Source organism: Hypomesus transpacificus, unplaced genomic scaffold (genome assembly GCF_021917145.1).
Source record: "Hypomesus transpacificus isolate Combined female unplaced genomic scaffold, fHypTra1 scaffold_122, whole genome shotgun sequence".
NCBI classification, from domain to species: Eukaryota; Metazoa; Chordata; class Actinopteri; order Osmeriformes; family Osmeridae; genus Hypomesus; species Hypomesus transpacificus.
The window spans coordinates 416032-488120 of record NW_025813702.1 but is presented as its reverse complement, the minus strand read 5'-3'; the positions used below and the strand labels follow the sequence as shown (position 1 = coordinate 488120).

Here is a 72089-nt window from a genome sequence, read left to right as displayed (position 1 = left end):
TCATATCTCCAAAAATGATTGATATAAAGCAAATTGAACTTATCGCTAACGCTAAAATAATGCTTTACACATCAGCCAGTCAAAAACTGATACTCTGATACAATCACAAGTTCATATGAAGACTCTTGAGAATGTTTATAACACAAATCTGTGAAAAAGTTGACTGTAAGATCAAAGGTCGATTTTTGGTGAATATTTGAAACATGCTTGCTTGGCTAATTTCTAGCCAAATTTCCAATGAATGTCTCCCCTCCTCCTGCCCGCGCGTGCTCCACATCCTCACACACTCAGCCTTAACTTACACACGCGCGGGCTTGGCAAGACGCACACGCAACATTTCAGGAGAGTGTGGGCTGACCAAGCCCCCACTCATTCCTTGGTTTCTAGCCAAGGCCTTGTGGATCTTGTAATCTTGGATCTCTTAACAAAAGCTGATCTTTTTAGTATTGCATTTCCGATTTTGTATGCAATGGTAAAAAGTTATACAAATCCTGAAACATTGATATATATATATGTATTTATATATATATAAATCTTTATTTCAGACGCCAAGTTCCACATAAAATAACAGACATAGAGCTATAAAAAAGAGAGTAAAACGAAAACATAAAACATAGATAATACAGTGCATAAAAAGTATGAAGACTTTTGTGCCAATGTAGTCTTAAGTTCCAAGTAATCGATAGCAGCTCTTTAGAGGGTTGACCAGGGCCTCTACTATTCAGTTCTCAGACTTGTCCAGTCGACACATGAAACCATACATCAGTTGTCTCAGGAGTGCCTTACAGGTTGGTACGTGCTTAGACAGAAACAACTGACCAGCACTATGCCACCTAGGCACATTAAGTAGCAATCTAAAAGCATCATTGAAACCATACATCAGTTGTCTCAGGATTGCCTTACAGGTTGGTACGTGCTTAGACACAAACAACTGACTAGCACTATGCCACCTTGGCACATTAAGTAGCAATCTAAAAGCATCATTGTAGGCTACTTTCAGTATCTGTATACTCCTTTACCTGTACATAGACCACAAATGAGCAGTGTACAATGGTGTTATGTAGGTTCTAAACAGGGAACATTTAACTGAATCTGAGCACATAGAAAACGTCCTTAATAACATACTGGCCTGAGAATATATTTGACAGCGCTGTTGATACATATCGTTGTCATCTGTCCAATCATCAGAAATGACATGGCAGATATTTTATTTCCTCACAAACACCAAGGGGACTGCCAGATAAATAAAAGGTAGGGAAGGTTAATTTCCTGTCCTGATTACTTCTGACTATCATTATGTGGCTTTTCTTTGCATTATATTTTATATCATGATCTAAGCCATACTGAGAGCACACCCATAGCATCTGTTGCAACAGGCTGAGTGGAACCAGATAATCTGCGTACATCAGATGATTGACAATAGATTCACCAACAAGACAGCCTGTATTTGTCTTATTCAGCTGGCTTGATAAGTCGTCCATATCCATATTAAACAAAAAGGGAAATCAAATTCCTCCTTGTCGAACTCCGTTACCAACATGGAAAGCAGCTGATACAACATTGTCCCATTTAACATGAAAAGTTTGATTGGCATACCAGAACACCAAAATCCTCACAAGAGGTTTAGGGAAACCTCTCGCTATTAGCTTCATAAACTGTTTTTCATGAAAAATTCGATCGAAAGCTTTGTAAGCATCAATAAAGCATAAAAATACAGATGAATTAAGACTTGTGTACCTGAGACAATCTCCTTCAGAGCATAGATACAGAGATCAGTACCATGTTTTCTTTTAAAACCAAACTGATTTTCTGCAGTCAGAATATACATTTCCAATTTCAATCAAATAATTCTCTCAAACACTTTAGACAAGATACTGGCCAATGCAATGGGTCGATAGTTGTGTAGCCCGGGTGGTAAACATTTCTGTTGAAACAATCCTATTACATAAATATAAAAGTTTGAATACATAATACTTAAGTTCATAGTTTAATAAATAGACTTTAAGGTTTGAGAGTATGATTTTGATTTGATGAGAAATGCATATTGTTCATGTTTTACTGAATACAGCATTTGGAAATGTATATCTGTTGTTTAAAAAACGCATGTTAAAATGTACCGGTTACAAATATGAAGAGAGTAAGATGAATGTTTTGTGAATCTATGTTGTTGCTTTAATTTTGATTATGATGTTAAGCCAATCCGGTTTGAGGTCAAAGGGCAGGGTAACACGGGAAGTTGGGGTAGATGAGGTTGGAGTAGAAAAAGACAGAGCGAGCGGAGGAGTTGGAGGGAGAAGAAAATTGTAGCGTACGGTAAAATACCAAGAGTGAAGATTTTATATTATCATTAGTGGTGTTATGTTTATATTGTTGGGTGAATATCTCAACCAACAACAATAACCCAGAAAGAGGAGTTTGGCTGTTGGCGGTTTTGGATTAAGCACGGGCTTTGCCGCCAGACTAGCGACAGCGAGTGCCAGGTTGGAGCCGGTGGAGGTCGGGATTGTCGTCGTCCTCAGTCTTCTTCCTGAGTTGGTTCGTCTCGTAAATCCACGAGAGTATTTGGTCGGTCTCTCCTTCACCTACTGCCGCCCTTCTGCCGCAGTGCGTGTGCTACCGCACTGCTGATCCGAGGTACCAGCTCCTTGTTATTTTGTGCCATCCTGGCGAAACAGCCATTTTGTTTACGGCTACAACGCACACGAGCTACACTCAGGCCTGCACCGTAGAACTGTACTGAATTAAGGTATTCGTGTAGTTAGCATTGCCGGCTAGTTTGTATTGTGTGTCCATGTGCATTACGATGTCATGTAAATGTTGAACCAATAACTGAAGAACTGATTTTTTGTCTGAAGTAAATCTTTCCTGTTTTTGTTTAACAGTTGGTTGTATTGTTTTTTTCATATGTTAAATTGGTTTAAGTTAGTAACAATTACTAACGAACTCAGGTTAGCCACCTCTCATTACAAATCCACCAAACTAGAGAGGCGCTACAGTTGTCTATGCTGTTCAGTTTACCAGCCTTATCTTTAACAACAGGCACTAACAGTACTGACATAATAGAATTCGGTAGAACACCATGAACCATAATTCCAGTGAGACACATGGCTAGAAATGGACTGAGTCTATAACTGGCATTTTTTAGATGCTCTGCAGAAATGGAATCCATACCACAAGCTTTGTTGTTGTCTAGCATGTGGATGGCATCATAAATATCTACTGATCTAACTATCAAGTCTGCAGAGATACCTTTATATTGATTATCAATTCTCACTGTGTTACTTTGAACACAATTAAATAGTTTACTGTAGTGCTCATGCCATAGATCAGCAATCTTCTCTGGACAACTAACCCCTTTGATATCAGAAGGGAGGGGAGTTCTGTTATTATTTATGATCTTGACCTCCTTCCAGAAGTCAGTAAGATTGTTATTCTGCATCTTTCTGGCCAGCGAGTCTGCTCTCATTGTGTTTTCATTTCTCTTAATGAAACGAGTGCATATTTAAATCTAGCATTTGTGAGGTTTTTGTTATCAAGCAGCACTCTCTGTCTGGGTCTGCCTGCCTCTGACCAGACTCTAAAGGCTTCTCTAGCAGCAGCATGTTGCTCAGACACAAACTCATTCCAGACAGGCCGTGCGTTAGGGACCTTACTCTTGTGATTAATAAAAGGTTCACTGGAAGCATAAAGACATTTGACAATATCATCATACATGGCACAGAGCTTTTCAGCATTATGTTTATCCTTGCAGTTCATATCCGAGAATTAGTTAATAGAGAATATCTGTGCCGAACCTCTTTGGTCAATTTTGACCAGTCCAGTTTTCTTGGGGGGCCAGCAACAAGGGTACACTCTCAACATTTAGCAGCATAGCAACTGGTATGTGATCAGTGGTGGCCAGCCCATAACACATCTCTATACTTTCCAGTGAGTCATGAGAATCGGCTGTGGTTACAATATGGTCTAGCCAGGAAGTTGTGTGCCACGTTTCACTTATATAGGTAAAACTTGTATCAGGCAATAACGCTTGATATAATTAATTTAGTTTCATTACAGAACTGCTGCAGATGTTGTGCGAATAAACACTTATCTGACATGTCAGCATTAAAATCACCCATGACATAGACACAACATGAACTATTGTCCTCTATGAAGGACTGAATAAAAGCTAACCTGTTCTGAAATTCATCCTCATGGTCATAGGATTCATATGGTGTGTACACATTTACAATAGTACATTTATTTTCATTGTGATTAAACTCCAACCCAATAGCCCAGTCAACGTTAAGCCACACCACCTTTACCGTTGGCTCATATTTTATGTTCCACAGTATAGCTACACCACCAGCTATCCTCCCACAAACCATTCTCATGCTGAGATCGGTAGTGGACTCTCCAGCACCATGAAAGTTCTTGTGTAGGGAGTTCAATTTGTCCAGATCTTGCTTGGTCATCCAGGTTTCTTGAAGGCAGACAATGTCACTCTCGTCCAGCAATGTGTCCACCACCAAACGTCTTGATCTATCAGCAGCAGTATGTCCTACTCGGAGGCCACGAGCGTTGTAGGATACAACCCGCATTAATGATCTACCACGGACCCATCAGGGCAGCTGGCCGGTGTGTCTGTCTCCCTGGTCTCTACATATAGGCCTACATTCATCCCAGCATCATGACTGAGCTGAAGCTCGGTACCCTGAGAGCGGGGGGTATTCTCTGGTCGAGCTTTTTTGAAAGTATAGACCAAGGGTAATTACCAAACCACAACTGTCCCACCATTACCCATATGTGGCGCTACATTCCACGCCCTAAAGCACAAAGGCTTTCTGGAATGGATAGGCTAACCAAGCCCCCTCCCTTCACTCCTTGAGTTGAAATAAAGGCCCTTGTGGATCCTGGTGGTATTATATTTCAGATTTGGTATCCCATTGGTAATTCTGCAGCATAGATTTTTCTATACAGTTCCAATTTGTCAAGAATATACATTTTTCAATGGTTCGCAATGTTTGGAGGAATCCGCCATTACTGCTTGCAGTTATATTTATTATTATTATTCTTGTTCCATGGAAGTCAATGGCAGCCCCTAGAACCCTTCGACAACTTTTTGTGAAATTTGGCACACTCATTAAGGACAGTTGATTCTATACCTACACCAAGTTTCATGTCTCCCATTAGACCACTCCAGCGCCACCAACGGGTCAAAGTTGGACTTGTGTTTACACACGCAACTTTTGAACCGTATGACCCATTTTCGAAAATGAGGTACCATTGGATTCCCTGGATCAAGCCGAGTTCAACGCACCCCATGGCGTCAATTTCCGGTTATGTAGATTTTCCGCTATTTCCGGTTTTATCAAAAACCTTTGAAAGCCTACTCCTCCTACAATTTTTGTCATATCTTCTTCAAAGTTACCAGAGATGATCTTCAGACCAAGCCTCACAAAAGTTATCGAAAATAATTTTGATCCTCGCAACCGTTTGTCCGGTACAGCCAATCAAATTCATCAGAAAAGCCGCCAAACAGGATGTGAAGTCATGTCTCAGCAAATCTTTGAGATATCAACACGAAACTTGGTATATCGATGGAAGACAGTACAACATGTTACCGTGTGCAAAGGCAACTTCATATCTCCAAAAATGATTGATATAAAGCAAATTGAACTTATCGCTAACGCTAAAATAATGCTTTACACATCAGCCAGTCAAAAACTGATACTCTGATTCAATCACAAGTTCATATGAAGACTCTTGAGAATGTTTATAACACAAATCTGTGAAAAAGTTGACTGTAAGATCAAAGGTCGATTTTTGGTGAATATTTGAAACATGCTTGCTTGGCTAATTTCTAGCCAAATTTCCAATGAATGTCTCCCCTCCTCCTGCCCGCGCGTGCTCCACATCCTCACACACTCAGCCTTAACTTACACACGCGCGGGCTTGGCAAGACGCACACGCAACATTTCAGGAGAGTGTGGGCTGACCAAGCCCCCACTCATTCCTTGGTTTCTAGCAAAGGCCTTGTGGATCTTGTAATCTTGGATCTCTTAACAAAAGCTGATCTTTTTAGTATTGCATTTCCGATTTTGTATGCAATGGTAAAAAGTTATACAAATCCTGAAACATTGATATATATATATATGTATTTATATATATATAAATCTTTATTTCAGACGCCAAGTTCCACATAAAATAACAGACATAGAGCTATAAAAAAGAGAGTAAAACGAAAACATAAAACATAGATAATACAGTGCATAAAAAGTATTAGGACTTTTGTGCCAATGTAGTCTTAAGTTCCAAGTAATCGATAGCAGCTCTTTAGAGGGTTGACCAGAGCCTCTACTATTCAGTTCTCAGACTTGTCCAGTCGACACATGAAACCATACATCAGTTGTCTCAGGAGTGCCTTACAGGTTGGTACGTGCTTAGACAGAAACAACTGACCAGCACTATGCCACCTAGGCACATTAAGTAGCAATCTAAAAGCATCATTGAAACCATACATCAGTTGTCTCAGGATTGCCTTACAGGTTGGTACGTGCTTAGACACAAACAACTGACTAGCACTATGCCACCTTGGCACATTAAGTAGCAATCTAAAAGCACCATTGTAGGCTACTTTCAGTATCTGTATACTCCTTTACCTGTACATAGACCACAAATGAGCAGTGTACAATGGTGTTATGTAGGTTCTAAACAGGGAACATTAAACTGAATCTGAGCACATAGAAAACGTCCTTAATAACATACTGGCCTGAGAATATATTTTACAGCGCTGTTGATACATATCGTTGTCATCTGTCCAATCATCAGAAATGACATGGCAGATATTTTATTTCCTCACAAACACCAAGGGGACTGCCAGATAAATAAAAGGTAGGGAAGGTTAATTTCCTGTCCTGATTACTTCTGACTATCATTATGTGGCTTTTCTTTGCATTATATTTTATATCATGATCTAAGCCATACTGAGAGCACACCCATAGCATCTGTTGCAACAGGCTGAGTGGAACCAGATCATCTGCGTACATCAGATGATTGAAAATAGATTCACCAACAAGACAGCCTGTATTTGTCTTATTCAGCTGGCTTGATAAGTCGTCCATATCCATATTAAACAAAAAGGGAAATCAAATTCCTCCTTGTCGAATTCCGTTACCAACATGGAAAGGAGCTGATACAACATTGTCCCATTTAACATGAAAAGTTTGATTGGCATACCAGAACACCAAAATCCTCACAAGAGGTTTAGAGACACCTCTCGCTATTAGCTTCATAAACAGTTTTTCATGACAAATTCGATCGAAAGCTTTGTAAGCATCAATAAAGCATAAAAATACAGATAAATTAAGACTTGTGTACCTGAGACAATCTCCTTCAGAGCATAGATACAGAGATCAGTACCATGTTTTCTTTAAAAACCAAACTGATTTTCTGCCGTCAGAATATACATTTCCAATTTCAATCAAATAATTCTCTCAAACACTTTAGACAAGATACTGGCCAATGCAATGGGTCGATAGTTGTCTATGCTGTTCAGTTTACCAGCCTTATCTTTAACAACAGGCACTAACAGTACTGACATAATAGAGTTCGGTAGAACACCATGAACCATAATTCCAGTGAGACACATGGCTAGAAATGGACTGAGTCTATAACTGGCATTTTTTAGATGCTCTGCAGAAATGCAATCCATACCACAAGCTTTGTTGTTGTCTAGCATGTGGATGGCATCATAAATATCTACTGATCTAACTATCAAGTCTGCAGAGATACCTTTATATTCATTATCAATTCTCACTGTGTTACTTTGAACACAATTAAATAGTTTACTGTAGTGCTCATGCCATAGATCAGCAATCTTCTCTGGACAACTAACCCCTTTGATATCAGAAGGGAGGGGAGTTCTATTATTATTTATGATCTTGACCTCCTTCCAGAAGTCAGTAAGATTGTTATTCTGCATCTTTCTGGCCAGCGAGTCTGCTCTCATTGTGTTTTCATTTCTCTTAATGAAATGAGTGCATATTTAAATCTAGCATTTGTGAGGTTTTTGTTATCAAGCAGCACTCCCTGTCTGGGTCTGCCTGCCTCTGACCAGACTCTAAAGGCTTCTCTAGCAGCAGCATGTTGCTCAGACACAAACTCATTCCAGACAGGCCGTGCGTTAGGGACCTTACTCTTGTGATTAATAAAAGGTTCACTGGAAGCATAAAGACATTTGACAATATCATCATACATGGCACAGAGCTTTTCAGCATGATGTTTATCCTTGCAGTTCATATCCGTGCACATTAGGGCATCCCTAGAAAATGCAACATCACTATGTAAGCTGTCAGTTAATAGAGAATATCTGTGCATAACCTCTTTGGTCAATTTTGACCAGTCCAGTTTTCTTGGGGGGCCAGCAACAAGGGTACACTCTCAACATTTAGCAGCATAGCAACTGGTACGTGATCAGTGGTGGCCAGCCCATAACACATCTCTATACTTTCCAGTGAGTCATGAGCATCGGCTGTGGTTACAATATGGTCTAGCCAGGAAGTTGTGTGCCACGTTTCACTTATATAGGTAAAACTTGTATCAGGCAATAACGCTTGATATCATTAATTTAGTTTCATTACAGAACTGCTGCAGATGTTGTGCGAAAAAAAACGCTTATCTGACATGTCAGCATTAAAATCACCCATGACATAGACACAACATGAACTATTGTCCTCTATGAAGGACTGAATAAAAGCTAACCTGTTCTGAAATTCATCCTCATGGTCATAGGATTCATATGATGTGTACACATTTACAATAGTACATTTATTTTCATTGTGATTAAACTCCAACCCAATAGCCCAGTCAACGTTAAGCCACACCACCTTTACCGTTGGGTCATATTTTATGTTCCACAGTATAGCTACACCACCAGCTATCCTCCCACAAACCATTCTCATGCTGAGATCGGTAGTGGACTCTCCAGCACCATGAAAGTTCTTGTGTAGGGAGTTCAATTTGTCCAGATCTTGCTTGGCCATCCAGGTTTCTTGAAGGCAGACAATGTCACTCTCGTCCAATAATGTGTCCACCACCAAACGTCTTGATCTATCAGCAGCAGTATGTCCTACTCGGAGGCCACGAGCGTTGTAGGATACAACCCGCATTAATGATCTACCACGGACCCATCAGGGCAGCTGGCCGGTGTGTCTGTCTCCCCGGTCTCTACATATAGGCCTACATTCATCCCAGCATCATGACTGAGCTGAAGCTCGGTACCCTGAGAACGGGGGGTATGCTCTGGTCGAGCTTTTTTGAAAGTATAGACCAAGGGTAATTGCCACACCACAACTGTCCCACCATTACCCATAGGTGGCGCTACATTCCACGCCCTAAAGCACAAAGGCTTTCTGGAATGGATAGGCTAACCAAGCCCCCTCCCTTCACTCCTTGGGTTAAAATATAGGCCCTTGTGGATCTTTGTGGTATTATATTTCAGATTTGGTATCCCATTGGTAATTCTGCAGCATAGATTTTTCTATACAGTTCCAATTTGTCAAGAATATACATTTTTCAAGGGTTCGCAATGTTTGGAGGAATCCGCCATTACTGCTTGCAGTTATATTTATTATTATTCTTATTATTACACATCTTCTTCTGCCATGGGAGTCTATGGCAGCCCCTAGAACCAATTGGTCAGAAGTTGTGAATTTTGGCACACTATTTGGGACCAGTCCCCTCATCAATTTCACCAAGTTTCATGTCTCCCATTCCAACCATCTAGCGCCACCAATGGGTCAAAGTTGAAGGTGTGTTTACACATGTTACTTTTGAACCATATGCCCCATTGTCCAAAATGAGGTATCGTTGGATTCCCTGGATCAAGACGAGTTCAACGCACTCTATGACATCATACCCAGTTCTATAGATTCTCTGCCATTTTGAATGTAAAGGAAAAGCGTTTTTTCGCTACTCCTCCTACAATTCTTGTCGAATCTTCTTCATAATTGCCACAGATGATCTTCAGACCAAGCCTCACAAAAATTATCCCCTGGAGCTTTGATTTTCGCAACCGTTTGTTATATACAGCCACATCAAATTGATGTGGCTGAATTGATGTGGCCGCCATTTTGAATATAACGTTTTTTCGCTACCTCTCCTATAAGGTTTGTCCAATCTTCACCAAATTTGGCACAGATCATCTTCAGACCAAGCCACACAAAAGACATCACATGTTTTTTTGATTATCTAAACCTTTTGACTGGAACAGCCAAACAAAGTCGTCAACCAAGCCACCATAAAAGAAGTGAGGTCATATCTCAGCACATCTTTACTGCATTGACACCAAATTTGGTATAGGGACTAGGGACACTGTTCTAAAGAGGTCCAAAATAGGTCATGCCATTTCACCTCTAGGTGGCGCTGCAATCAGCAACATTTGGCACCATTTATCTTCAGATCAAGCCTCACAAAAGACATCACATGTTTTTTTGATTTTCTACACTTTTTGACTGGAACAGCCAATCAAAGTCATCAGCCAATCAAAGTCGTCAACCAAGCCACCATAAAAGAAGTGAGGTCATATCTCAGCACCTCTTTACTGCATTGACAACACATTTGGTATAGGGACTAGGGACCCTGTTCTAAAGAAGTCCAAAATAGGCCATGCCATTTCACCCCTAGGTGGCGCTGCAATAGGCAAAAATTTGGCACCATTTATCTTCAGACCAAGCCTCACAAAAGACATCACATGGCGTTTTGATTTTTGCAACCGTTTGTTAGTTACAGCCAATCAAATTGAGCAACTGATCCGGAAAAAGGGAAAAGAGGTAATATCTTACCCAATCTTTGATGCATTGACTCCAAACTTGGTGTATGGACTCAAGGCCCTCTTATTAAAAGGTTTGAGACAGGTAGTGTCATTTGACCTCTAGGGGGCACTACAATAGGTAGGATTGTGTGTTGACCAATAACTTTTGATTTGTTTGTCTTATTTAAGTGATTCCTTTGTCTTATGATATCTTAGTAGATCCCGTTTCTGACACATGTTAACTTGTGATACCAGCCGAATTGATGTGGCCGCCATTTTGAATGAATGTAACGTTTTTTCGCTACCTCTCCTATATAGTTGTCCAATCTTCACCAAATTTGGCACAGATCATCTTCAGACCAAGCCTCACAAAAGACATCACGTTTTTTTGATTTTCTAAACCTTTTGACTGGAACAGTCAATCAAAGTCGTCAACCAAGCCACCATAAAAGAAGTGAAGTCATATCTCAGCACCTCCTTACTCCATTGACACCAAATTTGGTAAAAAGACTAGGGACCCTGTTCTAAAGAGGTCCAATAGGTCATGCCATTTCACCTCTAGGTGGCACTGCAATAAGCAAAAAAGTATCTTCAGATCAAGCCTCACAAACGTTTTCAGATGGTTTTTGATTTTCAAAACTGTTTTTCCGGTAAAGCTGATCAAAGTCGGCGATGAAACCGCCAAAACAGGAACTGAGATCATATCTCAGGAAATTTTTGCTGAATTGACATCAAACTTGGTACAGGTGCTCGGGACCCTGTTCCAAAGAGGTCCACAGAAGGTTGTGTCATCTAACCGCTAGAGGGCGATCCCGTGTCTGACACATTGTGATACCAGCTGATTGATGCGGCCGCCATTTTATGTTTTTATAAAAGTTTTTTTCCCTATTCCTCCAACAAAATGTATCCAATATTCACAAAATTTGGCACAGATCATCTTCACACCACAATCACCTTGACATGTCAAAATAGTACTGAATCACAGTTGTTTAAACTTGGGCCAAATCTGACAGTTGATATAAGCAGTTGAAAAACTAAATCCAACCAAAGCCAACAAGCCTGCCATCTCACTGGTTTTCTGTTTATCGAGACAGTAAGCCACTGCAAAGGAAGCCAGGTACAACGCAGTCGCTACCTACATGTATTCTTGCTGGATATAGTCAAAGCAATCCTCACACAAATTATCAAAGTCATTTTAGATTTTCAAAACCATTTATCAGGTACAGCCAAAAAAACTTGTGAACGAAGCTGCCATAAAAGTGAGGTAATATCTCATGTTTGCTGCGTTGACATCAAACTTGGTACAGGGACTCAGGACCCTGTTCTAATCTTATTATTATTATTATACATCTTCTTCTGCCATGGGAGTCTATGGCAGCCCCTAGAACCAAATGGTCAGAAGTTGTGAATTTTGGCACACTATTTGGGACCAGTCCCCTCATCAATTTCACCAAGTTTCATGTCTCCCATTCCAGCCATCTAGCGCCACCAATGGGTCAAAGTTGAAGGTGTGTTTACACATGTTACTTTTGAACCATATGCCCCATTGTCCAAAATGAGGTATCGTTGGATTCCCTGGATCAAGACGAGCTCAACGCACTCTATGACATCATACCCAGCTCTATAGATTCTCCGCCATTTTGAATGTAAAGGAAAAGCGTTTTTTCGCTACTCCTCTTACAATTCTTGTCGAATCTTCTTCATAATTGCCACATATGATCTTCAGACCAAGCCTCACAGAAATCATCCCCTGGAGCTTTAATTTTCGCAACCGTTGCCGTTGTTAGTTACAGCCACATCAAAATTATGTGGCTGAATTGATGTGGCCGCCATTTTGAATATAACGTTTTTTCGCTACCTCTCCTATAAGGTTTGTCCAATCTTCACCAAATTTGGCACAGATCATCTTCAGACCAAGCCACACAAAAGAAATCACATGTTTTTTAGACTTTCTACACTCGACTGGAACAGCCAATCAAAGTCATCAGCCAATCAAAGTCGTCAACCAAGCCACCATAAAAGAAGTGAGGTCATATCTCAGCACCTCTTTACTGCATTGACAACACATTTGGTATAGGGACTAGGGACCCTGTTCTAAAGAAGTCCAAAATAGGCCATGCCATTTCACCCCTAGGTGGCGCTGCAATAGGCAAAAATTTGGCACCATTTATCTTCAGACCAAGCCTCACAAAAGACATCACATGGCGTTTTGATTTTTGCAACCGTTTGTTAGTTACAGCCAATCAAATTGAGCAACTGATCCGGAAAAAGGGAAAAGAGGTAATATCTTACCCAATCTTTGATGCATTGACTCCAAACTTGGTGTATGGACTCAAGGCCCTCTTATTAAAAGGTTTGAGACAGGTAGTGTCATTTGACCTCTAGGGGGCATTACAATAGGTAGGATTGTGTTTTGACCAATAACTGTTGATTTGTTTGGCGTATTTAAGCAATTCCTATGTCTCGTGATATCTTAGGAGATCCCGCGTCTGATGCATGTTAACGCGTGATACCAGACGAATTGATGAGGCCGCCATTTTGAATGAATGAATAAAACTTTTTTCCTTACTCCTACACAATGTATCCAATATTCACCAGATTTGGCACAGATTATCTTCAGACCACAATCACCTTGCCATGTAAAAATATGACTGAATTACAGCTGTTTAAACTCGGGCCAAATCTGACCATGCGTGCCACAGGAGAAACGGCTTCCTTTTTGTATTCAGTAACTGTACACAGCAATTCCCAGTGCTGATAATGGCTCACTGGGATAGACTGGCTCCGTTGAAGTGCAAGGTCGTAGGTTCGAATCCAGGCAAAGTCTCAGGCATGTCATGATACTGGTTTATCTGTTTAGTGAAGCCAGGTATGTGACAGTAGCTGTCGAGCAGTATAATCATAATGGCCACGATAATGTTTCATTCTCAGGGGATTTATACTCATGAAGAATCCGATTTATTGTGCTTTGTAGATATAGTGAATCTACATCTAGCCAGTGCATCGGATTTCTTGCATCATAACTTCTGAACAGATTTGTCATAAATCACAAGATTGGTCTCTTCTGATTCTACGTGGCATACCAAGTCGAAATATATCACATTGTCCCGTGTCCACCATTTTGGGCGTCGGCCATTTGGAATTTTCATAAAAACATACTTTTTTGAACTCCTCGTTTGCCGTTGCTCCTATTTTCATGGACATGTAATCAAATCATTTTCAGACTACAATCACCTCGATTTGTCAAAATATGACTGAATTACAACTTTTTATACTTGGTTCAAATCTGACAACGCTTCCCACAGGAAAAACGGCTTACTTTTTTTTTTACATAGTAACTGAACACAGTAATTCCTTGAACTGAGAATAGCTCACTGGGATAAGACGGGTTCCTCTGAAGTGTAAGGTCATAGGTTTGAATCCAGCCAAAGTCATCACGCATGTCATGATACTTGTTTATCTGTTTAGTGAAGCCAGGTATGCCACAGTAGCTGTCTAACAGTATAATCATAATGGTAATGATAATGTTTCAATCTCAGGGGATCTATACTCAAGAAGAGTCAGATTTATTGTGCTTTACAGATATGTGTCCTCTAACCTCTAGGGGGGCGATCCCATGTCTGACACATGTTAACTTGTGATACCAGCCAAATTGATGCCGCCATTTTCATTAATTAATAAAACGTTTTTGTCCTACTCAAAATGTATCAAATATTCACCAACTTTTAAACATGATTATCTTCAGACCACAATCACATTGACATATCAAAATAGGACTGAATTACAGCTGTTTAAACTTGGGACAAATCTGACAACCGCTTGCCACAGGAAAAATTATTTATATTTTTACGCAGTCACTGAAATCTGATTTCCAGCACTGAGAATGGCTCACTAGGATAAATTGGTGTCCTGGCAACGTCAGAGGTTCAAATCCAGCCAAAGCTGACAAGCTTGTCATGTCTCTGATTCTCTGTTTAGCGAGACTATAAGCCACTGCAAAGAAAGCCAGGTAAACCGCAGTCACTAGATGTCGAAAGTTTCTTCTGGGTCATCTGACCTGCTTGGCCACCACATTGCTGCTTGCAGCTATATTTATTATTATTATTGTTATTATTATTATTATTATTAGGGGCCAAGCAGCGAAGCTGCGAGGCACCTATTGTTATTGTTAGTATTATTATTAGGGGCCAAGCAGCGAAGCATTATTATGATTATTATTATTATTCTTAGGACTGGGTGTCTATGGCAGCCCCCATAAGCGCTTGGTCGAAAGTTGTGAAATTTGGCACACTCATTGGGGACAGTCCCCTGGTCCAATTCACAAAGTTTCATGTCCCATACTTGGGCACTTTAGCGCCACCAACGGGTCAAAGTTGGACTTGTGTTTACACACGCAACTTTTGAACCGTATGACCGATTTTCAAAAATGAGGTACCTTTGGATTCCCTGGATCAAGCCGAGTTCAATGCACACCATGGCGTCAATTTCCGGTTATATAGATTTTCCGCTATTTCCGGTTTTATCAAAAACCTCTGAAAGCCTACTACTTTAACAATTTATTATTTAAGTTAGAGCATTTTGATCCCCACAACCGTTTGTCCGTGAGAGCCAATCAAAATCAGCAGAATAGACACCAAACAGGAAATGAAGTCTTATCTCAGCAGTTCTTTGAGGCAGTGACACCAAATTTTGTATGCCTACTCGGAACCTTATTCTGAGGATGTGTTTCAAAAATTGTGTAATTTGAGTAAAAAGGGGCGTGGCCGGAAGCATTAACGTGTTTTGGCTAATAACTGTTGAAGTGTTTACCTTAATAAAGTAATTTCTTTGTCGGTTGATGTCTTGTGAGATACCAAACTTGACCATCAATAATATTTCATAACAACCGAATTAACGCGGCCGCCATTTTGGATTTCATGGAAAAGTGTAAAAACCTTTTAAACGCCCCAAATGTTGTCCAATGTTTACAAAATTTGGCATAGATGATATTCAGACCAAGCTTCACAAAGGTGTCGGATGGATTTTCCATTTTCAAAACCGTTTGTTCAGTAGAGACGATCAAAGGCGGCGGCGAAGCCGCAAAAGACACGTGAGAGCGTAACTCAGCAACCATTTGTGCGATTGTCACCAAACTTGGGTTCCATCGTTCCCACGAGGAGCAGAGGAGGCCTGTGACGAGAAAAAGAATAATAATTATTATTATTATTAGGGGCCAAGCAGCGAAGCTGCGAGGCACCTATTGTTATTGTTAGTATTATTAGGATTCCTCCGTCAGGAGGAAACCTATTGTTATTGTTAGTTTTATTATTATTCTTGTTCCATGGAAGTCAATGGCAGCCCCTAGAACCCTTCGACAACTTTTTGTGAAATTTGGCACACTCATTAAGGACAGTTGATTCTATACCTACACCAAGTTTCATGTGTCCCATTAGACCACTCCAGCGCCACCAACGGGTCAAAGTTGGACTTGTGTTTACACACGCAACTTTTGAACCGTATGACCCATTTTCAAAAATGAGGTACCATTGGATTCCCTGGATCAAGCCGAGTTCAACGCACCCCATGGCGTCAATTTCCGGTTATATAGATTTTCCGCTATTTCCGGTTTTATCAAAAACCTTTGAAAGCCTACTCCTCCTACAATTTTTGTCATATCTTCTTCAAAGTTACCAGAGATGATCTTCAGACCAAGCATCACAAAAGTTATCAAAAAGAATTTTGATCCTCACAACCGTTTGTCCGGTACAGCCAATCAAATTCATCAGAAAAGCCGCCAAACAGGATGTGAAGTCATGTCTCAGCAAATCTTTGAGATATCAACACGAAACTTGGTATATCGATGGAAGACACTACAACATGTTACCGTGTGCAAAGGCAACTTCATATCTCCAAAAATGATTGATATAAAGCAAATTGAACTTATCGCTAACGCTAAAATAATGCTTTACACATCAGCCAGTCAAAAACTGATACTCTGATTCAATCACAAGTTCATATGAAGACTCTTGAGAATGTTTATAACACAAATCTGTGAAAAAGTTGACCGTAAGATCAAAGGTCGATTTTTGGTGAATATTTGAAACATGCTTGCTTGGCTAATTTCCAGCCAAATTTCCAATGAATGTCTCCCCTCCTCCTGCCCGCGCGTGCTCCACATCCTCACACACTCAGCCTTAACTTACACACGCGCGGGCTTGGCAAGACGCACACGCAACATTTCAGGAGAGTGTGGGCTGACCAAGCCCCCACTCATTCCTTAGTCTCTAGCAAAGGCCTTGCATTTCCGATTTTGTATGCAATGGTAAAAAGTTATACAAATCCTGAAACATTGATATATATATATATATATGTATTCATATATATATAAATCTTTATTTCAGACGCCAAGTTCCACATAAAATAACAGACATAGAGCTATGAAAAAGGGAGTAAAACAAAAACATAAAACGTAGATAATACAGTGCATAAAAAGTATGAAGACTTTTGTGCCAATGTAGTCTTAAGTTCCAAGTAATCGATAGCAGCTCTTTAGAGGGTTGACCAGAGCCTCTACTATTCAGTTCTCAGACTTGTCCAGTCGACACATGAAACCATACATCAGTTGTCTCAGGAGTGCCTTACAGGTTGGTTTGTGCTTAGACAGAAACAACTGACCAGCACTATGCCACCTAGGCACATTAAGTAGCAATCTAAAAGCATCATTGAAACCATACATCAGTTGTCTCAGGATTGCCTTACAGGTTGGTACGTGCTTAGACACAAACAACTGACTAGCACTATGCCACCTTGGCACATTAAGTAGCAATCTAAAAGCATCATTGTAGGCTACTTTCAGTATCTGTATACTCCTTTTCCTGTACATAGACCACAAATGAGCAGTGTACAATGGTGTTATGTAGGTTCTAAACAGGGAACATTTAACTGAATCTGAGCACATAGAAAATGTCCTTAATAACATACTGGCCTGAGAATATATTTGACAGCGCTGTTGATACATATCGTTGTCATCTGTCCAATCATCAGAAATGACATGGCCCAGATATTTTATTTCCTCACAAACACCAAGGGGACTGCCAGATAAATAAAAGGTAGGGAAGGTTAATTTCCTGTCCTGATTACTTCTGACTATCATTATGTGGCTTTTCTTTGCATTATATTTTATATCATGATCTAAGCCATACTGAGAGCACACCCATAGCATCTGTTGCAACAGGCTGAGTGGAACCAGATCATTTGCGTACATCAGATGATTGACAATAGATTCACCAACAAGACAGCCTGTATTTGTCTTAATCAGCTGGCTTGATAAGTCGTCCAAATCCATATTAAACAAAAAGGGAAATCAAATTCCTCCTTGTCGAACTCCGTTACCAACATGGAAAGGAGCTGATACAACATTGTCCCATTTAACATGAAAAGTTTGATTGGCATACCAGAACACCAAAATCCTCACAAGAGGTTTAGGGACACCTCTCGCTATTAGCTTCGTAAAGCTTTGTAAGCATCAATAAAGCATAAAAATACAGATGAATTAAGACTTGTACCTGAGACAATCTCCTTCAGAGCATAGATACAGAGATCAGTACCATGTTTTCTTTTAAAACCAAACTGATTTTCTGCAGTCAGAATATACATTTCCAATTTCAATCAAATAATTCTCTCAAACACTTTAGACAAGATACTGGCCAATGCAATGGGTCGATAGTTGTCTATGCTGTTCAGTTTACCAGCCTTATCTTTAACAACAGGCACTAACAGTACTGACATAATAGAGTTCGGTAGAACACCATGAACCATAATTCCAGTTCAGTCAAGACAATCACGTATTAGATTTGAGCATTTATTGTTACATGACATGGACATGTAGATTTACTTTGGCGGAGTGGATGATCTAAGGGAAGCACTCCCTGCCTCCTCGATGCATTACATACATACATGACATATGAGGCAGGGAGCAATAGAGATATAATCCCCCAAACACACGCCACCACTCCGCCATGCAGACTATGTGTAGAGCGGACTGCCGCTGCTCCTGAGCCACAGGAGGACCCCTGAAATCCCACTACGTACGTACTAGTGGCAAAAACAAGGTTTTCTGGATGCGGGGGTCATGCTAACATTAACGATGACTAAGACTATGTGTGCATATCCATCGTGTTACATACCATCTGATGTGCGGTTTACCACATGGCCGCAAGCTCGTTCACGTCAAGCTCATAGATCTCTGGACACCTACGATGTCCAGGGCATTGGGGCGTACATGGCGCTCATAAGCCGAGGACGACCAGTCCCCATCATTCCAGCGTGGCTAGGCACTTGAAGATGCCCAGGTGGCCGCCCCAATCCGGAAGCTTTGCGATGTATACCAATCCTGGGACAGCCCACAGCGAATCGTTGAGCGAACCAGGATTTCGTCATGGCCTTGCCGGCATCGGTGACAACAGGGACTCGGAAGGCGGGACTCGGAAGGCGTCACCCCGGGCGACACGGCGTGACATAGGAGAGTGGACAAAACGCAGTTAGATCGAGAAATCACAATAGAGGCACCTTGCAAAGTATCAGGTTGGAATGTTCAGGACACTAAACGTTCACTGCACAATAGTGGTGAATTCCCCACACCGTGAAACATTAAAAGGTTGTGAAAACACTGACTCGAGTGTTATCGCCGTATAGGGCCCTAGTACCCTTGATCAGTCGGACACCAGTAATTTGAAGAGCATAGCCCTATGACAAGCAATGTCACGGAAGGCTCACATAAGTGGCCCTCGACCAACATAACCCTCAGTGGCCTATGTGCAAGATGGGTAGATGATAGTAGACGTAATCTTGATCCGAATTCTGCTCTCTTGGCCCGTGCAGCAGCTTGCTGAGGGCTCCAAACACCTTAATTGAACACCCCGATACCAGTGTGTAACACGTCTGCGCTGTGCGCTCATTGCCCCTGCTTAGACCACAAGTTGCATCCTTCATCCATCAGTGTGGATTGAAAAACGTCGTCATGTATTCGCCGGCAGACAACATAGGCCTACATGTGCACCGCGCACTCACCCGGGCCTAAGGTCTAGCACCGTCCGAGAAATGGCGGCATGCTTGCCTATCGGAACTCCTGAAATGAACAAGACAGTGCGCCACACCGTCTCTATAGCCTGAAAGAATGCGGTGCGCAATGAGATTCCCACACTCTGGTCTGCAAGTGAGCAGTCTGACTAGACTGATATGCACAGACCTCCTTATGATGTGGACCTTGCTTCGATATTATAACAGTAAACTTTTTCCTACGCAATAACAAGCATCACGATGGAATGCAATTCGTGTAAAGCCGTGAGATACGTCTCAAGAGCCAGGAAGTAACCCCGTGGCCACAAGGCCTTGTCCGGAGAGCTCGATAACCCCCAACCTAAAGAGGCAGCCTCGTCGATACGAAAATCGAGGCGGAGGACGACTCCATGGAATCGTGATAAAATACCCGAAGCCGCGCCAAAGGCCGCACAGCCTAGCACGGGTTGAGAAGTCCAACAGACGGGACACGAACTCTGGGGCACGATGCATGCATAGAAGCGGGGCCCGAGCGGCCACCACGACGCAGAGGACACGCTCCGAGGGTAACGACGCCCGCATGAAACGCTTATCAGGAAATGCCGAGACACCTAGAGGCAGCGCGGGTGGAGATCACGGAACATCTTGACAATCGTCCAGCAGGTGCACAATGCCGACTGGTGCTCATTACCAGGATCCAACATGGAGCCACCGACAGCGTGTCGATGTGTGCGGGCCGCTGCGGCGGCCGATACCACCGAGAGTAGGCTACAGCTGCCGCCCACCGACGCCAATTAGGTGCCACTGAGAGGCATGCAGCAGAATGCGCGGACCACCGGTCGTTGACCTGCAGGCAGAAATTGCTGTCTACTTGAGATGTGAATGTCAGAGTTAAATCCAGTCCCTCAGAACAGACGACAGGAGGGACCGTTGCAATCGTTTGGTTTCTCGTAACTGATAACCTATACTCGCGGTGAATCTAAATATTGCACTCGGAATAAAGCGTCTGCTAAATGACCATTGTACCGCAGTCACATTAACACTGATGATGTCAGTCATCCCAACCTGCAGAGACCCATTTCCGGGTGGCGGCTTCTCCCACCGGGAACTCCCGGGAGACGTGGAATGTCTGTATCAGAGTATATTGAGTAGCCTACTATTGGATTCAGACACCTAAAATGATGGTTTGACTACAGTTTGTAAATTTAAATGTACAGTATATATATGTTTTACCTCCCAAAAAATCCCAGACCTTATACTATGTATTTATGTATTATTTTCAGCACTACCATTAGTAACTTAAGGCACTTTTGGCAATTGTTTTCCACAATGTATGCTTCATGTTTTGGCTGCTTGCAATGTTTGGGACTACCTCGCTGTTATGATCAGTGACCTATGCTCTTTTGTAAAGCTCTCTCTTGGAAGTCGCTTTGGATAAAAGCGTCTGCTAAATGCATAAACGCAAATGTCATGTAGTAAGACCAAATCAACACTTGGTCCAAGGGTTCTTCCCAACTACCTCAGAAAGGTGGGGTTAATCTTAATCTCATTCAGTTTGTATATCAAATACAATTCAATATAGTAGTGCATTTACATTTACATTTAGTCATTTAGCAGACGCTCTTATCCAGAGCGACTTACAGTGAGTACAGGGACATTCCCCCCGAGGCAAGTAGGGTGAAGTGCCTTGCCCAAGGACACAACTTCATTTTTTTGGCACGGCGGGGAATCGATCCAGCAACCTCCTGATTACTAGCCCGACTCCCTCACCGCTCAGCCATCTGACTCCCTATTTTGTATTTGTACACGCGGTGAATCTAAATATTGGCTTCTCCCGCCCGGAACTCCCGGGAGACGTGGAATGTCTGTTGATAGTTTCAAAGCATGTATGCACTTCATACGATGGTGCAACAGTACCCATCGACCCACTAGACTATAGCCACAGCGTAGGGGCACTCTGACGGCCCATCACACGTCAAACACACCCGCAACGATTTGCATAGCCACACTCCGCACATTAGATGCGTGAGTCCAATTATCCCCACGCTCCCACAGCATGAGTACGGTGGGGCCCACAGCTTGCTAGCTTGTTCCTTCCGGCAAGTACCTAGCATGACACTCGTAGCTAGCAACGCTAGTGTTTACCGTTACGGTACCCTCTTGCCAGAAAGCCTACATGTTTTGCCACACCAGCGTAGTGCATAGAGCTAGATAACCGGACGTTCATTTTGTCCGAAGTCTCACATCCGAGATGGTAGTCTACGCTGTGGGCCCACACACGACTACAGACACTGTGACCCTACTCAACTGGTTAACCGATAATATAGGGATACCCTATTTCACCTTAGTATGTATTTGACATTTGAAGTAATTTGGCTGCCTTAACATCTGCCCGGAGACAGCAGACGAATTTAGCGTCTCTGGCTAACTGCTCAATTACACTTTCTATTGATCAGTGCGCACCCCTGAAATAAAGAAAATTACAATGAACAATATTGGCAAGCTGTTACGTAAGCACCGGCTAATACATTCCCGAAATCCGAGTATTCCGTTGCTCATCGTATACTACTGAATGCCATGGTAATCAAGCAATACAATCGATTTAAAGAGCCGCAGATACACAACCCTCTCATTCGGGTACGCCATTCCTGATTACCAGCCGGTGGTGTCCTAAGACACGGTACCACGTCATTCCTCCCCTGAAGTCAATGCGAAGTCGAAGGCCACGGGAGCGCCTCCGAAGCAGTACCGGGGGTCGTCGACCCCTCCTCCAGCGCGACGACCCGAGCACTCGTTTCCGCCAGAGACCTCGACGTCCAGAGGGGCCAACAGCACCGGGTCTTCCTCCCTGGACCAGAGCATTCTCAGCGGGCACCGTTCGGGAAGAGAAGGAAGGAGAAAGGAGCGGCCTTGCAGCACTCCACGAACGTGCAGTTCATCATGATTACACTCAAGGAAAGAGACACGACCAAGACATTGTAGAGTCCAGGGTGCATTGAACCGCCAATCCTGGTAGCAGGCGATCTTTGAGCCGACGCGAGTTACGCCGGGCCCGGCTACCTGCATCGTCGCAACCGCCGTCGGGGTGGTTCTCAGAGGCTGCGAATCCAGGCGAATGCCCGAAACCTCCCGCAAACACCCCCAACAACAACAGGCCACCCCCGGATCGCAAGAGCCGGACACAGCAACACAGGCGAAAGCAACAACCGACAACGCAGGAATACAAACACATTGGCAGCAGCACTGATCATACAACGACCGGGGTGAGTGTGTGCATATCCGCGCGTCTTTTAAAGACGCCTTATCGGACGTGGCCAAATGGATATGCGCTGCTACATGGGTGTGGTAGTGGGAGGAGTAAGGAAGGTGGAGTAAGACACCTTACGTCCCCGATCACTGACTGACGCGCGCTGCCCGATTGCCCTGCCAGAACTAGCTGCGCTTATTGAGACACATGGCTAGAAATGGACTGAGTCTATAACTGGCATTTTTTAGATGCTCTGCAGAAATGCAATCCATACCACAAGCTTTGTTGTTGTCTAGCATGTGGATGGCATCATAAATATCTACTGATCTAACTATCAAGTCTGCAGAGATACCTTTATATTCATTATCAATTCTCACTGTGTTACTTTGAACACAATTAAATAGTTTACTGTAGTGCTCATGCCATAGATCAGCAATCTTCTCTGGACAACTAACCCCTTGGATATCAGAAGGGAGGGAAGTTCTGTTATTACTTATGATCTTGACCTCCTTCCAGAAGTCAGTAAGATTGTTATTTTGCATCTTTCTGGCCAGCGAGTCTGCTCTCATTGTGTTTTCATTTCTCTTAATGAAACAAGTGCATATTTAAATCTAGCATTTGTGAGGTTTTTGTTATCAAGCAGCACTCCCTGTCTGGGTCTGCCTGCCTCTGACCAGACTCTAAAGGCTTCTCTAGCAGCAGCATGTTGCTCAGACACAAACTCATTCCAGACAGGCCGTGCGTTAGGGACCTTACTCTTGTGATTAATAAAAGGTTCACTGAAAGCATAAAGACATTTGACAATATCATCATACATGGCACAGAGCTTTTCAGCATGATGTTTATCCTTGCAGTTCATATCCGTGCACATTAGGGCATCCCTAGAAAATGCAACATCACTATGTAAGCTGTCAGTTAATAGAGAATATCTGTGCATAACCTCTTTGGTCAATTTTGACCAGTCCAGTTTTCTTGGGGGGCCAGCAACAAGGGTACACTCTCAACATTTAGCAGGATAGCAACTGGTATGTGATCAGTGGTGGCCAGCCCATAACACATCTCTATACTTTCCAGTGAGTCATGAGCATCGGCTGTGGTTACAATATGGTCTAGCCAGGAAGTTGTGTGCCACGTTTCACTTATATAGGTAAAACTTGTATCAGGCAATAACGCTTGATATAATTAATTTAGTTTCATTACAGAACTGCTGCAGATGTTGTGCGAATAAACGCTTATCTGACATGTCAGCATTAAAATCACCCATGACATAGACACAACATGAACTATTGTCCTCTATTAAGGACTGAATAAAAGCTAACCTGTTCTGAAATTCATCCTCATGGTCATAGGATTCATATGGTGTGTACACATTTACAATAGTAAATTTATTTTCATTGTGATTAAACTCCAACCCAATAGCCCAGTCACTGTTAAGCCACACCACCTTTACCGTTGGGTCATATTTTATGTTCCACAGTATAGCTACACCACCAGCTATCCTCCCACAAACCATTCTCATGCTGAGATCGGTAGTGGACTCTCCAGCACCATGAAAGTTCTTGTGTAGGGAGTTCAATTTGTCCAGATCTTGCTTGGCCATCCAGGTTTCTTGAAGGCAGACAATGTCACTCTCGTCCAGCAATGTGTCCACCACCAAACGTCTTGATCTATCAGCAGCAGTATGTCCTACTCGGAGGCCACGAGCGCTGTAGGATACAACCCGCATTAATGATCTACCACGGACCCATCAGGGTAGCTGGCCGGTGTGTCTGTCTCCCTGGTCTCTACAGATAGGCCTACATTCACCCCAGCATCATGATTGAGCTGAAGCTCAGTACCCTGAGAGCGGGGGGGTTTGCTCTGGTCTAGCTTTTTTGATAGTATAGACCAAGAGTAACTACCATACCACAAATGGCCCACCATTACCCATAGGTGGCGCTACAGGCCACGCCCTAAAGCACAAAAATACAAGGCTTTCTGGAATGGCTAGGCTCACCAAGCCCCCTCCCTTCACTTCTTGGCTTGAAATAAAGGCCCTTGTGGATCTTGATGGTATTGCATTTCAGATTTGGTATCCCATTGATAATTCTGCAGCATTGATTTTTTTATACAGTTACAATTTGTCAAAAATAAACATTTTTCAATGGTTCGCAATGTTTGGAGGAATCCGCCATTACTGCTTGCAGTTATATTTCTTCTTCTTCTTATTATTATTATATTTCTCCGCTAAATGGCCCAATAGCTCAAAAAGTCCTGGACCCGATTTTTTCCAATTTGGCCCAATGATACAACAGGTCACTCATTACTCCCAGACGGCTAGTGGCCCATGTGCGCCCATAGGTGGCGCTATAAAACACCCCCAAAGTCTACGTGATTTCCCCAGCGCCCCATTACTCCAAAATGCCTGAAAATTGGTGTACATTCCTTTTTTCTCATGGGGAACAAAAAAGCCTCACGAACCCATAAGGTCCGCCATGATAGATTTTGCTGTACTGTCCAAATTTGGTACAACCTTCAAAACCCTTCTACTCATAAACCATAGACCCAATCGACTTGAAATTAGTTCCAGATGTGTAGAATACATGTCTTTACATAGGGTGACATGGAATAAGAAATGCAATACAAAATGGCTGAAAGGAGTGTATTTATGTAAATGTACAAATTGCCTCAATATTTTTTTTGTTAATAAATCAAATATAATTTTGACTGACTCAATCTCTAGTACCATAAACAATTTCACCTTGGTATGTCAATATATGATTGAATTCAATTGAATTGCTCCACAGTGCGCGCGCTCCAAATTCTCACAGACTCATTCTGCCCCTTGACACTAGGGTGACCACCTGTCCCGCTTTGCGTTGTGTCGCACAGCATTTTCACCCCTTGTTCCGCACGTCGCATATTGAAAATGCTGTGCTATACAGCGAAAAGAGGAACAGGTGGTCAACCTACTGACACGCGCGAGCTTGGCGAGACGCACACACATCCTTTCTGGAAATGGTGTGCTGACCAAGCCCCACCCTCACCCTCATTTCGCTTCCAATCGCAGCTCGCCGTTACGAATATTTGTCGGCCATTGTTGTTTTCAACTGGAATCACCTGAAAGCCGTTTTGGAGGCAGCCACGTTCGGTAAGTCCTATTTTTACACATTTTAAGCTAGAATCAATGATTGGGTTAGTGAAAGTACACTACTCTTGAATGATGGTGAAGGTTTGAGCACTTTGAGACCTTCAAATCATGAGTTTGAAGTGACGGAAAATCAAACTCGAAAAGTAGGTAGTTTTTCCCTCTGTGTAATTAGTGAATCATAGCATCTCGGCAAATTCATCAGAAAGGTAGAGGAGGGCAGCTGTTAGGAGAACAAGCGATTCCCCACAGACCTGTCGGCTCAGAATTTTAATTTGGCTCGTGAAAGTCTTTGTAATAAGCCTATGCGCCAGGGAGACCGCATAGGCTTAGGCGGCAGCCATGTCTTGGTCGCGTCATGTTCATAAGTTCACCATTTTACAGTTCGGTCGACACCAAAAATGTGTTTGTTACCAAACCTCGAGGAGGGAAGCCTTTAGGAGATGTAGGAATTGTGCTTGTAGCCAGATGCTCCGATTATTTTTGTGATTTGTGGAAAACTTGTAAGTGGAGTGAGACTGCGTCCCGAGGGAACATTGTTTTGACTTAGACTCAATGACAGACTCGGCTCGCTCACTCACTGGCAGTGTGTACGATATCGTAATTCACGAAATTCTAGTCCTAAAACGTCAGGGAGGGCTGCTTTTTGTAGTCAAGAGTCAACTGATGATAGCCAGTATATAGGATCTTTCAAAACAAGCCTATTTCATTTGTCATTTTCCTGAGAAAGCGACCTACGTTATAAAGGCTAGTTTCACTCGGTCAGCCAATTTAAAGGTCTCTGACAGTCAGAATCACTGTTTACAGGCAACACCTTTGGATTCAAGCTCAATTGATGCCACTGCATTTACATTTATGCATTTAGCAGACGCTTTTATCCAAAGCGACTTCCAAGAAAGAGCTTTACAAAAGAGCATAGGTCACTGATCATAACAACGAGGTAGTCCCAAACATTGCAAGCAGCCAAAACATGAAGCATACATTGTGAAAAAACTACACAAGTGCCAAAAGGGAAGACCCATAAGAGCATGCAGTTATACAAGTTACAAATTAAAACAACATGAACCACAAAAAAGTGCAGGACTGTACCTGTACAGTGTACAACAATCAATAGTAAACTATTTCACAGCGAGTACAAGACTTAACTTCGTTATAACTAACCTACAAGGGCATTTCACAGTCAAAACTGTAGTTTATGTTCAAGTTCAAGCTCAAGTCTTTTATTTGTCAGATGCACAGAACAACACAAGGTTAGACTGGGCACTGAAATTCTTAAGACAAGACAACGCAAGCACCTGACATAACATAACATATAAGTACACGGAACAAATTTACATCTATGCTGAGCTTAGATAAGTGAACTTCCTGAATATACAGATAGCAATAAATAAACGACTATACTAACCCTAACACTAAAACTTCTAAAATTACAGATAACAATAAATAGTATGCTATACTAACCCTAATGCACAAAAAAAAAACCTGTTTCAACCCTATAACCTATCTAACCTAAGTGGAGTACAGTGCAATAGTGCAAATTTACAGATCAGTGACTATGTCAATGACCAAACAGGAGCCTGGTGGCGAGGTACAGTGAGGTACAGTAGTGCAATGTTACTGAAAGAGCAACCAGTAGCTGTCAAGTGTAGATGTAAAAAGCTTAATTTTTTACAACTGACATGGATCCTTTCTTCACTTTTACAGGTCTGGAGGGTCATGCAGAGAGGCCTGTTCAACAGAGTTCAACAGAGGATGCTGATCCCTTGCTGGACTACCCCCCTCTAGCTGGACAGATTCAAAATCAGGACAGCTTCTCTTCAGCCCTGACCCCAGGACAGCTTCATCCAGTTGGCCTGCCCTGACTGCCTGCCTGCTGGCCCTGCTTGCCCCTGCCTGCAGGCCCTGCCTGCAAGCCCTGCTTGCCCCTCCAGAGACAGACAGTCACCCCACAGACACAGTAGCTCTGCAGACTGCTTTTTTGAGGATATTGATGAAAAAGGACAAACCAGCATTTTTTACTTTGATGAAAGTCTACATTTTTAATCCTTTCCATGTCCCAGCATGCCAAGCTGCTGACTTTTAGTGTCTTAAGTAATGAAACCAGTTCAAGTTATAGACTTTTGACCTGAATCCAATGATTAGTCATCTGAATAAAAACCACTCAAGAGAAGTACTGCTTCTTGGATGATTTGTGCTCCACATCAGAACATCTCACACATTTGCCTTTGTTTCCATGGGATTCATGAAATTGCTAGTTTCTGCTCCACCATTGTGTAATAAAAAAATCATTTTTGTGTTATCCTTTCGCATTACACACATTTAGTCAATGTTCTTAAACTCAACCGATTGTTGTCATTTTACCATACTGTTCATATTGAACAGACATCAGTGTTTGGGAAGATTACTGTATGTTTCCATAAATTTGGTCTTTAAATTCATTTGGAAGTGGTATTAAAAGGTCTTAAAAAGTCTTAAATGTAACTTGTTTACACCCGTTGACACCCTGTGAAGCCCCCACCCCCCACTCCAGAGACAGTTGGTGACAGAGAGGTGCAGACATTAAGTTAAACATAGTTATGCCTTAAGAGTAGAGTAAAAAATTGAGACTAAATGTGTAAATGGCTGTTGAAACTCAGTTCAGGCAAAGGTTGACTTTTAAACCTCTAGGTTTAAAAACAATTAAAATTTGATTGGAACTCTCTTTTATACATTTATAGTTGGATTTGACATTTAACATACATTTAATTAATTAAGCAAGTAGTTTAACTCAAACAACCATAACACAGTACACATGGTATTCAAAGCTGCAGTCAGATTTGGCGAAATTGTTAGCTTGGATGTTATCTTACCATATACATGGGGTCTTGATGATGATGCGCACGCAGCTTCAAGGCAAAAGACACGTTCCATTTCACTTTTACTGTACCCTACACTTTTACCCTACACTTTTCATGTTCCCGCTATCCCCCCCTTTCTGAATAAAGTTCGACTGGTCTGATTTGTTGATTTCTGTTGCTATGAAAACCAGTTTAGCCAAGCTAACCAACATTGTTCCATTCAATCGCTAACAAAACATTAGGAAAAATAGCTTGCTTATCGGGCAGAACTTGTTAAATGCAGGAGACTCCGAGACCTTAGCGCGTCACTAGCATCTCGTCATATCACGCAGTCGGAGAACAGCTAGATAATCAGCATCAGCGCTCTTGGGTACCCACGATGCAGTGCAGCATGTCAAAAAACGCAAAGACTTGTGGAGAATAGGTCAGTTACAACAGCCATGCGAGGGATTTCAGTTGTTGTTTTCGTTCAGTTAGATGTTTGTAATGATAATGTTTATCAGTTAATAGGGATGGGCGAACGATGCCTCGTGAAGCTTTGGTGGTTTCTTCCGGATTGTGCGAGCCCAAAAAGCCGAACTATCGGCGCATTGAAATGAACAGCGTCATCTAGCACACCCCTAATGTAGGTCTATTGTGAACTGGGGGAACTTTATTTTTACAAATTATTATTACTGTTGACAATGTTGACGAATCATCAACATTTGTTTTCTGGGCACTGTATAGACCTACCTAGTCCTATCATGTTACGTTTCATTTTAATAAAATAACGTGCACGGATTCATCATTATTACTATACGGATTTGTCTAAATAATAACGACTGATGGAAGAAACTCGAGCGATGCCTGGTGCTGCTTCTCTGACAATGTGAGATTTGTCTTTAACAAGAAGCGGTGGCTTTGTTCCTTCTATGGCTCTGGTTCAGATGAGCGGCAAAACTTCGAACCAGTTTGTGACGTTTGAAGCATTGAACATCATCTATCACTTGGTTTCGTAATTTGATACAAGCTCCAAAACACTTTTTTGAAACGTATTGTGCGTATTGGTTTTGCGACACAAGCATCGATGCGTCAGTGCCATACGTCCCATCCCTATCAGTTAATATGATCTTGTTGGTCACCCTGAGTGTGCATGTTGTGTAGTTTAATCGTAAGAGAGAGTTGGCCACATTACTGTTATGTGTCACATTCGCATGCAGTAGAATGTGTGCTGTGTCAAAGCCTAGTTTCCCACTGGCTGTTAGTGATTGTTGATTGACTTTGGTCCTGGAAAGAGATTATCTCATGGCCAGTCACGGTTCTCAAGCAATCTTTGAAAAATGCTGTGGTGGTGCGGTCAATGTTTAGATTGTTGGAGGCATTTTTTGGACGACACAAGGCTACAAAGCATTTCTGCCTTGGCATGACCTGCGCTGGGAGTGAGGGAAACTGCATTAATGGAAGTTGTGTGTTGGCTGATGTGTGTTTAATGTAGGGTAAAATGGAATAAGAAATGCAATACAAAATGGCTGAAAGGGGTGTATTTATGTAAATGTCCACATTGCCTCAATATCTTTGTGTCAATAAATAAAATATCATTTTGACTGATGGTTTTTCAAATCTTATTGGCTTTGAGATTACATCATTCTGAAGTAGTACCATGTGCAATTTCATGCAATTTGACATTGAAATGTCAACCGTTTCTTAACATTTGTCCCAAAGCTGCCATTTCTATTCATAAAATCTCAATAGTTGGTGTGTAGCAGAGAGGATAGAGAGACTGACTTGTAACCTTATGCTCATGAGTTCAAATCCCCATTCAGCTTATTGTTGTTGGCCAAACATGAAGTCAATTTGCTCTCTTGTTGTCCAACTCTTGACCTTCTACATTGTACATTTTTATAATATTTTGCCATTTTGTGGAGGAACCCGCATTGCTGCTTGCAGCTATATTTGTTATTGTAATGCTACAGCATCAGCTGAAGATTCAGGCAGGACATTAAATCAAAGCATTTTCACTTGACACGAGCTAAACACAGCTATTTATACATGGTACATAATCACAACAACAGCAGTTTACAAGTGGAGACCTGGGGCCCGTTCTCTGTACGTCGCTTATTACATCCGAGATCAAATGAAACATCCAAGAAGACATAATCTTGCTAATCATAATCTGGCTAATTTGGTTCTTTGAACACCCATGTTGTTTATAATTAGTATAGCTGGATTGAGTTATGCGTTGGTCTAAAAAGGGATATGTATCGATAATAGAAACCTCGATCAGCAACGCTGCTATAGGGGTTATGCGCAACATTCTTCCGGGTTCTACAAAACAGATGTAACTACTTCCGGCCGGCCGCTTTTGAGGTAAACACAGCGTAGTAAAGGCCACCTACTATAGCCGGTGTTTAAGGAGCTACCCTTAATTACAATTTCCCATGTACACAGGATTGCCAAACGGACTTCCAGAGCCCCAAGTAACCTGGGGAGTAGCCTTTTTTTTGCTCACAGACGATTAAAACAGTCAAACGAAGACTGTACCTGTAGAAGTCCAAGTGGACTCAAAGAATGCAGTGTTTGGCAATCAACTGCAACAACTACCAGTGTGACAGTATTTATTTACAGGTCAATTTTGTCTGTAGCGTAATCTTATACACCTGCTAACTTTAACGTTTTTTTTGGCCTAGTAGTAAACGTAATTCCTTCTAGGAACGATAGGTCCTAGCTATAGAAACCAGAATAATGATATGGATATAACACTAAATTAAAATGAGCTTCTTAAATTAATTTGCTGAATTCATATTTATTGATAACTTAGCACTAGTTGTGTAGCTATGTAGCCTACTGTAACGTTGTAGTTAATGTGTAGAGCTAGTGTTAGTGCTACCTCCTGGGAAACGGTCTAACGTTAGGCTATTATAACGTTATATGAACTCATCACTTTATTCCTGTCAAACTTACCCTAATGTAGAGAGTAATACAACTTAGAAAATCCTTGAACTTCCCTGTTAATATAAGTTATTTGGATCACCTAGCGCTGCAGATGTGTACAGAAGTGAGAAGCGTAAACGATTACATCTGTTCTCCGGTTCGAACGCTGAGCGCTCCGCATAACCCCTATTGGCTGCTCACATTAGTCTATGGCTGCTCACCGTGGCCAAAATGAGCGCCCTGTTTTTCCCGCGACAGTGCCAACAGCGCAACAGCTTGCTCGGAGGTTACTCCGAATTTGAAGATTTAATCAAAACGCCTGGGAACACCTCAAAGTCAGGGCCGGATTAAGACATTTTGAGGCCTGGGGCTAATTACCAGGATGAGGCCCCTATATCGCCCCCACGCCACATCATGGCACGCCACCCACACCCTTTAAAGTCCACAGAGCCACTCTATAAATATGATCAGTTTAAACATGTGACTCACCATCATCACATCAGTGATATTAAAAGCTCAGTTTTCTGCTCTTTCTCAATGCAAACTCATCAATGAGCTCTTCAAAGTAGAGAACAAGTTGAAAGAAAAGAAAAAAGTTGGTGCAGTATGTCATGCTCTATTGAGTAGGGATGCACCGAATCCAGGATTCGGATTCGGTCGAATATTGGGCTTTTGGACGGGATTCGGTTTCGGCCGAACCTTACATTTTTTCCCACCGAACCCAAACCCTACGCTTGCACTACGCCGGTTACGCTGATCGAAATAATGACGCCGCCGTTGAATTCAGGAATGTGTTTACGTTAGTGCTGTCAAACGAGCGAGTTAACTCGCGATTAATCAATTAATCGCACATTTTTATCTATTCTAAATGTCCCTTGATTTCTTTTTGTACCATTCTTTTTTCAAATTTTAAAGCTCTTATCAACATGGAAAAGTGGTTCGGATTGCTTCGTGCAAAAGTTTTTTTTAATTGAAAACAACATTGCAATCGCCTGGCTTTGACGAGGGGGCGGAGAATTTGCATGAATCGCATCAGCTGTGTGCTTGGCCATCAAGTGGTATTTCAGACTGGACGTGCTGCGATGATAGCTCAGTTAACAACGACAAAACACACAGATCACTTTGGTCTTGTCAATGGAACCATTTGGCAACTTTTTAAAGTAAACTTTCCATTCAGAATCTTATTGGCATCCATTTTGGCGTCTCGCGCTCGCCATCCACTCAAAACGTAACGTTAGCCTACTACCAGAGAATGTCGAATATCCGTAAACGGGCTCTGCTACTACTCTTTAGCCGGCTCGCAAGCCAAACAAGTGTGTGTGACGTGCCTGTTGTTTTATTTCCGGTCTAGCTAGATCCGGTGTGGTGTTGTAGTCTTTCTAACGTCGGTAAATTTTTGCAACACCATGTGAAAAAAACTACAAAGTTTGCTAGGCCAAAAAGAGCGTTAATCGCGCGATAAAAAAATTGACGCTGTTAATTTGGGTTTGCGTTAACGCTGTTAATAACGCATTAAACTGACAGCACTAGTTTACGTAGCTAGGTGGTCCGTTCAAGGTAGTAGGCTGAGAGAAAGTGAAAATGGAACTCAAAAGCAGAAAAAGTGTTGTGTGCAGTGGCGATTTCTTTAAGACTGCAATGGAAGCTCGATCAGCTTCCTCTAAAATATAAAAAAAACTGATTTACATTTGCTGCTTAACCCGAACCTAAAAGCCTACCTAGTCAAGGTTTTGATGTGAGGTGAAATTGGAACTTCACATCAAAACCTTGACTGAATTTTTAAATTAATTTCAGTGCAAAATTGTTTTTTTTAGCTTTAAGTAGCCTAGCCTAATATGAACATTACGTTAGAGTCATATTCTTAGCTATATGTTCCAGAAATTACAACCCAAATGTTTACCTGAAAGTTTCAGGGCTTTTGACAAAACATATTGTTCCCATCCTTGCAGGAACCTAGATTTATGAAGTGACAGTTCTTTATTTTTTTACCTGGCTTTTTCAGTTCCTCCTGGTATCTTTTTCCCTTCCATTTTATTCTCCTCTGGACGCTCAGCGTCTCTGGGAGTGAATAGAGGAGTGGGCTGGCCTGGACGCTGGGCTTCTGCTTGATGATTGGAGGGTGTGTCGAAAGACTGCATCTCCTTTTGATTGACAACGATTTTGTACTATAAAAAGTTGCCGAAGCTATTCGAGTTTAATCCCATCGCGGATTTTGGCCACACTCTCTGCTTTCCTTGACCGAACATTTTTGCACATTATTTTTGTTTTCACTCTGAATTTTTCTAATGTTATGCGCGGTGCCGTTGACTCACTCGACATCGGGCAACCTGAGGCCCCCCTGGTGGCGAGGCCCGGGGCTGCAGCCCCTAAAGCCCATTGTCTTAATCCGGCCCTGCGTATTGTACAAAAGTATCGACAAATTTTGGGCACAAATGGTACACTGCCAATCCCAAGAACTGCTGCGAAGTAAACGACTGAGAGCAAAGCAATCGCCAAGATCCATTGTACAAAAGCATCAACATTTTTGGCACAAATGGTACCGTATAAAATGGAACCCCATAAATAATAAGATCCAGTGACGCTTACGGTATTCCTAAAAGTCCATTAGTTGTACATTTTGTGGGACTACCAACCTTACCATTGGTTTAGCCAATGTCCTTTAGTCCTCCCCCTCCAGAAGGGCCTTGAGATCAGCTGATGACAGAAGCGCTCCCCTCTTTCTCCTCTCTTGGTTCCTCCATGTATCCTTCAGCTCCTCCTCGATGGATGCCCTCCCTCTCCCCGCATCGAAAATCAACCCCCAGCTCCTTCAGCAGCGTTGCGGCGCTCGTCAACATTGCAAATGTCTTCTCCCCGGTTTTCAACTTAATTCTCAATTGCGCTGGATACAGACAACTTGCCTGTGTGCCCGTCTTTTTACAGTTTTTCTCAATTGGTTTGGCTCATTTCACGATTCAGAAATGACATTCTCAAAACAACACGTGAAACCTCCAAACCGCTGGGCACTTGTTCACAGCAGATTGGAATTGTTCATTCCTTTAATCAAATTGCAATTGTATTAGCACATCCTTGTAAATGACAAGTGCAATTGCCTACAGTTTGCACACATTTCAAATGATTTCGCACATCTTTGAAATGGTTAGGTATAATTGCCTTCAATTAGGCCAACTATCAATTGAAAATATCTTGCTGGTCTAAACTGACTGTTGTGTCTCAGTCAATTGGTTGTTCTCTGCAAAACATATTGGCATAATTTCCTTGTGTACATCATCACCTGCACAATAGTTCACTTCACTGTCAAAATCTTTCAGGCACATAATACCATGAAAAACATAATGGTATATACTGTAATATGGATCTCTTGGATCATCTGCTTACAGTCATTGTCAGGTGCAACTAGAACTTTACTAAACAAGGGGACACATCCGATCACCAATCACACAGTAAGTTTAGTTAGCTGACAGGAGCTATCCAGGAGTATAAATCCTTCCATCAAATATTTAGAGCTTGTCCCAGGCCAGCTCGGGGGAAACATCACTGTTTGTGCTGCCATTTCAGAGAATGGTGTAGTCACCCACATTCCCAGTCTTGGCCCATACAATACCCAGACACTCCTGGTGTCCTTGGACTGCCTGCACTCCAATCTTATCCCTCTACATGAGACCACTTTTGTACATTTGTCATTGTGTGGGACAATTTAAGCTTCCACCGTCACCCACTCATCAGGATTCACTGCCCATCAAAGAATGATGATGGTGCTCATATCACTTGACTCCCTATTCCTCAGTCCTATCCAGGAGGTTTTTTCTGCATGGAGGTGGAGGGTTTATGAGCATCGGGCTCAAAACCAGAGCTCCCTGCTCCAGACAATGGATGCTGCTTGTGATGATGTCACAGAAGGTCAGTGTAGGGGATTGTTGCGGCATGAACAACAATTCTTCCCCTGTTGCATCGTAAGGGAAAACATCAGATGTGATGTCAATGAAATCTGTGGCCAGACAGACAGTGAGGACGACAACTAGTGAAACTCCAGCTTTGCTTTACTTTCTTACTGTATGTGTTTCCTTCTTGCCATGAAATGCACCCTCTGCAACTCTGACTAGGAAGGGGTTAGATGCCTGAAAAGTACCGTGGTTACTCATACTAGTCCCCTCAGTGTACAATAGGAATCATTTGATGCTGGGATATACAGAACAGACAATAGAGGAGGTGCATTTCATGCCAGAATTACTGTAATGCACCCCCTGCTAACTCTGACTAGGAAAGTGTCACTTGCCTGAAACTTACTGTGGTTACTCATACTACTAGTGTAGGTTATACATAATGTTAGTTTTGATGTGTTTATTGTATGAAAGTATATTGTGCTGTACACATTTCCTGTAACAGTAACCATGATGTATGGCAATTACAGTAACAATTTCCATGGCAGTGTAAGTGCAATATGTGATGTGAAACCTTGTAGACAGCTAAAGACAGCTTTACAAAAGTGCATAGGTCAATGATCCTAAACAACAAGATAGCCCCAAAAACATTGTGGTTAGCCAAAACATGAAGCATACATTACAGTATTGTTGCTTGCTTTCCTACAGGTACACTCTTGCACTTTTGAGGTTCATGTTGTTTAGTTGTAACTTGTTTGGCTACATGCTCTTATGGTTCTTCTCTTTGGCACTTACTGTATTTGGGTTTTTCACAATGTATGCTTCATGTTTTGAAGCCACGCTATCGCATTGTTATGATCAGTGACCTATGCACTCTCGTAGAGCTCTCTTGGAAGTCGCTTTGGATAAAAGCATCTGTTACAGTAAATTAATAAATGTAAATGTAGATTGAGACACATGCTATTCTGGAAAGAAAACATCCACTACAGTAACTGTAGCACAGTGCACATGAGGGATATTTCTAAGGTCCACTGCCATACTGACAAAACATCTAAACATTTTGACCTGCAGTGTTTACACAATGGCAAAGGGACTTTTCATTTTGGGGGCACTGACTATTTGTATGAGAAAAAAGGATTTGGTTTTGACTGATAAGTTGTCTGTTTTAGGAAAGAGATGACCCTTAGCAGGGGTTCCATGGGGTTTTGCTAAACCATCTGGGTTATTTTGGCAAATGTATTTAAAGGTTTGAGAATGTCCTCTTTTTTCTCGAGAGATGAGCCAAAGCAATCGAGAAGGAACTTTTCATTTTGGGGCACTGACTATTTATATGAGAAAATGATTTGGTTTTGAAGCATGAGTGAACTGTTTTGGGTGAGATATGACCTTTTGAAGGTGATCTATGTAGTTGTGCTGAACCATATAGGCTATTTTGCTAAATGCACGTGGAGCTTTGAGAATGTAATTTCTGTTTCAAGAATTGAGCCAAAGCAATCGAGAAGGAACTTTTCATTTTGGGGGCACTGACTATTTATATGAGCAAATGATTTGATTTTGAAGCATGAGTTAACTGTTTTGGGTGAGATATGACCTTTTGAAGGTGATCTACAGTGCCCTCCAAAAGTATTGGAACAGTGAGGCCAATTCCTTTATTTTTGCTGTAGACTGAAAACATTTGGGCTTGACATCAAACGATGAATGTGAAACCAGAGATCAACGTTTCAGCTTTTATTTCCAGGTATTTACATCAGGATCTGATGCACAAATTAGAAAATATCACCTTTTTGTTCGAACCCACCCATTTGTCACGTGAGCAAAAGTATTGGAACATGTGACTGACAGGTGTGTTTTGTTGCCCAGGTGTGTCCTATTACATACATTATTCAATCAATAAATACCACTGAATGTCTACACTCAGGTTCAGATTGGGTAAGATAGGTTTTGTCTATGCAGACTGTATTCAGAGGTGAAAACAACATGAAAACCAGAGCGCTGTCTTTGGGTGAAAAACAAGCAATTGTGAGTCTTAGAGAAGATGGAAAATCAATCAGAGCCATTGCAGAAACATTGGCCATAGCCAGTACAACCATTTGGAATGTCCTGAAGAAGAAGAAAACTACTGGTGCATAAAGTAACAGACGTCGAACAGGTAGACCAAGGAAAACATCAGCAGTTGATGACAGAAACATTGTGAGAGCTGTAAAGAAAGACCCTAAAACAACTGTTAGTGAGATCAGCAACAACCTCCAGATGGCAGGAGTGAAGGTATTACTATCTACTGTTCGCAGAAGACTTCATGAACAAAAGTACAAGGGCTACACCAGAAGATGCAAACCACTCATTAGCAAGAAGAATAGGAAGGCCAGGCTGGAATTTGCCAAAAAGTACAGAGATGAACCTCAAAAATTCTGGGACAAAGTTTTATGGACTGATGAGACAAAGATTAACTTTTACCAAAGTGATCGAAAGGCTAAAGTTTGGAGAAAGAAAGGAACTGCTCATGATCCCAAACACACAAGCTCATCTGTGAAACACGGTGGAGGTAATGTCATGGCTTGGGCTTGCATGGCTTCTTCTGGGACGGGCTCATTAATCTTCATTGAGGATGTAACACATGATGGCAGCAGCAAAATGAACTCGGAAGTCTACAGAAACATTTTGTCTGCCAATTTAAGGAAAGATGCAACCAAACTGATTGGCAGAGCCTTCATCATGCAGCAAGATAACGACCCAAAACACACTGCCAAAACAACAAAGGAGTTCATCAGGGGCAAGAAATGGAAGGTATTAGACTGGCCAAGTCAATCTCCAGACTTAAACCCTATAGAGCATGCATTTTACCTGCTTAAGAGGAGACTGAAGGGAGGAACCCCACAAAACAAACAACAACTGAAAGAGGCTGCAGTGAAAGCCTGGGAAAGCATCAAAAAGGAAGAATGCAAAAGTTTGGTGACGTCAATGGGTCACAGACTTGCTGCAGTTATTGAAAGCAAATGATTTGCAACTAAATATTAAGTCTTATTCACTTAAATATGTTTTAAGTATATCTGTTCCAATACTTTTGATCACATGACAAATGGGTGGATTCAAACAAAATGTGATATTTTCTTAGTTGTGCATCAGATCCTGATGTAAATACCTGGAAATAAAAGCTGAAACGTTGATTTCTGGTCTCACGTTCATTATTTGATGTCAAGCCCAAATGTTTTCAGTCTACAGCAAAAATAAAGGAATTCGCCTCACTGTTCCAATACTTTTGGAGGGCACTGTATGTAGTTGTGCTGAACCATATAGGCTATTTTGCTAAATGCACGTGGAGCTTTGAGAATGCAATTTCTGTTTTAAGAATTGAGCCAAAGCAATCGAGAAAAACTGTAAGCTGCTTAATAACTTTGTGGACCCTCATCTATCTTTGATGTAGATCGTGGCAGGGCTGGACTGGCCATCTGGCATACCGGGCATTTGCCCGGTGGGCCGACGCACTTTTGGGCCGAATCTCCAACAATTATTTTGTTGTTGATCGGGCCGGTGTTGTATCACCCGATGCATGACTCTCTGGATTGGCACCCCCTCGCCGGAGCATGCGCGAATCAAAGCGTGAAGGATTTTGTCTTGATATCGCAACCAAACAAAGGGGAAACAGAAGTCTCACATTATGCCCAGGTCGGGAGCAGGATAAGTTGGAGATCAGAGATCAACCGGTATAAAAACCCCGCCCACTAACTCATTCTTGACGATCATGTCGTCACCGTTCATAGAAGATCCTGTGGAGCTTGGTGCGCGGATAGCAAGCCCTCGCCCCTCGGCTTGAAGCAACGGCCCCGGTGGATGTAGGTGGTATTGCATGTACGGTTAGGTTTCCGACTCTTCCGGTCGTTTTTATTCTATTAACTCCATTCAAAATTTACAAAACTATCTCCCCCAATAATTTTTGTTTGATTCTCGAACCTGGCTCATACTACTAGCTTTTTCATAGAAGAATTTTTCCCGATTTTCGCTAAGTTTGAAACCAATCCGAAATGGGTAAACTAGCAACCCATTTATTTGCTTAGTCAATGAAAGTTGCCTGCAAATGTGCTGGCGGATAATAACAGGGCACGAGCACAAAAGTTCACATTGGCCGATAGCCGATTCACATGAGCTCTCGGAGCTAGGGAAAATAAGAGCCACTGTTTAAAGCTAGACAGGAAGACACGGAAGTGGAAAGATGGCTGCGTCCTGTCTCGCGCTCTCGCTTGCCTCACTGTGCCACTGAGCACTTTTCATAGAAATGAATTGGGATGCAATCTTGGAAGACAAAAGTAGCTTACTCTAGTTATATTAACTCTATGGCGGATAGTGAGAGGTGCGCTCAGAAAAGCCAGAACATTTAGAGACCGACAAAACCCTTTTGCCCTCATGAGTATCTTTCTGAAAGATATAGATTCTTAGCAGAGGGAATTGCCTATATTGCCAGCTTCTTGAGCCGTATGTTGCCAATGCGATGCATTGAAGCTGTGCACTCAGTCCCACAGACTGAATGCATATTTCGCTATAGGTAGTTTTATAGTGTGGGTGTTGCGGAGAACCTGAGCAAAAACACGGTCTGCCGCGCAATTTTCAACAGGTTTTCTTTAATGGCTGTTGCCACCATATTCTGATTAATGGAGTGATGAAAAAGAGATTGCAAAATGCCCTTTGTAAAAACTTTGGACTCCAATATGTTGACAAAATGAAACAAGGTTTTTCACTCAATGTTCTGATTTCCGTTCTGGAAATGTATGCAAATGATATCCTATTTTACAACTTAATCATTTGCTCATTTAAACATAGGCCTACATTTACAGGAAACTAGTAATGAAAACATTATTTGACCTACTATTAGTTATCAACTGGGGAGGTTTCATGTTGATATGTTATCCCTATTCACTGGGGTGTCTCCCCTTAACCCTGTTGTCTTTGGGTTGCTTTGACCCATTTCCTAATCATTTCCATATCAGAAATTGGGGTTTCTTTCAACCAAAACCTTTCAAACCAAAAAGAACAATGGGTATCTGTACAAAGCTCTTCACAAGTGATACATTAATGATCATTTCACTACTTTCATGGAGTTTTGATGTTTCATTCACTTTTATAGCATTTAAAAAAAAATAATAATAGGACATTGAAAGAGAGAAGTGGTGAAAACCCCCACAAAAGATTCAAAAGGCACAACAAAAAAGACACAAAAAGGTATGAAAAGATCAAAAGTAGATAAAAGTTTAACAAATACATCTTCATGTGTTCTCCCTCCCCTAGGAACACAAAAATATGTCTGTGTAACTAAGTTTAGTGTCATTCATTCAGTCATGTACTATCTCTTCTCATATTCTCAGTTTCCAGTCTCCAGCCTTTTCATTAAAAGCCTCTTATAATCGAGCTCCAGGGTTCTTTTATACAGGGCCCTCACATTGTCTGCTCCAACCTGAAACAAATGAAGAACATTGTCCCTTTGCAAGGCACACTTGGAGAAAATTGAAGGTGTCCATTTGACTACTGTGGTTCATTGCTTACCTTGTGTCTTTATCTTGAAGTGGAGGTCCTAGGCTTAGGGGAAGGAAGAAGTTCCTCTTCCTGCTGAGTTTAACACCATAGCAATTTAATCAATTGAGTCATTTTTTAAATGAGCACTTTAAGGACTTGTGACACTTCAATCACAGCCACACGTTCACACACTCTCACCATCTGTGTTGCAAGTGGTAAGTAAAACTCAAAAGTGTACCCCCAAAATGAAACACAGTTTCCTGATTATCTAGGACCTCCACTTGAGAAAGTAAATGGTATATTTGATCAATATTCAGCAACCATATTCAGCTTCCTGTTGGCTGCAGGCAATATCATTGTTCTTTAGGCCTTTTGTAGCTATACAATATCCTACAAAGGGGACTAATTCAGGCAATTCAGCCTTGTACTTGTTGGCCTTAAAATATGTGCAAGTATTGACTACTGCTACTTACCGTTTTGAATTATGGTTTTATATTTATTTTGTATTTGCTCCCACGATCGTTTGCCACTGCAGGGTTTCAACTAAAATAATACAGCAACACAAGTTTAACCTTGTGGAATACACACGTGTAATTATGGTCACATCTTCAATAAGTCATATAGCTTACGCATTTACAGCGTATGCTATTTTCTGCCAGCTTGGCAGCAGCGACTTTGTTGAATTTTGCCTGTATTATATGTCTGTATTCCTGATATGCTTGTATTAGAATATTTCACGTAGGAGGAGTAGACAAAGTTTGTAAGATTATTGTCTGCTCCTCCTTCGTGAAATATGTGGCTCTTGTTTTGTCCATGTTTGCAATTGGACATACGATGCAAACACCGCCCCTTTATGTGAACGCGCACATGTCTAGATTGGAAAAATTTGGGTTGAGTTAGAGAGTTGATAACTGCCGTCGTAGTACCGCATATCGTGACTGCGATTGTTAGACTTCGCATAGCCGGGTAACTGAAAGTAATCCAGAGAACTACTGTGGTAATGAAGTCTTTCGAGCGCCTGGTGCTGGCACACCTCAAATCCATCACAGACCCTCCCCCTGCAGTTTGCCTACAGAGCCAACAGGTCTGTGGATGACACAGTTAACATGGCCCTCCACTTCACCCTACAGCACCTGGACTCCCCAGCATCCTACGCCAGGATCCTGTTTGAGGACTTCAGCTCTACCTTCAGCATCATGCCTGCCCTGCTTCAGGACAAGCTCTCCCAGCTGAACGTGCCCAACTCCATCTGCAGTTTGATCACAGACTTCCTGTCTGACAGGAAGCTGTGCGTTAAGCTAGGAACACAAGTCTCTAACTCCCGGTCCATTGGCACAGGATCTCCTCAGGGCTGCGTCCTTTCCAAACTCCTGAAGTTTGCGGACGACACCACCCTCATTGGGCTCATCTCTGGTGGGGACAAGTCTGATTATAGGTGGGACACTGACAACCTTGTGACCTGGTGTAGCCAGAACAACTTAGAGCTGTACAATGCTCTGAAGCAATGCTCAATGCAGCAATGCTCTGAAGACAGTCAAGATGGTTGTGGACTTCAGAAGAATACAGCCCCACTCACCCCCATTACCCTGTGCGACTCCCCAGTGTACTGTGGTGTCTTTCCGCTTCCTGGGCACTATCCTTTCCTAGGACCTCAAGTGGGAACTGAACATCAGCTCTGTGGGATTTGCTTTCATTCAGCCAGAACAGCATTAGTGTAGCCATGCACTGATGAAACCTATCATATAGTATGCATCCCAAAGGTTGTGGTGTTGAGGTTGGGGCTCTGTACAAGCCAGTAATGTTTTTTTCACTTCAGCTCTGTATCAATGTCCATAATTTAGGAATGGGTGGTTTCCACACACTTTTTTCCAAAGTCTAAAAAAGTATGTCTAATGCCATCTTGCTTCTAAAAATCAACAAAGGATGCAGAAAAAATATTATACTTTTCAGCATAACCTGGACTGAATCAGAATCAGAAGGGATTTTATTCGCCATGAATGTTTGCACAAACAAGGAATTAACTTTGGCAGGGAGGTGCATACATTAAACATATAGGAATATTGAAACTTAAATATGTGTACTAACTATAGAAAAGGAACAAAGTCTAGCTAATACTTAGGGGGCCTAGCTAATACTAAGGGGAATACAAAATAAAATATAAGTATTTTTAATTTATTGCTTTCCTACAGGTACACTTGCACTTAGAGATTCATGTTGTTAATTTTAACTTTCTTAACTACATGCTCTTATGGTTTCTTCCCTTTAGCACTTATCTTGTTGTTATTATCAGTGACCTATGCACTTTGTAAAGCTCTCTCTTGGAAGTCGCTTTATATAAAAGTGTCTGCTAAATGAATAAATGTAATGTAATGTAAATGTAATAAGTAGCCATAATTTACAATCTAACCTAAAAATACAGATAGTGCAAGAGAACAACAAATTGGATTACAACCCTTTATCTGCCCTTCAATTCACAGTTGTGTGGATTTTTTTGTGAGTGTCACAATTTTTTTGCTGTATATTAACAGATTTTATTATAATAAAAAAGGTATGCTAAGTGTGTGTTGTATGTTTAACATAAACTTTGACTGTTGAGTCAAAATAGTGTTTCAATTATGCAGTTACCTCTGAGTATAAAATAAAACTAATATCAGATATGAACTAATAAGAAGGTAAGGATAATTTATGTGTTAGGAGCTGGCAGGTTGTCTTCTGTCTGAATACTTTTTTTAGTCGTTCTTTTTATAAAACACTTCAAAGTTTATTGTTGTTTATTGTGTGTAATTGTTGAGGTAGTCACACATTAATTGAGTCAAGTTTAAGATGAGTCTGAAACATAACATTTTGAAAACTTGACATAAGCACTGTATATAGGCTGTGTGCACACAACAATCCAATACAGGCAATACTTTTCAGATTATATTCAACCAGCATTTTTTTGTGCTGGCGTAAAATTGCAATTTTCATAGAGGTACACACATGTTCTTGTTGACCATATCATTGTTATGTATGGTGAAAAAACAAAAGGGTAAAAACTGTTCTAATCACATGCATCTGTAGTAAACAGTGATATACCATTTAGGGTTTTTGTGTACTTTACTGTTGTTTTTACAGTAAAACAATATCATTTTTACAAAGCAATAATGCAAAAGTGATCAAACTTTCTTATATTTACATTAACAGTACTTATCTGTTAATTCAACAGTTATTTCATGTTTTATAATTAACAGTTTTTTAATGTTGCTACTTTACAGACTTTCACTGTTAAAATTACTGATTTTTTTACAGGTTGGTTATCATCCTCGTTACTAATTAGCTGTTTTCCATGTATATTTGTCCTATTCAAGAGTAAGTAACATTGATAGATTATTGATTTGGAAATATCCAGTGAAAAATATTGTTAAGAGTTGTTGTAAAAAAAACAATACATCTGGATGAGAATTCAGAGTGCTTGTGGAGAGCTCTTTGTTTGCTCTTTTTTTAGCAATTAACTAAAAACACCTGCAATGGTTTCCTGAGCATTTGAATGTTCTCTAAGGCTGGTTCAGTAGGCATTTAAGACAGTCATTGACACCCTCCACAAGGAGGGTAAGCCACAATGATTTTTGGGTTAAATCAGAGCAAGAATGGTTAAATTAAGGTTAAATAATTGTTATCATATTGCAAATGAATGATATCAATGAAGGTTAACTTTTATGCCTACTCTACCATGATTATTGTAAACCAGAGATAGAAAGCAAGAGTGACGAAGAAGGAGTAGGACAAGCTAGAGCTGAGGAGAACGTCTTGATCAATAATCCACAGAACAATGCTTCACAATTACTTAAGAACAACTACAATCACACCTGAATCTTGACCCTTACTTATCAACATGACTAGCAATGCTACAGTAAGTTACACAATGAGATGTGAGAGCCATCAAGTTGAGACTCCATCCAGTAACTCCATATTTTACCATATGAGAGGTGGGGGCAGGTTGATAGCCTTACAAGATCATCCTTTATTCTTCTGCCCTAAGTACACCATCTCTTGGTCAAAATAAAATTCAGAAAATTCAACTATTAATATTCATATAGGTTATTGTTCCTACAATTAATATCACCTGTGACCATGCATCCTCTCGTAACTGGTGTTCAAGTAAATCTTTTTCGAGATTAGTCTTTATTCTTCTACCCTAAGTAGGCCTACACCATCTCTTGGTCAGTTTTTGGCACTTTCTTCACAAGGTGCAGTTTGTACAACTAATTTACTTGTAACATGAGATTACATTAGCTACATTTCACTGTTTCACATGCAAAATTCACCTGCCATTAAATGAACATCTCACTGTATACAGCATGCCCTGTTGTCAGAATGTGCAAATCGTTTTCAATATGCTCATCATTACAAAAAAAGCCTGTTAATAAAAGTACATGGAGAGAGAACTACCAATAGCTACCATACATAGTAGACTAATTCTCTGCATCCATTTCTGCGGCAGCAGTCATTAATGTCTCTTCGTCATCTTAATCATCATCATCATCCTTTGATAAAAAGTATTATTTTGAGGGAAACTGCTACTACAAGTTGAAATAGCCACCAATTGATATTTAAACTTTGTATCATGTCGAATATGATTAAAACCATGGTGACGTCGAGGCTACAATCACAAGCGTAGCCTATGAGCAAAAAATGCATTACTTGTTCGTAGCAGGGGCGTAGCCAGTATTGGGCCAGGGCGGCTTTGGCCCGCCCACATTAATCACTGGCCCGCCTAGCCAAGTTTGATCAAAATGCATTGTTTGTTTATTTTTATTATTCAACTGTATTTAAGAAGATATATTAATATAAACCTGATTTATAGTTGACTGGTGTGTGTGTTTAATTTGTTTTCCGAATAAAATGGAACTGTTGAAGCAAGTTATAAAACGATAAGAGGTTGCTAGGGGTTCCGAAAAACTCTGGGCGGCCTATAGCCAGCTAACTTTGCTAGACTAGCTGCTTTTTAGCAAATGTACTAACATCGCCACAATGATGGCTAAAGAAGTGACCTGCCCCAGACCGTTTTTGTCCTGGATTCCTCTACTAGCCTGTTGTCTGGTAGGCTACCTTTCCCCTGTCATCCTGCCTCAGTGTGTACCGAACTCTGCTTAGATACATTTTTTGCCTTCTGCCTGCTCCGTTTTGTGCTTGTAATAAGTGTGCGCTCTGCACTTGTATCATCTACCGTAGTCTCCATTGAGTATTCGTTCCACTATGCTGGTTTGTCCAGCCTTTATTGAGCTCTGTTGGTTGAACATGATGTTTAGATAGTGTTTTGTTGTTGCCTTTGCTGAATATTGTACAGTAAAGGTGTCACTGTTTTTGCAGTTTGTTTATTATTTTTTCTACTCTCTACAGTAACACCGTGTCCTAACTGGATGCGAGCGTACGACTGTCGCGTAGCATCGGACGCTCTCTGTGCACAATGAATCCATCAAATTCATTTCTGTTACGCAAACTAACCTAACATGTGCTAGACTACAGAGCTTTCAACGCGAGAGACAAAAAAAAAAAATAGAAACAGGGCGTCCAACAAAAATTTCAGCCAAAATGTATCGCTAAATTATTTAAGTATTTTTTTCTAGGAAAAATTATAGGCCCACTCACTTTTGCACTGGCCCACCCAAATTACAATTTCTGCCTACGCCCCTGGTTCGTAGAATGTTTTTTTTATGTAATATAACATTGAACATGCTATTTTATTAAGTCCACCACTTTTTCTCCTGTAATATTAACGGACAGTGGGGTTAAATGTTCAATGTACGGACTGGCTATTGCATTCAAATAGTAAATGCATTGACTCGGCAGCAATTGTCTCCCAGCCAATTGTAGCTAAAGGCTATACAGCCGTGTTGCTTTTTTTCCGGAATATGTGCTCAGATTGACCATGAACACGAAATTAAACTTATATCTAAAGTGTGTTGAAGTACGACTACGTTTTTTGTCGTCGGTTGCCATGGTGAATCCTAGTATCGGAGCTCCATAGATGTTGGCTTTTGGTAGTATTCATGCACGCGCTAAACTCAGACTTACCGTACTCCGGGTTGAGTTAACAAATTCATATCAGCTTTTCTGGAACCGAATTTTCGGATTTTCCCATGTTAAGAGTAACTCAACTCAGAGTTCAGGGTTAATATCAAAGTTTGATAAACCCGCTACCTGGAATACTCCCCTGAATCTACAATTTAGAACTTTTTCACAATATTCAAATTTAGGTACAGAATTTTATGTTTTCATTAGATGTAAGCCATAATCATCTAAATTAAAAGAAATTAATGCTTGAAATGTTTCACTCTGTGTGTAATGCCTCTGTATAATATGACTTTCACCTTTTGAATTTACTTATCGAAATAAACAAACTTTTCAACGATATTCTAATTTACTGAGATGCACCTGTATAGACAAATGTGTGCATTTCCAAATCATGTCCAATCAACTGAATTCACCACGGGTGGACACCAATGAAGTTGTAGAAACATCTCAAGGATGATCAAAGTAAACAGGATGCACCTAAGCAAAATGTTGATTGAAATGGCAAAGGCTGTGAATACTTACTGTCTTGACCATACTGTAAAATTTCAAAATAACTTTTCACGTTATCATTATGGAGTATTGTGTGTTGAATTCTGAGGGAAAACAATTATTGAATCAATTTTTCATTGCAGATGTAACATAACAATATGTGGATAAAGTGAAGTGCTGTGAATACTTTCCGGATGCACTGTATCTTAGTATTGGAGTTCCATTGATGTTGGTTTTTAATAGTACTCATGCATGCGTGGACGAGTGGACATACTCCAAGTTGATTTAACTCATTCAAATCAGCTGTTCTGGAACCGAAAAGTTGAAGTTCACAATTTTAGGGTAAATCAACTCAGAGTTCAGGGTTAGGTTCACAGTTTATTAAACCAGCTTTGTGGAATACCCCCCAGGAGGGTTTAACCCTAACGCTCTGTCGTGTCAATGTTTATATAATTAGCTAAAATATATATAATTCTGAAGAGGAATCCACCATTTCTGCCTGCAGCTATATTTATTATATTATGATTAAGTTATTAACATCACAATTCATTTTATTTGTGTTTTTTCTGTATTTTATCTTTGACAGCCTAGTGGGCCTAGTTTGTCAAGTAAATATTTTAACACACATTTTCATTCACATACACACACACATTCCCTCACACTCCCTATCTCCCTCCCTATCTAATCCCCTCTCTCCCTCCTCCTCTGTCTCTCTCCCTCCTACCCAGAATGCTGTGCGGTCTGAGCAGGATTCAACTGAGCTATAAAAAGCAGTAGGTGAAGGGAGGGCCGCCGCGTAGCAGGGACAGAAGACACAGACAGAGCAGCAGAACCCCAAGTACTGGAATAGAGCCACGCAACGCGTCAAGAGGTTGGTACAGAAGACATACATGCATCCAATAGCACCATACATGAAGAAGTCAGGAAGCAGTGGCGGAAACAACTGGGGCTTATTGTTCCAGAGGGGATACAGGAGATAAAGAGAGAAAAATGGTTATGTGTTTGAGTGGAAAGGACTGCTTACACATTGAGAGAAAGAGAGAGCCTCATTGTTTCCCAGTAAGTGTTTCTGTGCTGCAAAGCATTTAGTGGTTGGAGTGGTCAGTGAGGACATTAGTCAGGCGAGTCTAAGGCTTGGATAACCTATACATGAGGAGCAAATCCGATGTTAGATATCTTAATGACACTGTGTTTTGCCAGACAAACATTATTAAGCAATCAGTCTCTGAAATAATGATTATGTTATGCATTTTATTTTCTCCTGCTAATATTGCTTTCCAGAGATATACTCTGGAATAATTACATTGGTTAGTGGGGTTCTAAGCAAGCTGTGCTAACATGCAAGTCAGACAAACATAACTTATCCAGAGCCAGAGTTTCATTGCTTCATCATTGTCGTGTGTCAAGCATTTCCTTAGCACTGTGCATTCACACATCTGCGACAGTTAGTGGCGCACACCAAAATCACCAAAGCCACAACAACAACAGCCACCATTAACCCTCTAACCAACACATATACAGATACACACCATGTATATCTAGACACACACCATGACATATCTAAACTAAACAGCACTGACGTCAGAGAGGTGTCCTGCCTTGCCTAAAAGGGGTATGCACTCAAATTAAAGGTGCATTACACTACAGACAAACAACAAACTCAGTAACCTGCTTTGCATCACGGGGATAGAATAGGGAGGGTTCAGTTGCAATGATGGATTAAATGCTTATGGCTTAGTACCGTTCTTGTGAATGGCATTAAGTGTTGTCTCTGGAATTTCCAGGGTTTAAACCAAGTTCAGGCTGGACACTACATGTGCTTTTGACAGCTGCACAAAGAAACAGGGGCTTTATATATCAGGACTGTATGGCCACAGACATCGATAATACAACTTGAATTTATCTTGACTTCTTAGGTCAGGATTTAAGGTTAGAGAACTTCTATGTTAGGCATGCGCATAATAGAAGTTGGATTGGATGGTGAGTGTGTGAAAGGTTTTTGTCACATTGATTTAATAAATATGAGAGTGCACAAAGGATTGCAATTGGAGCAATATTTATACCTTCTAGTGTGAAGGTGACCATGCGTTATTATAGAACACGAAAAATGACATCCCACAACACTCTACTGTATTGAAGCCAATCTCTACAGTTTTATGCAGATCCATGGTGTAGCATTGATAAAGAACCCATTCGGCATTACAATTAGGTCTCTTGAAAAATAGATTTTCAATCTAAATGTGACATACCTGGTTAAAAAATTGTTAAAAATGGTATTACATTTCTGTATTAAATGGCTATAATGCCAGTTAACCACATTATTATTATTCATACAGTACAGGATCAAGCAAGCATTTATTAATAAGTGTTTCTGTATATTAAGATTATGCCATGCCACCTACATAAAGGCTTTTAACATACAATATATTTCTATCCACACATAACTTCACGGGTTAAATCTGTCACACACACACACACTGAAACTTCAACTGGAAAAGGTAGTAGCCAGGTTGTAACCCTACCTATTACACCCAAATCATATATGGCATACAGGAGGCAGGAGGAGTTATGGTAGGAGGAGACCTGTGGTTCTGTCTGCTGTGGGGACCATACTTGGCATTGGAAGTCCCAAAGGGGAACAGTGCTGACTCAGGATGACATTTGCAAAGGTTATACAGCCCCCCAACCGTACATGTTACCCTGTAAGGCTGAAACCAGGCAAAGGTTAAAAAAAAGGAGAGCAGAGCAGGTTACATTTTATTTTACCAAACATCCATGGCATTGATTGACCAGACTGTATGTGTGTGGGTTCATGTGTGTGTCTATGTTTGTGTTCAAATCCAGGACATTGTGTACCAGCCCAGTAGCAAAGGAATCCTTTTACGAAAAGTATGGAATAACAGATGTACGGTCAACTTTTCTGACCCCAGACATGCTGTGGTTCAAAATCAACTTCTGTTATCACAATAATTATAACTTGTACATATCTGAAGGTATTGGATAGGAATGAATTAGATAGAAGTAGCTCAGCTTTAGTAGTACCACTACAACACATTTTACTACTATATGCAAATCCAGTCCAAGACCAGTTTTTGTCTCTTTCCACCTGTCACACCGGCTGTTACAGTACATAGACACATTCTGAACAACCACGCAGTCTAGGCTACCCTGGTCACATTCCACATGAACTTGACCTGAGAGATCTGTTTACACATGACATCCTGACACACCCAGGAATGGCCCTCCCTCCTTCTTCTCCCCTCCCCTAACTCTTAAGGAAGCCTGAAGAGAGAGCTTCCTAACACAGAGACAAAAGAAAGGCATGTTTACTTATTTTTTAATATTTATAATCTATATGCAATAATACTTTATATACTATGTGCACTTGAGTCCATTTTGACCAAAGACTGTCCCATGCATGAGTCTGATATTTCTAGGACAGTTTCTTTCCTTTAGCAGTTTAATGCTAATCACTAGGCTATACATTGTTGCTCAAACAGGATATTAGAATATGTGATGCCAAACAACATACTTAACGGACAATTATGATAAGATTGAAAGTTGTCATTTATTCTGAAAGAAGGCAAATTTGCAACCATCTCTCCAAAGAGTGAGCTATTGGTGAATGTTCAGCATGTAGCAAAGCACTTGTGGTCAGACAATATGCATACACTAACAACCTCTTGCAAGGGAAAAAGTAAGAACGAAGTAGCCATCTGCAGGGCTAATTTTTTCTTTCTTTCTCATTTCCAGTTCAAAGAAATCTCTTCAACATGGCAGGTAACAATGAAATTTAAAATATTCATAATTAATTATATTTAATTGAATATACTGATTTGGGACTATTTTCACATTTCCTCGATTTTGTCAAGCGTAGGCTACATCAGTGTTCTCATTGCTAGAAAGCTTTGCATGTGTTTAGCTAGGGCAATTGCACACTCTTGTGGATGCTAGGTTACACTGCAGCAATCTGGCTAAGAATACCAACATACTCAACAAATGACTACACTGCAACAAAAAATACATACAAAAATGTCTGAAAATGTAACTTTTTTCTCAGTTTTAGACTCTAGTCAGACTCTAGAGTCAGAGCTTTGGATGTCTAAATTATCTGAATTGTTAAGCTACCCTTTCATTTATTTTTGTTACGGAGATTCAATTTGACCTTACGGATTCAGAGGAAACCATTTAGAATATTCTAATATAATGTACTGCTGTTATTCCCCAGTGATTCACATCATATAACGCTACCTGTGTAGAATATTTGTAAACAAAATCGCCCCATAACTGCTACAGAATGTACCTTAAGTATAATTTGTCAAAAGTCATCCTCTGTGAGCTAAAGTTAGTAAGTGTTATACCATGGTCTGGGTAAATACTATATTAAAGCAATAGTACGAGTGCGAGTGGGGTTGTTGACGAATATACCACGGGTGGTGTTCGGCCGTAGCCACGAGGCTTCGCGTCGGGGTGTTGTTTGCCCTGTCGGGGCTTATTTTCCCGATAATGACCGGCGTTCTATAGGCCTACATTATCCCTTACATAATGTAAACCTTGTAGTTCCAGTAAAATTGTCTGTTCCCCGTTCTAAATGGCAACAGGGATGCAGTCAAAGCCTCCGTTTACAATTTATTGAAACACTTTAACAAGCTAATATCTTTTTCCAACGAGTGACAACATTTCTTTTAACTTATTTGAAGAATACACTTTTTCTTAATTTACCGTGTCAGTGTCACATAACCGCTCATCTCACATTCCATTCGCTATTCAACTCGCTCGTCAATCTAGTTCAGCCAGTAGGCTAACCGACGAGGACAAGTTCATGAGCCGTTTCCGCTCTACTTCCTAAACTGCTCCCCTGTATGCAATCCACTTCCGCTCTGGCGGACTGGGTTTGTTTTGCTAGCTAGATCCGTTGTGCCGACAAAGCACTGATATCGCAGTGACAAAGAGGATATAACATTTACAACATGAAGAAAAGTGGTTCGGGAACGACGTGTGCGGTAGTTGGTTGCAAACACTCGAGAAAGCACCTGAACGAGTGGTTGGATAGAGTGCTGCGACCAGTTTTAAAACTTAGAATCGCCTCTAGAATCGCCTCTAGCCTGTTACTGTTAGGCTATACTACAGTATTGTTTGTAGGGTATTCACATTGTGTTGGTGTTCCTTTGTCCTATTGTTGCAGTGGATTTAATAATTATACATTGATATGTGGATATAATAATTCAAACCTTTCAAAGTGCCAATACACACATCTAAATAAGCCCGACATGACGTGTGTAGCCAACGTGCGTTTAAAGCAGTCATAACCGGGTTCATAGGAAGAATAGATACGTTGGCACTCAGGCAGTGACAATTGCCACGTAAATAAGGATAACAGTGTACTACCTGTCTTGTCCTTCTGAAGTTGTTAAATTGAATAGGCTGAACATCATCATGTAACATCAAGTATAGCCTAGAAATTCAAAACGAATTAGCGTTAGCTTTCAATTTTACGTATGCCTAGGCTAGCCTACTTGTACCGTGTCCTTGCAATAAATAAAGAACATAATGCTACATGTTTTGCCAGGACAACTGTCAAGACCATTTGAATGTTCATGATGTTCCTGTGTCTTTATTCCTTTGATTGGTTACAACAACGCGATCAGTCAACCGACCATAAATGGTTTTAATGTCGGGCTACGAATTTATTGAACAACTTCTGTCTGAAACGTGTGGCATCCTTTAGCCAAATAATTAGCCTACATTTTGCTGAGAGATTAAAGAGCTAGACAACACATGTTCTAATGAATCACCGACTAAAAGTCATCTTCTGACATTTCCTTTGCTCCATGTTAAAAGCTACAAAATGATGGACTGGCAAAAGCTTTATAACTATAAATCTACTCTAAATGTACTTAGAAGTATGGCGACGACGTTATCCACAAGTACATGCCACAACGTTGGCAACTTATCCAGTAGTAAATGTCAAACGACAAGTATGTCAAAGTAGTAGAACCGTGATCCCAAGCTAGCATAGACAAATCGCTGTGTTTACACCGGCAGACGCTGTGAAAACCACTTCCGGCGGAAATGAATTGCATATTTGTAGAGTTATGGCAGCCCCCTAGTTTTGGCGCGTAAAGTTGTCTATAGCTCAGCCCAAGGAAAGGAAAAAACCTTTGCAAGTGACCATGGTAAAAGCGGAATACCACCCTTCAAAGTGTAGCCTACAGTATCGGGCATTATCCTTTACTTAGAGTAGGTCATGATGACTCGTGACATGAGGTGTGGTCACATCGTGATGTGCTTGACGATAGTTACCATGATAACAGCTAATACACAAGTGTGCTGAGTGATAGGCTACTTCACTGCACTTCAAGTGCAGGGCAGTCAATCTGTTCCCCAATCTGTCAACAATGGGTTGCAGTTATTCTACCGAGACACGGACAATTCTCACTAAAACTCACAGTTCTGTTGGTTTGTGATTTTTCATTTACAAAAAGTGTGTAGATTAATAATATTGTTTCTAAAGATTTATAGACTTTGTTCTGTTTAATCCCCATGTTCCTTCCAGACAAAATAAAGGATGCCAAGATTATCTTTGTGGTGGGTGAGTAAAATATTTTGTCATAAACAGACGCATTTATAGAATCCGGGCTCTTACATTTTATCAAAAGTTTGGCATGAGATTACCAAACCTGTCAACGTTTGGGTCCTGGAGAACCTGTGGGTCGATATGTTAAGATAGATAGGGTTCAGATAGGCTGGTAGGTGGCATTAAACTCAGTTTAACTCGAGACAGCTCTCAACTTGGGGTGGGGTGCTAGAAATGTGAATTGAAGAGAAATGGGGAGAAAAATGAAACACCCGTGTTTGGAAGCAGGCTTAGTTGCTACTACATAGCCAACTGTACTGCATTGTGCTGCTACTGTAGAGCTAGCTATCATTAGTGTTCGTCAGTTTTTACAACCAGCTAGAGCTAACAGTACAGTATTATTGTTAAAAGCTTCCTATTTAAATAACAATGCATGTAAAAAAGTACTGAAATATTATACATATAATTTTTGGGGAGTGGGGCTTTTGCTTGATTGCCGAGTTTGTCTACGTATTTGCTTTACCACCGTTATTGCTAACTTGCCAGAGTCGGACTAGCTAGTTACTGCAGATGTAGGCAGTAGTGATGGGTTGTTCGCGAATGAGACGGGGTCGTGTCCCAACTGGTTTTCAAAATAACAGGTGCACGCACAGCCAGGGGACCAATCAGTCTGCCTCTATCACCAGATTCGTCACAAATTCACAAACATATTACTGTCGATTTTCAAGTTGGATGTCATATTTGCTGCGGCGAATATGAAAGTATAGGCTACGTGCGCACTACATTACCATTCACGACAAAATAAATGGAGACAAAATAAAACTTTTGCAGGCTTGCATGAAGTGGGATTCGATCTCACGACTAGGGCAAAAATACATATTTAATAAAGCCCATTACGTAATTTACACTGGTAGCTATACCACCTCTGAAAATCACGTAAATCATTACGTATATAACTACGTTAGCCTTCAGGTAACATCTTGATTAGGCTTCCTCTGAATCAACTGGTTCCCATAGACACTACCCGAATATTGGCTACTTATCACGTATTTGGGGTTGTGTTGCGTTTTTCGAAAAACGGACACATGGGAACGCCCTCGTCTCCGTGAAACGCCCTCTACGAGCTCTCCGTCAGCCCTCGGAGAGCAGAATTTTTCTAACTATCCGTCGTAGCTACAGAGACCCCCTTGGCTGTGATTGGTCAGTATTAAGAACCGTTTGCGTCGGGGGCGGGGTTGCCATGATAGCAGGACGAACAGAATCCTTTGACCGCCATTGCTTGTAAAGTTTTTACAATTCATATTTCAGCTAAACAGTACACGTAAATCATCATCTGAATTAAAATGTGATGAGAAATAGGCAGTGTAGTTGCTGAAAATATACGTATTTTCTTGATGAAACGGCTAATTTGTAAATTTGCTCCGAATTCACGGTAACCTAGGTAAATAAACACTCGACAACGTCTAAACAAAAAAACGTTGCGCCACGTACTCTTCTGGCGGTGAATTGTTTTCAGCACCCACAGCCTACGGAGAACCATAAACGCAGTCTATCCCTCCGTATCCGTGCGTATCCGTGCGCCCGCCCATCCGTAAATGGAGACGCAGAAGCATATTTCGGCCTTAAGAGCCGTAGCCATGCTCCGTCTGACAAGGTAGTTTGCCACTCACAGGATACGAACGCTCGGCCTCCGACTTGCCAAGCGCGACCACTACCAACTACGCCAAAGAAAAGCTAGCTCTTCTTTGACGCGGGTGACCTTTTACATACCCGAGGAGTGAGATTCACGGTTCTCACTACATTACTGTTGTTTCGAGGCAACAGCTTATTTACCACGACATCAAAGCTCCTTCTGACACCACATATTTCAAATTCATACTAACTACGTTGCTGCTAACCGAGACAATACAATCAAAATAAGTGTAACCCTTTGAAAACACAACATGGGTCTATTAGTTTCCTATGTGATTTTGTGTATGGCTGAGTGTTTCTTCACAATACCTTTTGAAATCAATTCATTTCATCATGTAATATTCCGATCAAATGTAGTGAGCACTACATTACAGCCATTCACACCATAATAAATGGAAACTAAGAAAAGATTCTCAAGCTCGAATGAAGTGGGATTCGATCAAACAAGCAAAACCACGTTCATTACTGCAGTCGATTTCCGTCCGTGCCAAATTACATTGTGTGTTTGGGCAAGACACTTCACCCTACTTGCCTCGGGGAATGTCCCTGTACTTACTGTAAGTCGCTCTGGATAAGAGCGTCTGCTAAATGACTAAATGTAAATGTTGTTTTGGTTCTTCTGAATCAACTAGTTTCCAAATGAAGATGTTACCTGAAGGCTAACGTAGTTAACAAATACGTAACGATTTAGGAAATTTTTCAGAGCTGGTATAGCTCGCAGTGTAAATCAATGGGCTTTGGTGAATACGTATTTTTGCTCTAGTGCGATCGAATCCCACTTCATGCGAGCCTGCAAATGTTTTATTTTAGTCTCCATTTATTTTGTTGTGAATGGTAATGTAGTGCGCACGTAGCCTATACTTTCATATTCGCCACAGCAAATATGACATCCGACTTGAAAATCGACAGTAATATGTTTGTGAATTTGTGACGAATCTGGTGATAGAGGCAGACTGATAGGGGCACGCACAGCTGGGAAACCAGTTAGTTTGGAAATCAGTTGGGACACCAACTGTAAGAGCTGGTAGGTGGCATTAAACTCTGTATATATACTCTGTACTATTTTTTATAGATTAATATAGCCTATAAAACTTAAACGATTATAGAATAATGAATTTTAATTGTATTTAAAATAATTGACTAATTCAAAGCACAACCCAAAAATACGTAGGCCTAAAGGCGCACACGATCATCCTCACTTTCTGTTCCTGTCAATCATACATGCGATGTCAACCAATTATACTGCATGAGGGAGGGCCGAGCCAACTCACACACACTCAGTTAGACGAGTAGTCAAAACTCGACGGAGAGCCATAACAAGTCAATGCATTTTTAAAGAAATTGTGGTTAAGGTAGAGTATGATTTCATTTAATAATTTAATTCAAATAGTTTTCACACCAATCATAGTCAAATTCATAGTTAAAACATTATTTTTTTTAAGAGCCTTTCGAGAGCCAAAAGAGCCGGCTCACGAAGATGAGCCGGAATGCCCATCACTAGTAGGCAGAGAATGTCTAATAAGTTTTCCACTCTCGGGAAAACTTCCGGCTTCTGAACTGTTTGCAGTTCCACTCTGGTTCCATATGAGGGCGCTCATGGGAAAGTGCAGAATGAACGGAGGTCTATGGAGCTATACCCCTCAAAATCCACTTTTCTCAGGATATAATGTTTTGTTAAAAGAAAGGTTAAAAGAAAATGCTTCACTTTAATTTTGTATTAGGTAAAATTGTCGAAACACGACGGTGGGTCACAGTGACCCGAGGTAGCACAAGGGTTAAAATAGGACACAAGCACGCAGTTTCCACAAAACTGACACAAACACACGTGTGTGTGTGTGTGTTCTTCACAGGTGGGCCTGGCTCTGGTAAGGGCACCCAGTGCGAGAAGGTGGTGGCAAAGTACGGCTACACCCACCTGTCTTCTGGGGACCTGTTGCGCGCTGAGGTGTCTTCTGGCTCCGAGAGGGGCATGCAGCTACAGGCAATTATGCAGAAAGGAGAGCTTGTACCCCTAGTAAGTTCCGCCAGGAGATGGGGATAGCTCCATATGCTCTCGGATTCTATGGCAAAAATCCATGCTGTTACTGTTCCACTTGTTAATGTTTGATTTATCAGAAACTTGTTTAATCATCAACGTATGTAATTGAAACATTCCTGTACTTATTCCTGTATTGTAATAAGTAATTTGTTATCATATGAATCTTTTTTCATACTGGTATTTCATTTAAAAAATATATACACATTTTCAGTTGTGATTTGTAAAATAATATATACAGTGCCCTCCAAAAGTATTGGAACAGTGAGGCGAATTCCTTTATTTTTGCTGTAGACTGAAAACATTTGGGCTTGACATCAAATAATGAACGTGAGACCAGAGATCAACGTTTCAGCTTTTATTTCCAGGTATTTACATCAGGATCTGATGCACAACTAAGAAAATATCACATTTTGTTTGAATCCACCCATTTGTCATGTGATCAAAAGTATTGGAACAGATATACTTAAAACATATTTAAGTGAATAAGACTTAATATTTAGTTGCAAATCCTTTGCTTTCAATAACTGCAGCAAGTCTGTGACCCATTGATGTCACCAAACTTTTGCATTCTTCCTTTTTGATGCTTTCCCAGGCTTTCACTGCAGCCTCTTTCAGTTGTTGTTTGTTTTGTGGGGTTCCTCCCTTCAGTCTCCTCTTAAGCAGGTAAAATGCATGCTCTATAGGGTTTAAGTCTGGAGATTGACTTGGCCAGTCTAATACCTTCCATTTCTTGCCCCTGATGAACTCCTTTGTTGTTTTGGCAGTGTGTTTTGGGTCGTTATCTTGCTGCATGATGAAGGCTCTGCCAATCAGTTTGGTTGCATCTTTCCTTAAATTGGCAGACAAAATGTTTCTGTAGACTTCCGAGTTCATTTTGCTGCTGCCATCATGTGTTACATCCTCAATGAAGATTAATGAGCCCGTCCCAGAAGAAGCCATGCAAGCCCAAGCCATGACATTACCTCCACCGTGTTTCACAGATGAGCTTGTGTGTTTGGGATCATGAGCAGTTCCTTTCTTTCTCCAAACTTTAGCCTTTCCATCACTTTGGTAAAAGTTCATCTTTGTCTCATCAGTCCATAAAACTTTGTCCCAGAATTTTTGAGGTTCATCTCTGTACTTTTTGGCAAATTCCAGCCTGGCCTTCCTATTCTTCTTGCTAATGAGTGGTTTGCATCTTCTGGTGTAGCCCTTGTACTTTTGTTCATGAAGTCTTCTGCGAACAGTAGATAGTGATACCTTCACTCCTGCCATCTGGAGGTTGTTGCTGATCTCACTAACAGTTGTTTTAGGGTCTTTCTTTACAGCTCTCACAATGTTTCTGTCATCAACTGCTGATGTTTTCCTTGGTCTACCTGTTCGACGTCTGTTACTTAGTACACCAGTAGTTTTCTTCTTCTTCAGGACATTCCAAATGGTTGTACTGGCTATGGCCAATGTTTCTGCAATGGCTCTGATTGATTTTCCATCTTCTCTAAGACTCACAATTGCTTGTTTTTCACCCAAAGACAGCGCTCTGGTTTTCATGTTGTTTTCACCTCTGAATACAGTCTGCATAGACAAAACCTATCTTACCCAATCTGAACCTGAGTGTAGACATTCAGTGGTATTTATTGATTGAATAATGTATGTAATAGGACACACCTGGGCAACAAAACACACCTGTCAGTCACATGTTCCAATACTTTTGCTCACGTGACAAATGGGTGGGTTCGAACAAAAAGGTGATATTTTCTAATTTGTGCATCAGATCCTGATGTAAATACCTGGAAATAAAAGCTGAAACGTTGATCTCTGGTTTCACATTCATCGTTTGATGTCAAGCCCAAATGTTTTCAGTCTACAGCAAAAATAAAGGAATTGGCCTCACTGTTCCAATACTTTTGGAGGGCACTGTATATATTTTCAGTTGTGATTTGTAGTAGAAAATAAGTTGGTTTAAAAAAGTTTAATCTCCTTGTAGGACACAGTCTTAGACATGATCAAGGATGCCATGATAGCCAAGGCTGATGTTTCTAAGGGCTTCCTTATTGACGGCTATCCCCGTGAGGTCAAACAGGGAGAAGAGTTTGAGAAAAAGGTAGGCGGAAAGGAGGATTTGTGCTTTATCAAAGTCTTGTACCTTGCACCTGTACTACTTTTGTTCTTCTGTATTTTTCCCAGATCGGCGCTCCCTGTCTGCTGCTGTACATTGATGCCAAGGCTGAGACCATGGTAAAGAGGTTGATGAAGCGTGGCGAGACCAGCGGCCGTGCTGATGACAACGAGGAGACCATCAAGAAACGCCTGGACCTGTACTATAAAGCCACTGAGCCAGTCATTGCCTTCTACGAGAGCCGTGGCATTGTCAGGAAGGTGGGACCATTAGGACAAACATTAGGACAAAGTATTTCCAGAGCCTGTTTAAGGAGAGCCTTGCCGCTCCCTATTAAGCCCCATTGTACCGAATTTTGTTGCAGTTCCACCAGAGTTCCACTGGGAGTGATTGCGGTCGAGAGCAAAATGAATGGGAGTGTATGGAGCTAAACGGCTAAATTTGTCTCAGATTTGATTGTAGTTTTTGCATGTTCATCATGGATTACAGGTCAAAAGTTGAATGAACAAGCACTCATGTCCTTTCGATTTCTTACAGGGTAAGTCGTTGTTGCCCATAACACGCTAGCATTCTGCTAACGAATGCTGATTGGTTAGTGAAGGACTGATTACGACCAAAGATCCCACTTAAGGTCATCAGAAGCAGAACCAGAATGTCAGAGCATTAGCAACATTAGCAACAACATTAGCAAGCCAGAACGCTTTCTAGCATGTGTATTGACAGGGAGAGCCTAACCTGTCAGCTGTGTTGTCGATGCCTCGAGAGAAAAATGGAAGTAATCAGAGCTTGCCGTCAAGCAATAGCTCTGGTCGTACGATGTGTATGACGTCAATGACATTTTCAAGGCTTTATAGAACAGAAAGGCGACTTAGAAAAAATCTAACACCCAGTGGTGTGTATTTTTTTTGCCTCCCCTTTCGAATTCAGAATAAAAATTACTAGACAAAAAATTTTATCCTGAGAAAAGTAGATTTCGAGGGGTATAGCTCCATAGACCTCCATTCATTCTGCACTCGACCGTTAGCGCCCTCATATGGAACTTGAGTGGAACTGCAACCAGTTCAGAACCTGGAAGTTTCTCGAGAGTGGCAGTTCTCCCTATATTAGACATTCTCTGGTATTTCTAAAATGTTTCTTGTTCCTCTCTCTCCAGATTGATTCTGAGTTGCCAGTGGATGAAGTCTTTGGTCATGTTGCCAAAGCTATTGATGCCCTTAAGTAAAAAACAACTAAAAACAATGACTGGGTGAACTTTTTGGTGTTTTTATATATATGTGTACATCTCATGACAAAGAAAGCAACAAACTGCTGTGTCTTCTTGGTTGGAAAGAAAGGTCATACATTTACATATTTACATTTAGTAGACGCTCTCATCCAGCGCGACTGTGTACAGGGTGTCTACAGGTATAAACAAGTTAAATTTAAGACTTTTTAAGACCTTTTGATACCTAAATGAAATGTAAGACCAAACTTACAATGGAAATAAAAATATACAGTAATCTTTCCAAATAAACACACTGATCTGTTCAAAATGAACAGTATAGTAAAATGACAACTAGAGAGTGTACAATTTCTGGGGAAATTGTAGGGTGTGCTTGCTTGCGTCGTTTGCAGGTGGGTCCGTTTTCCCATCTAGTGATATTTTCAAGCATTTAGCCTACTCATATAGGCTCTGTGCACAATCGTACTGACGAACTTCCGCTGTAGCAAAAATTCGGGCTATCGGGCTATATTAGGCTATCATGTTTCAAAGAAAAACTATTATGGATAGAGAGGGGCAGAAATACAAATGATAATACATAACAACGGACAGTTAGCGTTTCAAATAAAGAAAAACAAGCTTCGATAATAAACTAAAATGAACACATCGCTAACTAGCTTAGACGCTAACCGACCGGAACACCACATTATACTGCTCACGCTTATAGTTGTGCTGATAACTGGATATGTACAGTTTAAATCCCTTGTCCCACTTGCTTGTTGGAGCAGGGGAAAAAAGCATTTACGATGCGATGGACGTCACTGACGCTTATTTAAGGCAGGTCTTGGAGACATCTACTAAAGCTAAGCATTTTGGAAACTCTGGTGATGGTCTCCAGTAAACCGGAAACTGATTTCCTGAATTTTGGCTACAGCGGAAGTTCGTCAGTACGATTGTGCACAGAGCCTATTGCATCATTCATTAAGAACACCCTTTGAAACAAGAAACCCCTTTTGAAACAAGCTACTGTAACAACGTTGTCACTGGCAGTATTTCAGATGGAATTGCGATTCAAATAGTACTGTCTGCTAACTGAAAATAAGCCCCCCAAAACGTAAATAAGTTCGATATTAATTTAGGCGGACATGGCTAATTCAAAAGCAGTTTGCTAGAGGCAAGCTAGCTGCGTTGCTATCCACACTTCACAGATTGTTTGAAAGCGCCGGAAATGAGAATGTTTATTTAGTAAGGGATAATGTATAGAACGCCGGTCATTATCAGGAAATTAAGCCCCGACAGGGCGAACAGGAGGGGTTTTGTTTCGCCCTGAAGGGGCTTATTTTCCCAATAATGACCGGCGTTCTATAGCCTACATTATCCCGCTTATTACACGGCTACTTGCCAACAAAAATAACTTAACACAGTGTGTCTTTTTACAATGTATTTGTTACCATTCGTATTGTTGATCAGCAGAGAAATAGTTCGCCAAAGACGTTGAACTTCATAGACTTTGAACATTCTTTAGGCTTCAAATCAGCTGACGTCGCTAAGCAACAGAGTACACTGGGGTTGAAAAGTTAGATTAGATGCAATATCCCTCATTCTGGTGCATTTACCACAACTCTTTACCGTAGTTGTTATACATATACTGAGGGACTGGACATTAAAAAAAATTGAAAACTAAACTTCCCAATAAGCAATGGGACATCTTCAACTACCTGTCACCTTTCAGCACTCACCTCAGCAACAGAGCTGTCTCCACTGCCCCTGCATGCTGCCTCTGACTCACTCTACCACCTATATCAGGAGACATGGAGATGCATTGAGCATTCTTTCATAATCGATAATAATAAGCTTAATGTAGATTTTTCATATGAAGACTTCTGAGATGTAAATCATGTTATCAGCATATGAAATTCACAATTGGTATAGGTTTAGTAGACTAATAATTATGTAGGCTACATAAAAAAAATTGCATCTCCCTAAAGCATGACTGGACAGTTCAGAAATGATCAAATTTGTGTTCAAACCTGTAGTCTTTTCCAAAGATCACATCCTTAGGATGTAAGCTTTCAGATAAAACATATTGCCTACTCCATTTACCAATACCAAATGTATTATGCATGGGCAGCATACTAATATGGAGAGATTGACGTGTCTCTTGTCTCATTAGATAACATCCTGAGGGTATAAACTTTCAGATGATATGTGGTTCTAATGGTTGAATCAGTTTTGCCTTCATGTTACAGACTAACATGTAGCAATTAAATTCTGCTAATTGCCAAAATTACAAGTTGAGCAACCTTATTGAAATTGGAGGACAATGTTACACAAACTAGACAAACTAGCATGTTAGCTAAGGTTAACTCCAGATTAGCTCACGGTTGTTATGGCACACCATAATACCATATAACACCAGCGATTTATTTTGTAGCTACTTGGAAAAAACATCCTCTTCATGCCTGAAACAGACGCCTCGGTCTGAACACGGCCAAAAGCACAACATATTTCAGACCCAGATTAAGAAATCAACAAATGCTGTTCCACTTGTAATGGGTAAATAAAGTATGGTATTGCCTAGTGCTAGATGTAGGTAAAATGCTTGCTTATCTAGCTAGCAATAATCATAATGTTTGCAAAAGGATCTTTGTAACCTAACTAATGCTATTATAGTCAGAGAATGTCTTATAAGGGTGCTTTGGCCACTGAAGGGAAAACTGGGTAACTTAGACTTACTTTCCTCTTCCTCAAAAAAAACCCTCCTTATGTCAATCTCGTCTGTGGAACAGTCATGTCTGAAGTGCTACTAGCTACAAGCGCAATGCGTCGATCAAAGAGTATGGGAGTTGAATCTGCGTGCTTGATGCTTTTTTCTATAAAACGTGGAGTGGAATCCTATTGCTATGGGTATTTTCCCTACTTATAAAGTGGAACGGATTTGATTGTGAAGCAATGGAAAGATCGCTGGACTAGTAGACCAGTCATGCACTAATATTTTGATTGCAAATGTGGGGGGGGTCCAGACAACAAGTTACATTGCGGCGACGCCCATGACTGTAGCCTACACACACTGCCAGTGTGGGCGAGCCGAGTCTGTGACTGAGGCTAACGTCAAAACAAGACGCGGTCTCACTCAAATTCCAAGTTTTACACAAATCACAAAAATATGCTGAACCGCTGGCTGTCTTCACTATCGGCATATCTTTAAAACACTGCTCTCCATTTGGATGTAGAATTGACCCTGGTACGAAATTAAGAAAATACTCATTAGACGCAGATCGACAACACTGTTGTCGATGAGTGTCAACATTCATTGACAACAATGTTGTTGCTGCCGCAATCGTCAATGGAGGCTGACAGGGCTCACGTAGCAAACAAATCAACGTTTTTACAGCAACCTACATTAAAATATCACCACCTGGCTGCCTTCACAATAGTCATATCGTCATAAAATGTCCCGATCAGTTTTTTAGTGTAAAATTGAACTATAAAATTAGCTACAAAAAATACTACTATGACGCTTCCTAGCATGGCTGCCGCCTAAAAGACTAAGCGGTCTCACGGGCGACCCGCACTCGCTCAAATTACAAAGACTTTGACGACCTAAATCAAACATCCGAGATTGCAGTTCTACTCGAAATCGCTTTCTCAACAAAGCCAAATGGTAAGGATTTTTTGGGGTGGGATTTTTCACTCGTAATCCAAGCTCCATTTTGCGTGCTAAAACGTCTCTATCACATTTGTTGACGTGGTGACGTAGCTAGCACAGATTACCTTTCGTCGCAGTAGGAGCTAAATCTTTTTTTGCGTTTTGGACGTACATATGGACGTCCATAGACTGACGGCGATGGCTGCTGATCTTTGCATGGATGGACGGACGGCGATGCTGTTCAGAGTGCCGTCCATAGAGTACGGTGGCCCTGAAGTGCAAATGACACCCCCTAATATGAGTACATCCCCCAAATGAAAATACTCCCCCCCAATATGAGTCAACTCCCCCCAAATCGGATGACTTGTTCACCTCCCCCCAAAAATGAAAATACTCCCCCCCCAATACGAGCCAACTCCCCCCAAATCGGATGACTTGTTCACCTCCCCCCAATACAAAAACGCGCTCCCCCCCCCCAATACGAGTCAACTCCCCCCAAATCGGATGACTTGTTAACCTCCCCCCAATACAAAAACGCGCTCCCCCAAATGGAAAACGACATTACATTAACTCAAAAACACATTACATTAACTCTGAACGGAAAGGGTAGGTACTACACTTTAGCGCTGATTGGATGCAGTAGGCTAACTAACAAGAAATAAGAAATTGATCGACAGAAGTACAAAATGCAATAGCCTGGCAGAGTTACGTGCACCAGAACATTTGTTTGGCTATCGAAGAATGTAGCAAATAGTAGGCTTCTTAGGCAAAAGTATTTCGAGTTAAATGTAAAAATCGATAGCCAAACAACTATCCTGGTCCACGTTACTCTGTCATTGTGGCATTTCATTCTTCTGTAGTGGACTATCAGTTTTTTCTTCTGAAAAGTCCTGATTCCTTCAACTGCGTTATTAGCGTGCGCATAGGCTACTTATATTGTGAAACGTTAACAGCAGATCTAAGATTATTTCATAGGAATGACCCTGATTAAAATAAAGAGTAGTGTAATGACTCTGAATTGTAAACATTAATGTTTCCTCTTTCCTTCAAATCAAAACGATTAATTTCATGATAATGACAGAGTTACGTGGACTAGTTGTTTGGCTATCGATGTTTACGTTTAACATTGCAATTTATGCTTTTGCATACATAGCCTATGCTACATGCTTCGATACCCAAATAAATGTCCTGGTGCACGTAACTCTGTCAGGCTATTGCATTTTGTACTTCTGTCAATCAATTTCTTATTTCTTGTCAGTTAGCCTACTGCATCCAATCAGCGCTAAAGTGTAGTACCTACCCTTTCCGTTCAGAGTTAATGTAATGTGTTTTTGAGTTAATGTAATGTCGTTTTCCATTTGGGGGAGCGCGTTTTTGTATTGGGGGGAGGTGAACAAGTCATCCGATTTGGGGGGAGTTGACTCGTATTGGGGGGGGGGGGGGGGCGCGTTTTTGTATTGGGGGGAGGTGAACAAGTCATCTGATTTGGGGGGAGTTGACTCGTATTGGGGGGAGTATTTTCATTTTTGGGGGGAGGTGAACAAGTCATCCGATTTGGGGGGAGTTGACTCGTATTGGGGGGGGGGGGTATTTTCATTTGGGGGATGTACTCATATTAGGGGGTGTCATTTGCACTTCAGGGCCACCGTAATAGAGGGAGCATATATTTTGGACGGCGTCATAGCCGTCCATATGGACGGCGATGCTGTTCAGAGTGCCGTCCATAGAGGAAGCAGATATTTTGGACGGCGATGGATTAGCAGGGACGTCCCTCGTGCCGTCCATAGAGGGAGCAGATATTTTGGACGGCATCATAGCCGTCCATATGGACGGCGATGCTGTTCAGAGTGCCGTCCATAGAGGGAGCATATATTTTGGACGGCGATGGATTGAATGTTTAGCAGGCTGTTGAGCTAACAGAACTGCCGAAGGCTACCATAGCATGTAGCTAGCTACATTAACTTTGGATGACTCAATCTTTTGTCAAGTTAATTTGTATGAATTGCATGTTAGTGCAATATTTACGCCTTTATTCTGTTTTTTTTACATAATCAGCAGTATGATCTCATGACAATATAGACTTGAAAAACATTATGTTATGGTTTGGGTTTGCCTATAGGCTACATTTATTTTAATTATTTCGAGAATTGTTAATAAAGACTCATTTAAAATGTTAACATTGTGTTATGACCCTATGAAATACATTGCCATTTAGGTCTTTTAAACCGTCAGTTTAAAGTGTTTTATGGGTGGATTTGAAGCCACCAGTCAGTAGCTCCAATCTTGCGCACGAACTTTGCGCACGGAGACAAACGCAAAACAACAAACACTCGCTTGGAGCGGAGACCAATGCAAAACACAATACGATGTGTTGAGCCAAACCAAAGCCGTCAAAGGCTACCATGAATGTAGCTACAGCAACCGTGGATGACTCAATAAGTTTTGTCACGTTATTTTGTATTAATTGCATTTAAGTGAAGGCTATATATTTACGCCTTTATTTTATTTTTAACATACAAAAGTAGGCCAATCAACAATATAATCTCATGACAATACAGACTTGAAAAACAATATGTTATGGTTAGGGTTTGCCTAGATATACGCTACATATATTTTAAATATTTCGAGAATTGTTAATAAAGACTCAATTAAGATTTTAACATTGTGTTATGACCCTATGAAATACATTGCCCTTTAGGTCTTTGAAGCCGTCAGTTTAAAGTGTTTTATGGGTGGATTTGGAGCCACCAGTCAGTAGCTCCAATGTTGCGCACGAACCACTTTGAGCGGAGACAAATGCAAAACGTAATAGCCTATGGGCCTAACACTCCAAATTTTAAAATTTTAAATGAGTCTTTATTAACAATTCTCGAAATAATTAAAATATATGTAGCCTATAGGCAAACCCAAACCATAACATATTGTTTTTCAAGTCTATATTGTCATGAGATCATACTGCTGATTATGTAAAAAAAACAGAATAAAGGCGTAAATATTGCACTAACATGCAATTCATACAAATTAACTTGACAAAAGATTGAGTCATCCAAAGTTAATGTAGCTAGCTACATGCTATGGTAGCCTTCGGCAGTTCTGTTAGCTCAACAGCCTGCTAAACATTCAATCCATCGCCGTCCAAAATATATGCTCCCTCTATGGACGGCACTCTGAACAGCATCGCTGTCCATATGGACGGCTATGATGCCGTCCAAAATATCTGCTCCCTCTATGGACGGCACGAGGGACGTCCCTGCTAATCCATCGCCGTCCAAAATATCTGCTTCCTCTATGGACGGCACTCTGAACAGCATCGCCGTCCATATGGACGGCTATGACGCCGTCCAAAATATATGCTCCCTCTATGGACGGCACTCTGAACAGCATCGCCGTCCGTCCATCCATGCAAAGATCAGCAGCCATCGCCGTCAGTCTATGGACGTCCATATGGACGTCCAAAACGCAAAAAAAGATTTAGCTGCCTCTCTTTCGTCGACTAAAGGCACTTTGTCGACACAATAACGTTGTAACCTCCTAAACTGTGCAACGGAACGTAAATCCCAATACAAGCAACTCAATCGCTACCAAGACGAAACTTTTGACACCACCGTTGTGTATGTAGTCCCTTGCCGAAGGCAAAGCACACCCAATAATCGGTTGAGTTTAAGAACATTGACTAAATGTGTAGCCTAATTGCTCAGAGGTCAGATGGCATTGTTGGCTCTGGATTTCCTATCGTAATTTTTATTTATTAGTCAGGGACAATGCAGCGCACATTATTACAAACATAGATAATGTTGAAGATGTGTTGCATAAAGGCTATGGTTTTTAGCCAATAGGCTAATTTGCAACCCTAGTCCCTGGTCAGACCTTTCTAAATAGTTAGGCAAATACAATTTACTGCATAGTGTGAGTTACACAATTATGCAGCAGATGCAATATTAACTACTTACTAACCTCGACCGTTCGGTCATGCCGGGGAATATCAAACCTCGCTATCGCTCGGTCGATACGTTCCAGCCTCAGTTTGATATTTCCTGGCATGACCGAACTTCGGTCAAGGGCCGCATTTCCAAGATTCGATCGTTCTTAAGGACTTAGGAAGGCTCTTAAGAAGGGTTCGGCTAAGAAGGAGTGCTAAGATAGGGGTGTTTCCCAGACACGTTCTTAACTGCCTTCTTAAGATCCCGCCAAAGAAGCTTCTTAAGAAGCTTTTAGTGGGAGTATGGAGGATTATAGGGGCCAAAACTAAATAAATAAATACTTAGATAAATAAATAATTATATAACACAAAGCTTAAATAAATGACACAAAATATATAAATGTTACATGTATTTGTATATATATATATATATATATATATATGTTTACGTTTTCATGTGTTTACGTTTATTCATTTATACTTACATTTATTCATTTATACTTACATTTATTTATTTAAACTTACATGTATTTATTTATACTTACATTTATGTATTTATACTTACATTTATCCACGGTGAAACTTCCTGCAGCAAAATAAATCTATCATCCTCCCGTCACAAAGTCAGGGGGCGGGTCAAAGCCTCTGATTGGTGGTTCAACTTGAATCGACTGCTTTTGACTATTCCAAGGTGGCAGCACCTTGTGCGGATTCAATGAATGAAATATTGAATGCTACAGTGGTCGAAATGTTGGCGGAAGCTGAAGAGATGGAGGCACCTGCCAGTTCACTTTTTTTTTACATCATATTGAGAGCTTCGCTGAAATTATAGGAATGATATTGGCCCTAACTGACACAGACATCAATGAAAATGTGTTCACGATCCTCAGCGAGATGATACAGTATAGGGGTGGGCATATCGATCTTAAGACCGACAGTGGCCGGGTTGGGAAACCCGGCAACTATCGATACCAACGTTGGTATCAATAGCCTGATTGATAGCGTGATAAGATTGATACTTAAGTATCATTCCACACTGAGTACACAACTCCCTTTACATCATAGTGGTTGTGCAAACACCGTCTAACTTTGCTCAAACTCACTTTGCCCCTCCACTGCTTTTCTAAGCCCAAAGTATCGGTATTGGCAATACTGGCCCTGTATTTACTCCTTGGTATCGGATCTATACCACATCGTGCAGTGTCGCACACCCCTAGCAGCTGTAGAGTGAGGCGATAGAGGATCCCTCTAGCTTGAAGAGAGCTTGATCGACTGGTTGAGCCTGCCTGGTGTGTAATACTGTTCATTTACCAATCAGAGGCTTTGACCCGCCCCCTGACTTGGTGACGGGGGGACGACAGATTTATTTTGCTGCAGGAAGTTTCACCGTGGATAAATGTAAGTATAAATACATAAATGTAAGTATAAATAAATAAATGTAAGTATAAATAAATAAATGTAAGTATAAATAAATAAATGTAAGTATAAATGAATAAATGTAAGTATAAATGAATAAATGTAAACACATGAAAACGTAAACATATATATATATATACACACAAATACATGTAACATTTATATATTTTGTGTCATTTATTTAAGCTTTGTGTTATATAATTATTTATTTATCCAAGTATTTATTTATTTAGTTTTGGCCCCTATAATGCTCCATATGGGAGCTGTCCACCGCCGTGGTGTTGAAACTAAATCAATCGATGCCAGGAAAGTCGATCACCCACCACTTTATAAGCGCATGAATCACACACAACACCCTGTGGTCCCCACACACAGGTGCAATTAGGCCACGCGCGCGTGTGTGTGAACACAGCTAACAGGTGTATTCAAGTAGTAATCAAGCCCATTAACGCATATATACCCCCCTGTGGCTAGGCACACATATGTGAGAATGGAAAAAACGGGGACGAAACGAGGTAAGAGGTCACCCTCCTTTACCCCGGAGGAGATGGCCGTCCTAATAGATGAGGTAAGCCAGCACCGGGATGACCTATTTGGGGGAACAAAGGGTAAAAAAACCCTAGTATTAAAAAAACGCATTTGGCAGGCCATAGCACAAAGGATGTCCCCCTCTAGCCCCTGTGGTCTCCGGGACTGGGGTGCGGTCAGAAAGAAATGGCAGGAATTTCAGAGCCAAACCAAAAAAAAAAGTGCTACGGTGAGGCAAGAGACCATGGGCACGGGTGGTGGCGCACCCGGTGCTACAACCCTCACCCCTGAAAAGGAAAAAGTTATTTCCATTATTGGAAAGACGGCCTCTGAGGGCATTGGAGGAGGCATTGATATGCTTGGGGACGAGGGCCTCTCGGGGAACAGTGAGGACGAGGAGGAGGAGGGGCCATCTGGGAGCGGAGTACTCACATACACGTCCCCAGGAGAGGACCACCCCCCACAACTAAGACCTGTCCCCGCGCGCCAACCAGCAGGGCCCGGTGTCCGCATGTGGGGAGGCCTAAGAAGGCGGCCCTCCATAATGACCTGCACCTGCAGCGAGACGCTGGTGCAAATAGAAAGGGAGAAACTGGTGGTGCTGCGGGGGATAGAGGGCCACCTGGAGAGACAGACTGCCCTCCAGGAGGAGATGGTGGCGATGAAACGCCAGAAGTTGGATCTTCAACAGAGACAGCTCGCACTGGCCGAGGCGCAATTCAACCGTCCCTCCATCTCGGTCCCAATAATTCTTCCCCAGGATGGAGGTAAGGGGCATTTCTATTTTATTTCTCCGCATTGCACAATGTATCCTGTTCAATTTCACTAATCAATCTCCCTTCATTGCAGGTGAGGCAGACGCCCAGTGAGCCAGAGGTGCCACTGCTTTTTGTTCCTCTTAGTTTTTTGTTGTTGTTGAATAAACGACTTTTCCTTTTCAACCATGTGTTGTGTGGATCATTTTGCGTCATTTCCTAGCTTTCAAGCCCTAATACATGATAGTCGATATGGGTTGTGTGATGGTAGTGGTAGGTGGTTTATTGTTGGGAGTAGGGTGGTGCTGATAACAGTGTGTGGTGACTGGGTAGGGGATGATGGA

General features: G+C 41.2%; 2 protein-coding genes across 6 annotated transcripts; both read left to right on the top strand.

Moving 5' to 3' along the window:
- Window positions 1–48637: 48637 nt before the first annotated feature.
- Window positions 48638–61516, top strand: ak1 (adenylate kinase 1). Of its 5 annotated transcripts, XM_047050557.1 has the most exons (8): window positions 48646–48746; window positions 49660–49804; window positions 51629–51655; window positions 54432–54467; window positions 57995–58158; window positions 60146–60262; window positions 60346–60537; window positions 61431–61516. In XM_047050557.1, exons 3-8 carry the CDS (start codon window positions 51649–51651, stop codon window positions 61497–61499), a joined length of 585 nt encoding a protein of 194 aa, XP_046906513.1. In that variant the 5' UTR covers window positions 48646–48746; window positions 49660–49804; window positions 51629–51648; the 3' UTR covers window positions 61500–61516. The 5 variants fall into 5 exon arrangements, with proteins under 5 accessions (XP_046906512.1, XP_046906515.1, XP_046906516.1 ...); XM_047050556.1 differs by lacking the exon at window positions 49660–49804 and having other exon boundaries at window positions 48638–48746; XM_047050560.1 differs by lacking the exon at window positions 54432–54467 and having other exon boundaries at window positions 48645–48746.
- Window positions 61517–70657: 9141 nt separating this feature from the next.
- LOC124488080 lies at window positions 70658–71877 on the top strand. The gene is made up of 2 exons (XM_047050555.1): window positions 70658–71757; window positions 71840–71877. Exons 1-2 carry the CDS (start codon window positions 70953–70955, stop codon window positions 71857–71859), a joined length of 825 nt encoding a protein of 274 aa, XP_046906511.1. The 5' UTR covers window positions 70658–70952; the 3' UTR covers window positions 71860–71877.
- The last annotated feature ends 212 nt before the right edge of the window (window positions 71878–72089 follow it).

What these genes read in the sequence shown, in the direction of transcription:
- ak1 (XM_047050556.1), top strand. An exon ending in AAGGAGAGCTTGTACCCCTA is followed by an intron (nt 58,159 to 60,145) that starts GTAAGTTCCGCC and finishes ATCTCCTTGTAG; the next exon opens with GACACAGTCTTAGACATGAT. An exon ending in GCCGTGGCATTGTCAGGAAG is followed by an intron (nt 60,538 to 61,430) that starts GTGGGACCATTA and finishes CTCTCTCTCCAG; the next exon opens with ATTGATTCTGAGTTGCCAGT.
- LOC124488080 (XM_047050555.1), top strand. Translation starts at nt 70,953, where the DNA reads ATGGAAAAAACGGGGACGAAACGAGGTAAGAGGTCACCCTCCTTTACC. An exon ending in AATTCTTCCCCAGGATGGAG is followed by an intron (nt 71,758 to 71,839) that starts GTAAGGGGCATT and finishes CCTTCATTGCAG; the next exon opens with GTGAGGCAGACGCCCAGTGA.